Source organism: Coptis chinensis, chromosome 7 (genome assembly GCF_015680905.1).
Source record: "Coptis chinensis isolate HL-2020 chromosome 7, ASM1568090v1, whole genome shotgun sequence".
Taxonomy (NCBI): domain Eukaryota; kingdom Viridiplantae; phylum Streptophyta; class Magnoliopsida; order Ranunculales; family Ranunculaceae; genus Coptis; species Coptis chinensis.
In genome coordinates, this window is record NC_141462.1 from 27,540,018 (window position 1) to 27,612,106 (window position 72,089).

General features: G+C 37.3%; 3 protein-coding genes and 1 long non-coding RNA gene across 6 annotated transcripts; 2 read left to right on the forward strand and 2 right to left on the reverse strand.

Annotated features, from left to right (window-relative positions):
* The first annotated feature begins 8,880 nt into the window (after nucleotides 1-8,880).
* LOC147486902 (uncharacterized) lies at nucleotides 8,881-10,008 on the forward strand. Its single transcript, XM_086573884.1, has one exon. The coding sequence runs from the start codon at nucleotides 8,881-8,883 to the stop codon at nucleotides 10,006-10,008; it is 1,128 nt and encodes a 375-aa protein (XP_086430010.1).
* An 8,636-nt stretch (nucleotides 10,009-18,644) lies between these two features.
* Nucleotides 18,645-21,843, reverse strand: LOC147486903 (uncharacterized). Of its 2 annotated transcripts, none has more exons than XR_015201684.1 (5): nucleotides 20,804-21,843; nucleotides 19,729-20,219; nucleotides 19,085-19,145; nucleotides 18,905-19,032; nucleotides 18,645-18,712 (listed from the first exon to the last, which is right to left on the reverse strand). It is a non-coding gene; the product is annotated as an uncharacterized LOC147486903 (long non-coding RNA). The 2 variants fall into 2 exon arrangements; XR_015201683.1 differs by having other exon boundaries at nucleotides 18,905-19,019; nucleotides 20,804-21,842.
* A 563-nt stretch (nucleotides 21,844-22,406) lies between these two features.
* TRP1 (telomeric repeat binding protein 1) lies at nucleotides 22,407-27,903 on the reverse strand. Its single transcript, XM_086570422.1, has 11 exons — nucleotides 27,632-27,903; nucleotides 27,097-27,178; nucleotides 26,377-26,528; nucleotides 25,466-26,288; nucleotides 25,148-25,354; nucleotides 24,998-25,060; nucleotides 24,831-24,910; nucleotides 24,424-24,662; nucleotides 23,942-24,256; nucleotides 23,795-23,858; nucleotides 22,407-22,823 (listed from the first exon to the last, which is right to left on the reverse strand). The coding sequence occupies exons 3-11, from the start codon at nucleotides 26,455-26,457 to the stop codon at nucleotides 22,653-22,655; spliced, it is 2,043 nt and encodes a 680-aa protein (XP_086426548.1). The 5' UTR covers nucleotides 26,458-26,528; nucleotides 27,097-27,178; nucleotides 27,632-27,903; the 3' UTR covers nucleotides 22,407-22,652.
* A 13,370-nt stretch (nucleotides 27,904-41,273) lies between these two features.
* On the forward strand, nucleotides 41,274-45,718 carry LOC147486905 (uncharacterized). Of its 2 annotated transcripts, XM_086571880.1 has the most exons (6): nucleotides 41,274-41,490; nucleotides 43,089-43,711; nucleotides 43,799-44,533; nucleotides 44,617-44,784; nucleotides 44,880-45,290; nucleotides 45,395-45,718. In XM_086571880.1, the coding sequence occupies exon 2, from the start codon at nucleotides 43,091-43,093 to the stop codon at nucleotides 43,700-43,702; it is 612 nt and encodes a 203-aa protein (XP_086428006.1). In that variant the 5' UTR covers nucleotides 41,274-41,490; nucleotides 43,089-43,090; the 3' UTR covers nucleotides 43,703-43,711; nucleotides 43,799-44,533; nucleotides 44,617-44,784; nucleotides 44,880-45,290; nucleotides 45,395-45,718. The 2 variants fall into 2 exon arrangements, with proteins under 2 accessions (XP_086428006.1, XP_086428007.1); XM_086571881.1 differs by lacking the exon at nucleotides 44,880-45,290.
* The last annotated feature ends 26,371 nt before the right edge of the window (nucleotides 45,719-72,089 follow it).

A 72,089-nucleotide genomic window follows, 5' to 3' on the forward strand; every position in this document is an offset into this window, starting at 1 on the left:
GACTTCATCAAATGAGAATTATAGAATAACGAAGTAAGAGTCCATGCAGAAATAAAATTTCAAGGTTACAAACACATCCTAAAGGATCTAGACATCAAAAATTAATTATGAAGAAGCGCATTGAAGAAGAAACCACCTATCATTTCATTTCTTTTATGGCGATTATCCGTTATAATGCATACATGAGGGCTTTCCAAAGACTTCAGTCTATATGCTTCAATATAATCATTACCATACAAAGAGACTTCCTTGAAGGGATTGACAAAGAACCAACACCGGGTCCGGCTTTAGTCTTAAAAAAACGAAGGTGTGATACAATAGAACATCAAAAGAAGATAGAAACTACTACAAGAAAATAAAAAGGAACTGGATAAATACAAAACTCACATATATCATATCTTGATTGTATCTGTATTGAAGATTGTAAAAATCGATGGTTCATGTAAGTAACTTCACCTGCATTAAATCGCCTACACCATCAAGGATATCGGGATTCGCGAGTAAAACACTTGCCGAGTTCACCTTTATAGTCCGAGATGGTAAATTAGGAATGAGATCAATTCATTAACAGCTACAAAAGTTAACTACATATTACTATAGACTTTTGCATGTAGAGCTTACTTTTCCTTCGGAAGTGAAAGAACCAATTCAGACCCGTGAGTTGATAATATCTTTCCTAAAGGCCCGGTTGCACACGGAAGTTGGCACCAATATTGAAGCTTCAAACAATAAAGTTTAGCATGTAGGTATCACAATCAATAGAAAGTATGCCAAGAAAGTATCAGAACTTGAGCAAGAAACATCCATATACTACAACATAAGAGACTAAGCTAACATAGCACTTCCATCTCCCAGAATACCAACCCTTATGGAAGTCATCAAAAAAGTGTTACTACACGTCAATAAACACAGCTCCATTTCAACATGTGTGAGTATTAAACACTTTCTAGAGTGTAAATAAATTTCAGCCCAATTCAAAATGGTATCAGCAGTAGGGGCCTCCCATAACACCCAGAGTCCACCTGACCTTCCAACAGCAGGCACAACAAAAAAATTATAGCAAACACTATATCATTAATTAGATTGACTGATTTATCCCAATTTGGTAGAGTTTCACACATAAATACAATCTTCGGCCTATTCTCTTTGATTTTTTCTTTAACCACACTAACCATCGAGGGTTGCCCCATTCCACAACAGTTCCATCCCACCACCACCATTTACCAGTTTTTATATTGACTATATTTACAACTCTCAAATACAGCAAACACCCAATAAGAAATCAGAGAAGAGAAGCTTTGATTACGCAAAAACTCATCAATTGAAAGGCGAAAACAAATGCTTTTAGCAAACCCAAACACTTGCACCACAAACAGCAGAAAGGCAACACCTTTGCCAAGATCAGAGACACTTCAATAAAAAATAAATCCCCGACTCAACCAGAGAAGACTACCCGACTTTAGAGAAACACAACCACTTCGGTTATTTGTCATGTCCTTATAGGGACGACATGGTAGGGTAGTCTTATAATACCCGTAGTATGAGGTGTAGTATTTAACTAAGAGAGTAGGTGAGTTGTGACAGAGCAATAGATGTTAGCAATGGAGTTGTGATGAGACAACGACATGATGGATCATAGAGTCCCACACCTGAAGAAACGGATAACAGCACGTAAACAAAGGAGACGGTGGGTGCCGAAACAGATAACCAGAGAAATTCGGAGGAAGGCAGTTGAGAATCTCGACAAACCAATGGGCTAAGACACATGGTGAAAGAGATTTAAGAGAATCTTTGCGTTCTACAGGTAAAACGGAGATTGGAAAGATATGGTGTTGAAAGATGCCAAATGCCAAAGATGATCGACACCTTCTTCCTACGATTCTATCATGAGGTAGACGGTCCGACATATTGCTAAAGCAACTAACGTAAAAAGTGTGACTAATGCTTGCAAAGTGTTAAAATTAGGGCACTATTCAGAATTTTAAGTTTCCTCACATTATAAATACACACTAACACACACATTGGAGACCAGAGAAATGGTGCGGCTGAAGCCGAGAGCACTTAAAGCAATTGTGACAAGATGTAATCATCTGATGTTTACCACGAAGTTTCAAGGCAAGTGGAGAGCAAATCGAGTGCATCCGAAGGGTTCGATTGCAAACTGAACATGCTAGAATAGAGTAGAGTTTTACGGGAGGATGTACTAAAGTTTGTTTCCATATGGACTGGAAACAGCATGCACTAAATTTTTGTTTAAATAATCAACCATGACACCAAAATTCAGCACACAAACACACCCAAGATGATGAACAAGGCAAAGCACAAGACAGGCAACAAAATTTCCAGGAGCTCTCTAAATCAAAGACAGTATAGACATTCACACTAGAATTTCAGAGTAATCAGACAAACAAACAATCTATCAATCTACCTTCAGAGAGAGAAAGGTTTAAGGGGAGCTGAAATTGGAACAAGGGAGAAAGAAGACAGACGGGTACAAACAGAGGGACACATAAGTTATAACCCCCTCCCCCCACGCCAATGTATCGTCAATGGATGAAGGTAAAAAAATACAGATGGAGGGACAAAGAAAAAAGTCTCTTCGTCACCCTGATAAAAGAAACGGTAAAGTTGTGCATGCAAATATATTAGACAAGTGAATACCTGTGGGTCAACTATCCAACCATGATATAACGGAATGTCAAGAAGATCAAATATAGCACATTCTCGCGTAAACTCAAAATCATCCATCCTGCAAATAAAACCGAAATCCTCATTTCAATCCAAAAACCAATAATCACACCCAAACAAAACTTATCAAAACCTATAATAAACATAAACACCTACTTTCTAAACTGAACATTCACATCAATCCCAGAAACACCAACAAGAGAAACTAAACTAAGTTACAACATGTTAAGCAAAGACTAGTACACACCTTTAGTTCGAGAATCCCAACGTTCAATTGGAAAACAGTCCAAGGCTCCACCATCCTCCCTCCTCCTTTATCCGGGCTTGGGACCGGCAATGCAAACCAATTATATTAATTTGCACAGGCGGAGTTAAAAATGGGTTAGGACTTTCTTCAACCTGCTAAGCAAACAAGCATACATACACTGCAATCAAATTTAATAAATAGATATAGTGCGAACATATTAAAGTAAATACTCATCCATACCAAAAAAAGACCATAAGTTTGTCAAGTCACTATGACATCCATATTAAACAAAAAACAAACGGCATTCAAAACATAAAGAAACCAAACCATATTGCTCTCACTAGGATACTGTTCAGTGTTTAACTAGTGACTCTACTAACATATTACAAAAATCAGCCAAGAGAATGCATGAATAATGTTAGACAAATCCCGAGTACAATCCACAATTAAATTGCCCAAGAGAATGCATGAATTGAAAACCAAGTAACAAACATCAAACAATATTGAATGTCAAGTATCTATCACCATTATAAAGAATCTCGAAGATTGCTTTTTAAAGTACTTTTGACCTGGAATTGAAGGTGGTGATGATCTTGGCGGTTGATAAGAACAAAAAATATGCAGATTCTTCCTTGAGTTCTTGAAGCTCTTTAACCTCTCGTGACTTTCTAAATGGTAAGAGACTATTTTATTTTCCAATCTCATGAGCAAACTTGAGGATCAGCCACAATGAGGTAAGGAGGACTTGAAGAAGGCTCGAATGCGAACCCTTGAACAATAAAATAGTGAGGTGGTCGAGCATCTACTACGGGAGAATTGGAGGAGTTTTTGGTCTTTTTGCGGACCGGATTGCAGATGTTTGTAGTGAACATTAAATTCAGAGGAAAGGTTTTGACACACGAGCAAACCATTGGAGGAATTCAATATCAGAATCCAAAAATCATCCCTTTGCAAAGAAAAACAAGAAGACTAAAAGATAGAGAGCACAAAGACGCACAAATGAAAATAAAAATAAAAAATCGCACCTTTTGCAGCAACTAAATCGAACTTGGATACAAACCGAGCAAATCCAATTAATCCAACTGAAGAAAGAGAGAGAGAGAGAAGTTAATTACCAAACCCTACGTGAATTGAAAGGAGGAGGAAGGGAAGACATACTTACAAGCGCGGCAAGCAAACAACTTAAGAACTAAAACAGATTTGAGAGAGATTGAAAGAAATTTGAGAGATATAAAGATGGTTTGTTTCCATAGGTGTGATACGTGAAACTCAGAGAGCGCAAGTTTTTAGAAGTTTCCCTCTATTTTCCAAATTTCTAATTTTTTTTTGTGTGTTTTTTTACTGTTCACGGTTTGGGCGAATAAGTTTCAAGAAGAAATTAAAACAAAACGTTAGAAATTAATTCAATTTTAATGGAAAATCATTGTAACAGTTTTTATAATTGCTCACGGTATTAAAGTGAGAGGAACTCTCTTACGCTTAAAAAATGTTACTAATGAAAAAAAATGAACGTTACTAATATCCTGTTTTGGTGTAGTGAGCCCAAGATGCATTACTTCGAGATGAGATGGAAGCTGTAGCTTGTTCGAATAGAGATGCTACGACGCGATGCCACCCGTGGAGGACTCTGTTTCAGCCGAAGTCCCAGGCATGGCGTCGTCGGGCGACAGATGGTTCAAACCATTCTCCATCCCAGGGCCAATCTCCATCTCAGGGTCCATCTTCATCACATAACTAGGTGTTCACCATCAGTTGTGTTCGCTGTTATTTCATGGTTTTGATTGTTTTATTAGTTGGATTTTAATTAAGTAGTTAAATTTAAATATTAATGTGTTTGTTTTATGTTGTTTGGATTTAAATTTTATTTTTAATATAATTGGTTAATTTCGAGTACTGCTTGTTTTTATCATTAATCCCACCTTCCCGACTTGTTTGGGGGTGGTAATATTTATACCGAGCATAATTCGTTATATGATCATCCGCGGTAAAGTAGTCTTGAAGGAAAGGTTGATAATTTGGCCGATATCGGCATATCTATGATTTGTGTGGTGGTAGCATGAAATCTAGGGGAGTTTAGAAGTTACTATTCTAAATCCAGTATGAAAGATACCAGGATTTTTAGAAAATCACGAAAATGGTTTGTTTCCGTTTTCGGGTTTGGAATTTTTCTATTTCCGGAAATTGCCTTAAAACAATTTGGGAACTTGCCGATTCGTTTTGGAAGCTCAGAACCTATTTAAACTCCTTTCATTCTACACTAACAAACCACAATACACCCCACCATCATCCCGCACCTTTCACTCCAAGCTTTTCCTTCTTTTTCCTCTAAATTTCTGTTTCAAAGTTTACGAAGCGCTACTGGGCTTCTCGAGCGACTCCTCGCCTTTTTACTTCTTCCGAAATTTTGCTCGAGCGTGACCGGGCCCTCCTTGGCTTTGCGAATCGGCGCAAACACTGTAATTGCAAAACCCCAAGCGACATCACGCTTCTAAACGAGCGCACCGCGCCACCCTTCGTGAGCGAGGAAAATTCCAATTTTCGAGGGTCATTCCAGGATTTTTTGGAATTGTTCAAAGAGTCGTTGAGATGACATCTCCTATAGTCATACCGAACATCTTTTCGAAGACGTGTTGGGAACCGAGACCTATGGACATTGGTTTCGACCACGGGATCCCGCAGATTAGGATGGCGCCATCTACCGGTAAGTGATGATGATTCATATTCACCACTTATCATTTGCTTATTTCTACGATTACGTTAAATTCTATTGTAATCGGGATGGAGAACAAGAATTCTCCGTCAGAGTCGATGACACGACACATCAATTCAATAAAAATGTGGTCGCTTTAGTTTCGTGATTACCAATACCGATCCTGCTCACACATGGGCATATATGACCGATAATGCATATCTTTATGATTATACATATTTCCATGAGTATTATGGGGAGGGGTATTTCGAGTAATGGACCGTGGGCTTATATAGCATTGCCCTTGGCAGCCTTTCCCTAAACGTAGGCACCACCATGTTATTCATCCTGATGAATATTTTGGGGGAATGGCAATTCATTTCTGCAAACAGTACTGCTGGTGACATTTTCCTCGCTTTAGCTGAGGGACGTCGCCGATATGACATTCCTCGAGTTTTAGTCGCTAGTCTTAAGAGAGCCCAAACCATGAGGCGTAAGTATCTTCTTATGCCTGTGTTGGTAAGCCGCATCATGCGTAGTTGTTTACCTGTATTTTGTGCACAATTCACAGATTGGAAAAGGGTTGAAGTCATGAGACCCACCAATTGGGTGGTTCGCTCATTACGAATAATGACTTGATCGGGATGGCAGGTGCAGCCTCAATTGGTCGCCCCGTACATCCCATCAGACATAATAACACTTAACAGGTTAGCATTAGTAGATGATAAATGGCGGCAAGCTTGGCAAGTTATAATGGACTGGCAGGATGCGAAGGAACCTCATCTCTTTACTGAGGAGGAGGACGTTTAAGCGGGAGATAAGGTAAGTTTTTAGTTTTGTTATTGCCTGCTTATGTCCCAAGCATATTTAATTCTGTTAACCCCATAATGGGTGGAACTCTTATAGGGTTGCGTCAGTTTTTATTATTAGTACGTTCTAACTTTGTTTTGCAGATGTTCCTGAATTTCACACGTTTCAATGGTATTTTTCCTACCCTCTTTATTTACAATACTTTGAGGACAAAGCATGCTTCTTGTTTGGGGGCATAGAAACACGTGTAATTAAGGCATCCTGTTAGGATATAGATATGTATAATATGCATTTGTTTTCTAGTTAAAGTTTCAAAAATTTCAAAAATATAAATAAATAAGTTTATGCTATACACTTAGGAATATTGGTATTGTTTTTCTTTCTATGCTCTTAACAATCTAGAAGTCTCACGTAGCTTTTGCATCGAATAATTGTTAGGAACTTAGGTTAATATGTAGGTAATAATCTTTGCATCTATCTATAAATATATTACATGAGTATCTATGATTGTTAGCAAGATAAGTTTCAAATCTAGGCTAGAGTACTTATTCTACAAATCCCCGTGAGAATATAGCCTAAAGCCTTATATGAGCGAAACATTTGAGAAATGACACAAGGGAGAAGTAAAATCCGGATAGAGAAATCACACGTCCACTTGCTCGATCACTATGTCATATCCTAAGCGAGAATTTAGGCCCTCTTTGGATCGATATAGCCAGAAATTCAAACCTATGAATTATTTTCCGTTAGTCGCCCCTCTGAGCCTTTCTTTAGCCTTTCATAACCCACAAATCCTTTACCCTTTTACAAAAACAGAACAAAATAAAAAAATCAACTTACCCAATCTAGAATAAGTTTGAGAATAGAATGAGTGAAGAAAGAAAAAAGATAAAACTGTGTAAACAAAAATTAGTTAGTTGCTTCAGAAAAAGAAAAGAAGTTTCCATCCAAGGAAAAGAAAAAAAAAATAGAAAAAAAAACTCTAAAAATAGAATAAAAGGGAGTCAAAAGCCAAAGAAAAGAAAAAGAAAAATATGGCTAAGGATGGAAACAAAGTATAGAAGCAAAAGAAAATAACAAGGTTTTCTCTAAGTTACATAATATAAATACTCTATTATCTCAGACTTGTCCTTTTGAATATCCATTTCCTTCAGATGAGACGGACTACCAAAGAATCTGGGGTCAGGGAACCTGGGTTTTTGATGACCAAGTATTGCGATTGAGTAAGTGGACTCTAAACTTCTCCACAAGCAAAGAAAACCATTCTAATGCTTTAGTTTGGATTCGTTTCCCAGGATTGAGTTTGGAATATTGGGAAGTCAAAACTTTGTTTTCCCTGGCAAGAGCTATTGGTAGACCAATCCACATAGATGAAAACACTGCGAAGAGAACTTTAGGCTACTATGCAAGTGTGCTGGTGGATTTGGATCTAAATGAAAGAATTCCTGACAAGATTTGGGTGGAGGTAGCAAGCAGAGATATTAAATTTTGGCAGAATGTAGAACCTGGTCATCTGCCAAAATTTCGTAATCATTGCAAGCGAGTTGGACACCTAGTTACTGAATGTCGGGTACTCAAGGTAGATCTGAACAAGAATAAGGAGAAGGAAAACACGAGCACAACTGAGACAGCCACAACTGGTTTGACTCAAAACCAGAAGAAGCGAAACAGAAGAAAGAATAGGCAGGCTGAGAAGGCAAATGCAAGCACTGAGGATGCTAACCTAGACAAGGATACTCATCAGGAAGTTAAGGACGCCAGTAATCGATCCCCATTAACGGGGCAATACTCGAAGCCTCAAAAGTGGAACACCATCAGGATGAAAATGATGAAGGGGTTGAGTATGAGAGTGCAGAGGAACCTGAAGCCTTACAAAAAGTGGAAGGTGAAACTGAGGACTTACAAATAGAGGCTGAGTCAAGTGAAAATCCAACAGAGGTTCAAACAAAGACTCAAACAGATGGCGTTATGCAGCAGCAAGAGCAAGAAAGGCATGGGCCAATAGAACAAGTAGAAGCTAACAATGCAGTTGAAGGGCCTTGCAATGGACTGCCATTACATACTACGATGCCACCACAATCTCCCACTGATGGTAGGGGTGTTGAACAGGGATCAATAGATAACGGGAGCCAACCTCTAGAACATGATCAGGTTATTAGGGTTGTTACTGAAGCTAGTCCCTCCATTAGGCCAGCTAGTCCCTTACAGACATGTAACAATTTTACTTTACTGGAGACAGTGGAAGCTGTTCCAATGGAGGCACAAAGTAAGAAAATGTCGAAGGTAACTGGGAAGAATGGGAGGAAAGATGAAACGAAAAAGGGAATACAGAACAAGTGGAAACTTCTGCAGTTCACCGGCATGGGACTAGAGCTCAAGCTAAGGTGCATGGCAAATATCTCCCTATTTCCCAATGAGGACACTCTTTTGGAACATTAGAGGAGTGATGAAGAATAAAGCTAGAGATAGACTTAGAGAATTCGTCATTTCTCATAGTCCTGATCTTGTTTGTTTGGCTGAACCTTTAGTTAGACCACAAGTAACTATGTTGGACTCTTTTGGTATGAATTATTTTGAGAATACGTTGCTTCATAATGACTCTCAGAATAGAATTGGAAACTTATGGGTCTTTTGGAAAAAAGGCATCTCTGCCTCAGTGGTTGCAGCTTCTGACCAACAATTAACTATTCTGGTTAATGGATGTGTTGTGTCCTTTGTACATGCAAACTGCTGGCTTGGAAATAGAAGAGAGTTATGGAGAGATCTGAGCTGGCTGAATCCCACTATGCCATGGCTGGTGATGGGTGACTTTAATGTTGTGCTGAGATATGATGAAAAGAAAGGAGGTAGACAACCTAACAGACTAGCTATGCAGGAGTTTAATGACTTTGTCAATACAACAGACCTGATAGAAAGTAATTGGGAGGGAAATAAATACACATGGTGCAACAACCAAAGAGGTAATAAAAGGGTTATTTGCAGGTTGGATAGAGCTTTCTTTAATGAAGCTTGGAATCTCAGGTTTGCTGGGTGGAAATGTAAGGTAGGCTCACGGCAAGCATCTGATCACTCTCCTTTGTTGGGCATGCACCCTAATATTCCTAAGCCTAGGAATATTCCATTTAGGTTCAACAAGATGTGGCATTCACACCCCACCTTTTTGGAAATGGTTAATGAGAGCTGGACGCAAGAATTTGAAGGCAGGCCTCTCCCTCCTCTCCTTAAGGTAATGCGAAAGCTCCAACGCCTGAAAATGGTTATAAAGAAATGGAACTTAGAGGTATTTGGTCACACAGATACCGCCATCAGGAAAGCTGAAGATGAACTTCTTCGAATGCAACAACATGTTGATCTGGAAGTTGAAGATGATCTCCTCATGGCAGAAGTGATACAGAAAGAATTTGAACTGGATACAGCTAGAGGAAACAGATCTTCCCTACTGAGACAGAAAAGTAGAACCTGTTTTGAAGATGAGGGTGATAGAAACACTACATATTTCCATAACATATGCAAGATTAGACAGGGGAGCCTCCATGTTCACGTAATTGATGACGGAGAGTGGCAATCGCTCTAGAGGATCGAGCAGATTAAAGAGTATGTAATGTGCTATTATGCAGATAAATACAAGGAGGTTCAAGTGCAAGAAGATCCGAGCTATTGAGCCTTATACCCAAAGTTGATCAATGACGAAGCAAATTACAATCCGGACAAGAGTGCCTTCTTATGAGGAAATCCGTAAGATCTGTTTTCAAAGATGAATATTGATAGTTCACCTGGACCCGATGGATTCCAAGGGCACTTTTACTTCAAATGTTGGAATATTATATAAAGAAGACGTGCGGGGCTATCCAGTCTTTCTTCATCCAGGGGTGTTTACCTAGGGGATTGAACTCAAATTTTATTGCTTTGATCCCGAAGGATAAAAATGCCAAGAAACTCAGTCAATATAGACCCATATGCATGGGTAATTTTCTTTTTAAGATCATTACTAAACTTCTACAGCTGCGGCTTAATGAGTTGGCTGATGATATCATCACACAAGAGCAAACTGGTTTTGTCCCTACAAGATGTTCTCAAACTAGCATCTCCATGGCATCTGAAATGATGAATGAGTTGAAGAAGGATCGATTTGGTGGATCTCTAGCTATCAAGTTGGATATAAGTCAGGCATATGATACAATGAGTTGGAGATTTCTTTTCCAAGTTATGCAAAGACTGGGATTTGCAGGCACCTGGATTAAATGGATAAGGGACGATTGGAGCTCGGCCACGATTTCAGTGCTAATTAATGGTGGACCTGTGGGTTTCTTTGGCATGGAGAGAGGACTCAAGCAAGGAGATCCTCTCTCCCCTCTGTTGTTTGCCTTGGCTGAAGACACCTTGAGTAGAGCTTTGCATTTTCTCAGGGAAAAAAACCATCTCAAGCCACTAACTATCATTAAGAAAGTGGCAACACCTAGCCATCTCATATTTGCAGATGATATCATTATATTTGCAAATGGTGAGATAAGAGGTATTAAAAAGCTCAACCACATCCTTCAAAGGTACCAAAAGGCAGCTGGACAACTCATTAGTCAAGCCAAAAGTAAAGTGTTCTTTAGTAGCTTTACTCATCTCAGGAAACAGGATGTACTGATGGAGCTGAATATGGTTGAAGGCTATCTGCCGGAGAAATATTTGGGGGTCAGTTTACATCAAGGGAGAGTTACCAGGGCCTGTGTAACACCAATATTGGACAAGATTAAGAAGAAACTCACAGGGTGGAAGGGAAAGAGGTTGTCTTTTCAAGGGAGAATCACTCTGATAAAATCTGTTCTTTGTAGCATACCAGTCTACAACATGTCCATCTACAAATGGCCAATGTCTGTGGTCAAAGAAGCTGAAACTATTATGAAAAACTTTCTATGGTCGGGAGATCCTACTATAAGAAAAGGTGTGACTGTAAGCTGGGAAAGAGTGTGCAAGCCTGCTTGTGAAGGTGGACTTGGGATTAGAAGGCTCAAACATGTGAACACTGCTGTCTTGATGAAAATGGCTTGGGAAATTCTAAATGGTGAAACTATTTTTGCTTTGTTCATGAAAGCAAAATATTTCAACCCAGATGGAGAGATTATTAAATCACACAAGCCAACCTCTATATGGCCTGGGATCATGAAAGCTCTCGAGGAAGTTAAAAATAGAACTCAATGGGTGATAGCCAATGGGGAAAAGGTAGACATATGGAGGGATAATTGGTTAGGGACTCAGTCCCTCAAACACATGCTCAACGTCAGTACAATGGATCTGAAGGGATGTAGAGCTCGGGTATGTGACCTGCTTGAAGGGGATAGTTGGTGTATTCCTGATGTGCTGCAAGATGTAATGCAACGGGTCCATAAAAGCCCATCATCTGTCCTTAAGTGTAGCTCTGCCTTCGAAGACTATGCTATCTGGTGCCCTGATTTGAAGGGAAACTTTTCGACGAGGTCAGCATATGAAGAGATTAGAAAAAGAAAGCCGGTGGTTGAATGGATGACAAATATATGGAGGAGTTCAATCCACCCTCGGGTATCAGCTTTGGCGTGGAAGATTATACAAAGAGGAGTGCCAACCGATGACAGAGTATAGAAGAAAGGCATCTATCTACCCTCTTGTTGTAGATTGTGTGAAAACAATGTTGAATCCAACCACCACCTGTTCTGGCAGTGCGAGTTCACTCAGAAGCTTTGGAGATGGCTAATACAGGTTTTTAAAATCAACACCGACATTAATAGCTTCCAAGACACAATGAAGATCAACAAGAATTGAGAGCCCTCGCTTTGGGATCCGTGGAAATCGAAGTGTTATATCATGCCCGTGAGCATTTGGAAGGAAAGGAATAAGGTGTACTTTGAAGACAAGCCAAAGCTTCAAAAAAGTGCTGCAAGTACTACGATGAGATTGCAGCTCATGACCACCGGTAAACTCTCGAATGGTCACCGTTACAATAACCCATCGAGTTTGACATTCTCGATTCTCGAATATTGGTATAAGAATGAAAAAAAAGCCAAGCAGTTAAACAATGTACATGGATTCCACCGAACCCGACATAGTGAAGCTTAACACCGACGGTTCGGCAATGGGAAATCCCGGACCTTCCAGGATTGGCATATCTTTCGGAAGGAGTATGGGTCAATTCCCGCTCACCCTCGGCATGAATATTGGGTTGGGTGATAACTACAGAGCTGAAAGTGTATGGCTATCCTTATCGGAGTTGAGACCGCAATCACTAAAGGATGGCTGAAGTTGTGGATTGAAACCGATTCGCAAGCAATTACTTGAAGCGTTGAAACTGGGAATGTCCCATGGATGATGCAACCACGGTGGTTAACATGTACGAGAGAGGTTGACTAGATGGACAATCTCTTCTATATGGAGGGAAGGCAATACCACCGCGGACTTGTTGGCTAAACGAGGAATAACAATAGTGAAGGAGAAGTGAACACCACGATTGGGCTTAATTAAGTCGGGTCGCGTAAATGGGAAGCCCCATTTCAAAGATTTTATAGATTTGTGTGAGAGTTTGCTTCAACATACTTGTCTAGGATTACAGGCATGTTTTGGAGAGTCCGAAAATAGGGGACAAAGATGTTGCCCACCCTATACCATAATCCTTTTGTATTTCCGTTAAAGTTTTAATATATTTGACTTACCAAAAAAAAAAAAAAAAAAAAAACAAACCATTTCCTTCCTTCTTAAACCATCTCCTAATCCCGCAACACCTAATAAAGACCTCTAGCTCAATTAGGAATAGGTTAGTGTGATAGTAAGTGGCAGATGTGTTTGATCGACCGCTTCCTTGTTGTCATTGAGATTGTAAGGTAAAGTGTGCCCACCGCATTAATCGGAGTAGCTTAAACTTGAGCGGAAAAATCAATGAGTGGTTTTGTCTTGACATTTATGTGAGGACCTACTTAAGGGACGCTTATTCGAAGTTTTAGAAACGAACCCGCTAGGCATTTCATAGTATTACTCATAGTATTTATATTCGTATCATAGATGATTGATTATTATGCATATATTAGCTTAGGTTTTGACTTGGTTATTCTTATTCATTTGCTAGTGAGAGATGTATAGATAGTTGGGACATGAATGAGGAAACAATAGTTTTATTTCTTAGTCGTTGTAGTATAGATGAAGTTTGTGAGTACCTTCCTTTGGAAAACTCTCCACGAGGCTATAACTCGTCCACTAGGGAATTCATAGTGGTTTAAGGCCTTGTTGCATATGGTCAATGCAATCGCCTTTCAGTAAACGAGAGTAGATAGAACTCCATTTTTGGTCGCTTTTATTCTAATTTCTCATCTTTTGCTTGAGGACAAGCAAAATGCTGTTTTGGGGGTGGTTTGATAAGAGCCCAAAACTGTAGTTTTAACCCTGTAACAGTCATACTTTTAGACCAATTATGTGAGTAATAATTAGTCTAAAAGTATGACTGTTACAGGGTTAAAACTACAGTTTTGGGCTCTTATCAACAACCGCAAAACAGGCTTAGAAACAAAGTCGTAAGAACACACAACAAATCTAGGAGGAAAAACACACTCAAAGGCACTCCTAGACTTTTATGACCGTGTGCGCTTCCAATCGATCTAGACACACCCAAAGGGACTCCTTGACTTTTACGACCGTGTGCGATTCCAAGCGATCTAGCGTACATATGTAAGGAGACACAAAATAAGAATGAACGCCAAGGAACCAAAAAGTGAAAAGATAAAAGATAATAACAAAGAAATAAAGAAATAAAAATTGACCAAAGCCCTTAAGTAGCACAGGAATAAAATGAAAAGGACATCTAAGAAGATGTGGTCTGAAAAAGAGCAGAGATTTAAAAAAAAATAGTATAATACTTTCCTTCGTCTAGTTAAAGTACGGTATAGGTAAAGAACGGTGCGTTCGTTTTTTTGCATGGTGTGGTACGGCGACCGAAAACAATAGCCAATGCAAATATCAAATACCAAAACTACATATACAAACAGACCCTAACTTGAATTAGAAAAACTCTGATTTGATATGTAATGTTTAAATTACTTGAGGTTACTAAGGATTTTAAATAGTTTACGTTTTTAGAGACAGCCACAGGTGACCAATCTATAGCGAAAAGGAATTGTGTTCACTGTCAATTAAAATTTAATGATAAAAAAAATAATAATAAAAGAAAGAAAGAAAGATAAGACGTCTGACCACAAAGCCTGTACACCTCTTATCAAATGTTACAGGCGTGACTATAAATGGAAGAAGCACGCTGTAGGAAGCGACAGGATCAACAAACAAAAAAAAAAATCAACGGTAGTCATATTATCACTACGTATGTGTGCTGTGACACCAATTGCTTCCAAGTTTGTTTTTTTTTTTTTTTTCATGAAACAGTAAATGATGGAATTGGTATAAACGAACCCTTATAAAAATATGTAGGGCGAAACGATAGCTACAAATAGAATAAATCAATGAGTATACGATAGTTCATGGTTAGGAAGGTGGTTAATCAATTTCCCACATACATAAGAAAGAGTGTACAAACCTTTGATTTCGCGAAAGCTTCTCAGTTAGAGTAGGGTAGTCCAACCGATCTAAGATAGGAAAAAACAAATATAAGATCAGAAAGTGGAGTTTGCTTACCAGGCGGCACTATTTATGAAGAACTATCGTGGCGCAAGCTTAAGGGAAGAAGATAATGACTTGAATCTTTTAGGCATGAGAAAGAATATACATTGGAAGAAGTAGTCTGGAGACGGCGAAGACACGAAGAGTTAAAGTACGCTACAGGTAAAGAACGGTGCGTTCGTTTTTTTGCATGGTGTGGTATGGCAACCGAAAACAATAGCCAATGCAAATATCAAATACCAAAACTTCATATACAAACAGACCCTAATCCCCATTAGAAAACTCTGATTTGATATGTAATGTTAAAATTACTTGAGGTTACTAAGGGTTTTAAATAGTGTACGTTTTTAGAGACAGCCACAGGCGACCAATCTATAGCGAAAAGGAATTGTGAACTGTCAATTAAAATTTAATGATAAAAATAATAATAATAATAATAATAAATAAATAAATAAATAAATAAATAAAGAAAAAAAAAAAAAAAAAAAAAAAAGAAAGATAAGATGTCCGACCACAAAGCCTGTACACCTCTAATCAAATGTTACAGGTGTGACTATAAATGGATAAGCACACTGTAGGAAGCGACATGATCAACAAACAAAAAAAATCAACTGTAGGCATATTATCACTACGTATGTGTGCTGTGACACCAATTGCTTCCAATTTTTATTTTTTTATTTTTTTTCATGAAACAGTAAACGATGATATTGGTATAAAAAAACCCTTATAAAATATGTTGGGAGAAACGATAGCTACAAATAGAATAAATCAATGAGTGTACCATAGTTCATGGTTAAGAAGGTGGTTAATCAATTTCCCACATACATAAGAAAGAGTGTACAAACCTTTGATTTTGCGGAAGCTTCTCAGTTGGAGTAGGGTAGTCCAACCGATCTGAGATAGGAAAAAACCAAATATAAGATCAGAAAGTGGAGTTTGCTTACCATGCAACACTATTTATGAAGAACTATTATGGCGCAAGCTTAAGGGAAGAAGACAACGACTTGAATCTTTTAGGCATGAGAAAGAACATATATTGGAAGAAGTAGTCTGGAGATGGCGAAGAAGCGAAGAATTAAAGGTTTTTTTTTTTTTGTTTAATTGAGCTATTAGAAACAATATATGGAGAAGAAGAGGAGCCGAAGTGGGCGACTGATATTTGATTGGCGCTTAGAAATTCGTTGTAAAAGAAATGATTCACCAAGCAACGTAAATAATTTCATGAGCGAAAGGGGCGCTGGCATTAAACTTCAAGAATCAAATAAGGGCAGTAAGACCAAATAAACAGTAAGAAATATACTAAATCAAGAAGTCATATAGAGCATTTTCTACACGCAGCATCATTGCACCAAGCATAATGCTAGCAAAAGTTCCAATGTTTAAGTATGTGTATGTATGCAAAGTTTTAAAATTCCACAAATAACCATAAAGTTTTTTTTTGCACAAAATAAAGAGGTCAAGTAGGGGAAAAAAATCAGAAAAATGACCAAAAAGATAATAATAATAAAAAATAATATACATACAGTACTACACTTTGATTCCATCCATCCAATTTCAGCTCCTAAGACAATCCAGTAAGGCTCAGTGTATAATTAGTTCTTGACCAACATGAATTAACATATCATAAAACTCGTCTCCTGAATAGTGTATTCATGACAATTAATTTTGCTTTGCTTATTTCATCGAGCAATAGAAAACCTGCAGAGAAACCCTGAAATTGGACACTGTTAAAAAGAGAACACAACTGATAAATTGTGTCATACCTTGGTAAACGGCTATGTTTTTCATGTTGCACCTTTTTCTTTCCCTTTGTTTGTTATTTAACTTGTATATGAAGGAATAGATATAGTATAAGTACCAAGATGACCATTGTCGTTAATACAATGCACAGAAAAACATTTTTTTAATAAAACACAGTCATGATCAATAATATATATTAAAGGAAAAAACGACAATCCATACGGCTTCATTCATTTGTTGTACAAATTTCAAGAGAGGAAGAGATTCAACTGCACAAACAAATTGCATACTCAATCGAGATGAGTTAATAACTAATATAAATCCATTCAATACCACTTAGTAATTATCGTATTTTAACTACACACATAAAGCCATTGACATGTCCTACATATTATGTGATGCTACTTTGCATGTAATATTCCACCTTAAAATATTTCTCATTTGAGCGTGCAGACAATGTCTAAAACCTATAATTCATGAGAAGGAGTCCCAAATCAAGCTATTTCCACATCTCATGACATCATCTTCTAATAGAAATCTTTCCAAGCCTTATTGGTGTTCGGTACAACCAATTCCCAACTGCATACTAAGAAATAACCCTACTAAAAGTTTAATCAGCCCCAAAGTGAAATCATTACACCATTCAAATCATCTACCTCACACTTTCAACTTTTAAGAGGCGTCAGCATTACACTTTGAAACCCTTAACCATTGTCGTATTTGTTTCACACACAAAATCTACTACCAGTTATGTGATTTAAAACTTAGCTAAGAAAAATCTACATATTTTATTATGGATTCATGACTAAACATAAAAGGTGTTTCACATGAACTCCAAAAACTATTTTTAAAATGATAATCGGCCAGATTGAGGTTCTTTAGTGCATTTAGAAATGACATTGCTAATGATGATACCCCAACAAAACTCGCTGCAGTGAAATACGACACCACATAGCAACTGGTTTACTTATTGGCTACCTTAGAAGTGGGATACCCTTAAGCTCAACGCCTATCTATGGGTCATTTAGTAGAAGAACATTTCTTTTTTACATTTCCTTTTACTTGTCATTGTGAACTTTCATCAAACACCTTGTGATCAACCCACACTTAGGCTTGGGCCTCAAGAGCAAGTTTTTTATTCACTTGTCATTGAGACCTTTCTTCAAACACCTTGTGCTCAAACTAATAGCTCTCTACGACACGTTCTTTTCTTATACTTCTCATTCATTTAGTTTTCACTCAGAGACTCCACTAGCACATCTCAATTCTCTCACTCTCTCTCTCTCTCTCTCAAAAATTAAATTATAGGCTTTGTAATAGGTTGGGCCTAAAAACTATGGGCCTAAGGCCCATAGCAACGCCAAAAATGTTCGCAACATACATACCATATTCTTGGGAGGCAAGGGTCATCAAGTGACCTAAGAAATGGGACGCATTCTTCCTGCATACAGAATTAGAGACTGTAATTTACCGACTTTCCCTGAAAAAAGTCTACCTAAATGTTGACTTTAAGAGCTTTAAAATCCTCTTCAAATGCAGATTGTAAAAGCTTTTTGTACTAATTATCTATTTCGAAAGAAACCATCTCCTTATGACAGAGCACTGTGCAGTGTTCTACAAAATACAATCTGGTGGATGTACTGCAACGACACATCGTTTTAGATCCCATTGTGCAAGCCTCCTTAAACATTACATTTATTACTCCAAGCAAAATTGAACATGAATATTACAGCAGTATAAAACCTAAAAGCCAAACTAATAGCATACTCAAATCTGACGTACTAACACATTCTTCTTTAAATATAACTATGACCATATGCATGACCGCTTCTCGGTATAATCTATTCACCACCCTTAATCAATTACCTTGCATCTTCAATAAGTAGCACATTAAACTGGCTACACCTTGGCCAAAGACCCTGCAAATATGCAAAAACATATCTCTACTTCAGTCACCAATAGTCCTACTGGAATTGAATATCGCTTTATATTCGAATCAAACACGTCTTTTAGTTCTTATTAACACTGTGGCACATGCCTAGTGGCTAGAACTGAATTAACGACTAAAATGGAATTGAACGCACTAAGATTTGATTGGGTTTGCGTCTTACCGTCATAGCTGGTCAATCTCCAAACAAATTGTCACATATCATAAAACTCGTCTCCTGAATAGTGTATTCATGACAATTAACTTTGCTTTGCTTATTTCATCGAGCAATAGAATATCTGCAGAGAAACCCTGAAATTGGTCACTGTTAAGAAGAGAACACAATTGATAAATTGTGTCATACCTTGGTAAACGGCTATGCTTTTCATGTTGCACCTTTTTCTTTCCCTTTGTTTGTTATTTAACTTGTATGAAGAGATAGATACAGTATAAGTACCAAGATGACCATTGTCATTAATACAATGAACAGAAAAACATTTTTTAATAAAACACAGTCATCATCAATAATATATATTAAAGGAAAAAACAACAATCTATATGGTTTCATGCATTTGTTGTACAAATTTCAAGAGAGAAAGAGATTCAACTGCACAAACAAATTGCATACTCAATCGAGATGAGTTAATAACTAATATAAATCCATTCAATACCACTTAGTAATTATCGTATTTTAACTACACACATAAAGCCATTGACACGTCCTACATATTACGTGATGCTACTTTGCCATTAACTACACATATCATTCATATAGATAATGCTAAGAAACTAAATATCAATGATGCATAACTTTTCTGCAACACTACTATTTGCAATACCTATCGAGAGCCTAAATTAAATTGGCATTGCAGATAATGCTAAACTTTTAAAAGTGAATCTATATGATAGGTTGCATAGTTACTGTTCGCATCTAATATAAACAATAAATATCACAAACTATTGAAAACAAAATCTTGAGAGGAAACTTAAAAGAGATGTAGTGTTTACCATTTGAATTTTTCGGGACATCTCTGTTCTTTCAACGGCTTCGACACGGTGCATGTGCTGCATCGGGACCTCAGAAGGTGTTTCCGAACATTATCAAGCTAACTTCCTTGAAAACATCATCATGTATGGAGTTTTTAGAAAACCCGTAGAAGGTGTTGTCCATAATATCCAGCGGGAGGCAAAAAGCCGAGTGTGTTGTCTTGCCACCAGACAGCAACAGTGATGCAATTCAAGATGATGTGTTGTTGATGACAATATGACCCTGACTATGGCAAGTTGCAGCAATTGTGTTGTAGACAAATATTTTTCCTGTTCCTGGCTGCTCCATTTAAGAAAAAAATATTTCCCCTATTATTTTGCATCGAATCTGTTATCTCGGTGTGGGCGTGATGTTGTTCGTCATTCAGGCATTCCACATTTGCGTTTGAACACTATTTAGATTGTCCTTTCATGATGGTGTTTCTAAATGGTGGTGTCATATATTCCTATCACTGAAAAGATAACAATCTCTTGGTAGTTAAGAATTAAAGAGATAAACCACTGAAAAAAAACAAACAAAAGTAATTTTCAGAAATCACTATTACTTATTATACAAAATCTTTAAAAAAAAAAAAAAAAAACTATTATAAGTACTTACATTGCATACCTTTGTTTAATGTACGTTGGTTTTGTGGAGGATGGTAGTAAGCAATTTGTCAAACATTATGCATGCACTAAGCAACACAAATTCACAGTACAAATGAAGCCCATACAAATTCATCAAAAACAATGTATGTGACACACAAAACAAAGTTATTATTTGAGGAACTACATACTGGGCATAAGTATTGCCTTAATTATTAAATCAACAAACGAAAAAAGGAACCATTGTCCCTTGATTGTGTGTTTCTCAAGAATGAGTCAACGACTTTAATCAGCAAATAAATTTTATGCAGAAACAAAGAACAGCAGTAGAGTTAAAAACAATAAATAAAAACAATAAACAGGGTAAATAATAAAGAATGACAGGCCGGGATTTATGGACCAAATGAGTTATGCGTCACTCAAAATTTGAACAGAGGCAAATACTAAGTACCTGTAAATTCCACTTGTGTTCTGAAATTCTTCTGGCGGATGGTTAGGAGAGAGAATGGTAACAACATCATACCATCATTTTTTTCTTTTATATAGGAACAAAGAACCCATTACTACTTTAATGGCTGCTCTAATGGGAGCTACGGTATTTTTGGAAATTATCGGCCAAATGAATGATGAGGGGAGTTACGATATCGAAGAGGTTGTGAATGTTGCATTTAATTATAGCGAAAGTGATAACTCATGTTTGCACACGAAACACGAAGGGTTTTCACAATTAATACTTTTCATTTATTCCTATTCCACGTGGCAGAACGGTGGCTCTCGATTTATACTCCTGAAACTCAATCCCAATCGCGAGTCAGGAAACAGCTTTGTTTTGTTAATTAAGTTGATAACTTATAAGCTACTCAGACACAACCTTTCATATTTTCGAGAAGTAATACTCAACATAATTTCTGTTGTTGTCGGCAGTAGTGCAGTACAATAGTGTAGACATTGGAGAAGATGAAAGACCTCCTTCACGCACACAATCACACCTTAGCCCCTTAGGTCCCTTGTGAAAGCTACAGACATTGGAGCTCTGGAGGATAGCCACAGCACACTTGACTTCAGTTTGCCTTGCCAAAATGGTCTTAACTTTTGGTCAGCTAGCAATTTTGGAAATCATGGGTCTGACTAACTCAAAAAGTCAAAAGTCAAAAGTCAAAACCATTTGCAAATGGATAGAACTGCGGCCCATAATCTTAAATGTTACAATGCAACTAGTGGCACACTGGCACCAGATTTGACTGTTTTTTAACCAGTTCTCGAGCCACTTTACCTGAGTTTTACATACCAACCTACTTCACCCAGTGTACAAAACTACGAACTACAAACGACGAACCTAAACAAACTTGGCAAAAGAACATGCACAAACAATCGGATAGATCAAAACAGCTCATCAACATAAATCTAAACTGGTTTAAACAAAAAGCTAATCACGTTTCTTCATGATTCCAAACCTCGTGCTTCCACGTGCTTCTCAAATCCCTCGCCAAACAATCATTGCAATTATAAACTCAATTAACAAAACCTTTATCAAATTCTGTACGTAATCATCTGCTTAAACTAACTAAAGAGTGAAAGACTTCCTAGATAACGACGTAATGGTGCACGTGGGGTATAAGGTAGTGGTGGACCACCCACCCTATCCAATGAAGACTTATAGACGCAATCCATTAAGTTTTCACTTGCAACCATCCAACTTAATTGAATCATTGATGCCAAATACTATAGAGAACAGGCAATAGTACAAAATCAGCTAAATTGGTTTGAAACAATCAACAATCAACAATCAACAATCAACAATCAAACAAAACGAATTTCCCATTCTAACAAATGTTGAGAAAACAAAATTGACACTCTTGGGTATCTCACTAATGCCACTTAACTTCCATTGAAAGATTTGATTAAAGAGAAGAAGACGGCAAAATACAACAAAGAATCAGTATTAAACTAAGACTTTTCAAAGAATACAACATTTTTGGTAATAGTTTTTTGCTTTCTTTTAACAAATTTGATTAGAAGAATCAATCTTAATCAAATAAAAAAATGGAATCAACTGAACAGAAATGCCTGATGTGTGGCGTGAGACCAATTGCTATTGGATACCCTTATTCCTTCATCATTTACAAATGCCAACCCAACCAGCCTGAGGCAAGAAAAACCTGGCTAAAAAATGTTAAGTGTGAGAATATTACACCAACTCCCTTTTTTTCCCTTTTCTTTTTCTCTTTTTTCTTGTTAATTTTTACATAATAGAAATCAGTAGGAGTCGAACCCCCCTGTGTCCCTCTCTTCGATTACATCTACACGAGAAGGCACGTTTCAGTCTGTGGCTTGACCTGTTGCTTGGCTTGCTGCTGGGACCAGTAGGCATGAGCAGCTAAAACCCTGTCCAAAAGCTCCTGGGGAACTGGCTCCCCCCTCCTCTGTTGGGGGGAGATTCTTGCCGTGTGTACCAAAGTCTTCCATTTATCCTGCACATCCACAAGATACCCACCATATGGAACAATCATTATCACATCACAACATAGATAAACAATTGGCTTTCTGTATAAAGTTGTTTGTAGAATGCACTTTCCTTTTGCAACCCAAAGCTTCAAAGTTAATGGAAGATCCAATACATCATAAACATATCAAAATATAGCTAGACGGGTTAAGATAGACGGGTTAAGATGAAGAGGAGCCAATAGCATTACTGCATCATTTTTTAAAGGAAACATGATTGAGGTATGGACCACAAGATCAAAATGACCTGCTCATGGCCACAGATTGGTAAAGTTAAAAGCATACATGTTTAATTGGATTCAAGTCCAAGGCTGTGTGTGAGAAAATAAGTAATACCCAAAGGGAAAAAAGAGTATATGTATATGTGTGTGTGTGTGTGTGTGTGGAATCATATAAACTAGAATTCAAAGCATAAAAAGATTCATATGAATTAACAAAGACTAGCTATCAAACATTACCAGGAAGACAAGTAATAATTACTTGTCCAACTCTACCTAAACAGTGAACTCATATGGACCAACACAACAGTTATGACCCAGAAACTCTACAATTACAGAATTCAAAAGTTCTATAACATTCTGCTTTAAGAAGTGTATGTTGTAGATGAGTCATTTTAGACTTTTCAACTTTCACAAGCATGTGGGAGGAGTGTGCCTACTATAGTGTCACTTTGCACTATCTTCATTATTGGAAGTACGGCAAAGGAAATGCACAAAGAATGAAATATACTGGATCATCATGTGAGCAGGGAGCTTAACCAAAAAAGCTAAGAAAATTCTTAACAGTTGTCCCTTTCTAATAATGAACACGTTCTAGCATACAAGAACGTAAGTATGAGAGAGACCTAATTTTATAGAGTAGGTTTAATTACTATCACAAAAAAATGCAGCTTCAAGTGTATCCCAAAAATATATAAAAACATAGATATAAACTAGCATACCTTCAAGTCCACATATGTCCGATGCTTTGCATTATCAAACGCACGTAATTTAACATCACGCCATCTGCAGAACAACAAAAACATCAACACCAAACTATAATGTCTCCAATTGGGGGAGAAAAAGGAATGCTGGTAGTCGTCACACACCTTCCAGTTCCAAGCTTCTCAACAGCCTGAACAAGTGCTTCAACTTCAGAGACAGAAAACGGTCTCCTTATTCGGCGCTGAGCAAGTTCTGATCGCCTAGATTTTCGGTTCAAAGGAACAGCAGCCAATGCCTCCACACTCATTGCTGGAACTGCAACCAGAGCTCGTGAATCTAGGGTCACTTTATCTATGGACATGTCAGTTGGAGTTGGAACTGAATCATGATCACTGTCAACACAGTTGCTGAAATTATTCATTGCAGGGTTCAGAGTCAGGGATGCATCGGAAATTCCCGAAGTAGGAGTAATTGGGTACCTGCAAATTTGGGTCTGTCAGATACTTCGGGTAAATAAACCACATCAGATTGAAGTATCAGAATTTGAAGATAATATAATACCCACGTTAGATTGACACATCAAAAGGTCTCTGGTACTTAACAAGAACAGTGTCATCATTTGAAATTTTTTGAGCAGATCACTTACCTAGTTAGTGGTTGTGCCTCACAATGGAGCAGAAAGGGAGGGTCTTGAGGGCAGAGAGGTGGTGGAGAATTTACAACATTTGGCTCGAGTGAGAAGCCCAATCCATCCAGCTTATTGCTATGAGAGATTCCAGTTTGCAGTAATGTCTTGTTGTTGTCCCTAATCTTCTTTCCCTGCAGAAGTACATCAACACAGAGACCTCCCCCAAGTAAAGCAGTTACCGCTTCCATTACTGTCCTCTATAAACAAATAACATGCCAACAAAGACACAATTAAAAACAGCAGAGATGGATACTGTTTTAAATAAAAAAATCAACCAAGTTGGACAAGAAAGCGCTAGTTATTTGGGACAAAGACCGCTACAGAATGTCCGAAACCACAATACTAAAATAGGAAGCTCGTATTACCTTCAGTGAACCAACAGTTGCACTTTCCGGAATCTCGATAAAGAGTTCTGGTATCTTGAAGGACTTGATACTGAGCTTCACTGAGATAAGGAAGATAAGTGCATGTAAGAACTCCTTAAATGTCAGAAGCCAATATCATTCAAGGACACATAATCAATTTCTATTACCATGAGAATCTTTGGACTGGGAGGACGAGTCTTGAGCAGCCACTGAACATGAAGCCCCACTTGCTGCAAAAACAAACAATGATCTTCAGTAAAACATTGCACAAAGGCAGAAACAGTTAAACAAAGCTGATAACATGGTCAAATATAGACCTCCATTTGCTGTTCCTCCAAAATAGAGTTCATTATCCTTGACCTTCTTGAACGAACTAGAATTTCCTTCACTACTGATCCCTCTGTAGGATGTGGACACTGAGCTTTGCTCATATAGCCTCCTTTTCTTAAAAGGATAGCTCCTTTGAGACCTTTGGCGCGTGTAACAAGTTTTCCTTCTGCGGAAAACAGGCTTCATGTCCCCATCTATAAAATAAGAGAACCCCCAATTAAAATGTGATCATTGAATTAAGATTTAACAAAATACCAACTCAACGGGCGGGATACCTGATATAAATAAACCAGAAAGAAGCTTACCACTATTAAAAAGATCCCCATCTTTCAATTTCGGGGCAACTTTCCAGTATCTGGATGCCAACAGCTTTCGTATCCTGCGGTCACCAATACGTGGTGGTGCCCTAAAAGTCTTCAAAGTCACGGTGCTAGGTTGGGTGCACCCAGAAGAGTTTTCGTCATCATCTTTACTAACTAATTTTACATCATCATGGTACCTAGGAAAAGGACCATGAAGAATGGGGTCGGTGCACAAAGGCACCTTCACACTACTATCAGAACTTACAAGTGCAGGGGGTTTAGTATCTAAATCCATTGGGTACTCAGAACTGCACGTGTCAGGCACATTACCATTTGGTAAGGTACCAATCTTTTGCGCCTCAGCTCCAACTTCCCGTTTGTAGGATTCAGCACATCCTGCAGAACATCTCTTTGTTTTGCTGGTAACCTTCCCAGTTTCTTTTCTGCTTTTCACAAACACTGAATCTTCGAAGCAAATACCATTATCTGGAACGCGATCCTTATTGCTACCTTGCAAGCCAAATTCAGAAGCAAAAACACTCTCATCAGAGCTTCCTTGATCACAGGGTTCTAGTTTTAGTGGTTTCTCTTCATCTAGCAATTCCTTCTTAATGGTATCTTTGACAATTGTGGGTTGAACTCTACCAGAAGATACATTACTTGAAGCAGGAGTACTTTCCCTCTCTTGCAATAACTTTTCAGGGGATACATTACTAGAAATAGGAGTACTTTCTCTCTCTTGCAATAAGTTTCCAGCTACAGTAGCAAGCAACTCAAATGCACACATACTATTGTCTTCAACTTTCTTTTTATAAGAACGTTTTCTCTGAAACCGTAAAATACAAATTAGAAGTTGAACCATTTTCATATTTGGTAAAATTAGGAAGACATACAAAAATGGTAGGAGTATTTACCCGAGCTGATCTAGAAGCTTTGGGTATTGTAGGCACCTGAAAGCCATTATATCCATAATCTAGCCTTTTCTGTATCACCATATCTTACAAACATATACCATATAATGATTCAACACGAACGTAGAACCAGCCTTCAAAGACGCATTCACAGTCTACAAAATTGAAAGACAGATCATTAATTCAGCAAACCCTCAACTAAAATGATCAAACAGACAAGATGATAATGTGCTTGTCACATTACAGCTGACCATAATTCCAATCATAAAAAGCATTGAAACAAAGGAGAAAGAAATGTGCTCTAACTTATGGTGATACTAAGGAGAAAGAAATGCATAACTAACAACAATTCTCTCTAAAAGAAAATGCCTTCACTTGATAAAAAAGAATATTATATAGATTCCACTACAAGTAGAAGCCCATTGAAGATCTCAGATGACACCCAATTACTCCATTTACTCATGCACACAGATTCCCACCACATGCAAGTAAATTTGGAAAATAAAATTTCAACGTCCATAAGTTGGAAAGAGAAACCCACACAGGATTTACAAAGATTCGGCAGTTACTTGCCGGGATGTGAAGAGAGATTAATACTCAATAGACCATGAATTGAATCCAAGTATGAGAATTCCTTAACAGATAAGATGAAAGACCAGGAACCCACAATCCACCCATCCCCATAAAATCAAATTCTCAAAAATGACAAAACAGAGATCTTACATTTTACAAGTTGTGAGAATTAGCTTGGGCTTATCACACCAGAGTTGAGTCTGATAATATCTCTCTCTCTTATCTACAATTTCTGTAAAAACCAAACAACAGAATTAATAAACCAACTATAATAATAATATTTTTTTTTAAAACACACTACCATAAATATAACAGATCGGAGTCAAACAATTCAACAAAAAAACACTCACAAATCTCTAAACAGAAAAAAACTTTTTGAATTTTTTTTTTCCCAGAAGAATTCAGGCAATTGAGATGATTCTAATTACGATCTCAACCTCTCGTTCAAAATCCAGATAAAATAACAAACCTTTATCAACACGATTCCTCCCAAAAGTCATAAAACAACAGATCAAATCTATCAATACTAAAACATCCCAAACCTAACACCACAAACTCAACAAATTCATCAAAACAAAAAACCCCAAACAAGAAAAAAAAAAAAAAAATCAAAATCAATACATGAACAACAATTTTTAAAAAAATACTAAAAACAAACAAAATAACAAAAAGTCTAGAAACTCACCACCTAACAAAAGAACAAATTCTGGTTCACAATTCCGAATCAAAACACAAAAAACTACGAGAAATCGACAAATTGATGAGGTTAATATATGTTCAGGTAATAACAAGATCGGTTAGCAAATTCTAACACATTTTATAGACAAGATCTCAAAATTCAGGTTGATCGATTTTTTTTTCTTTTTCTAGTTTTTTTTTGTTTTTCTCTCCTCTAGTTTTTTTTTGTTGATCACCAAAAACCCTCTGAAAACCACCACCCTTTGCTTAAACCCCCTCATCTTATACCTTTGACCTTTATGACTGGTTTAATAGGTTAAGGCCCATGGATTTACCTACTACAGACGGTAATTGAAAACCACTTAGACCGGTTCCTCGTTTTGGGTCATCCACTCTGCCACGTGTATGTTTTACACGGGTTTTGGTCTGTTTTTTTTTGCTTCAGAGGAAACTTTGGGGTTTTTTAGGGACGGAATTTGCATTTGTTTGCTGATGTTTCGGTCTTTTCAGACTATTGTTTTTTTTATTCTTCTTTCCAATTTTAGTAGTTTTGTAAGAATCATGTGTTGCAAATTTTAGTTGATTGTGAAATTTTGGTGACTCTGATGATAAGCGTGTATGTGCTTGGAGATAAAATTTGTCGCCATTTGCAATGCAATTTCTAATGTAAATGTAAAAGATGCAGCAAAGCAATTGAAAGATTATTTTCTCTTATTTCAATTAGTGAATCTGATTATCTACAATATTTTGGTAAACTAATGAATGCCCATGACGTATATCAAATTTTAAGTAGATCCTAATCTTTAGTTCCAAAATTTTGTATAACCTCGTGTATTACTATCTCATTTAATATCAGATGTTGAGTTAGATTTTATAATTTTTAATTAATGATCTCAGGACAAAATATATCGTTGGAGTTTTGTACATGTAAAATTGATGTTGTACATAACTGACGAGTTGCAAGGCTTGATAAGAAAATCATGCTCATGTGGGCATCACCGTGATCACCTCCCACCACTTCTAATATGTTCTATTACAATGCTACCAATATGAGCATCTTGCTTGTTTATCGCCTAATATAGTGCTTTGGGACATTCTCGGAGTGTTAGGCAGTTACATAAACAAATAATAGTCATAATTACCAAATCTTGATTGAACTGTTGCTGTTTCACTTAATTATTATTGCCAATGAATTCTAGGGCAAAGGTGAAGAAATTTAGAAACACGAATTCTTTTTGTTGATACTAATGTGTGTCCCCCGTATTTGATGCATATCATGCTCTAATTAAACATTTCTTAAAAAAAATTAGGACACAAGTAAATTGGTCGGACTTACTCAAGACGATTTGGTTTTAGCAGTTGGATTTATATAGGGAAGATTAACACTTTGATTAATTATTTCGATTGTATCGTTTCTAACTTTCGAAGAAAAAAATTGAGGGCAGTGCAGTTGCATGGACATGTCACTTATAATCACGATATACTTGGAAAAAAATGTTTCATATGCATTCATTAGTATGCACTTAACATGTTGTTTTCTCCTTCTTAATTAAAGAACATAACTAAAGACGAGATCTTTTTTTGCCATTCGTTTAAACTATATATATGCTCGTGAAGTTTGTAATTTTTCTCATTTTTTTTTTGCTAAATGAACTCCTTAACTAACCACTTGATTCAAATTGAGCTATACAACCGTGCAGTGCAAATTAACATTAACAAATTAGTTAGTCGAATTGAGGCCTTGAGGGACACCTTCTTTTTCGAATCGTAGAGATGCATTTCCGTTATAGACTTTTGAGGGGCGACAAAGAATTGGACCCGAAACCAGTCAAGTCACATAATCACAGAAGAAAAGCTCAAGAATATTCTCTCTCCTTGGTCATGGATTCATCAAGCACAGCAATTTGCGAAAAGCATGTGGCAGCTGCAGCAGATCTGATTGTACTTTCTTTATTTAACACAAGACTGCTGTCAAACAGGCATAGGCAGGCAGACCACACAACTATAACAGTACACTTTCAGATTATTGGTTGGCCCTTGAGATCACAACTATAATAAAACTTGTACGGACCAGATTCACTAATGAGAAACTATTTTTATTATGGCAGGTGTATGAGTGTGTCAGTCGCTTTCGAAAAAAGTGAGCAAGACAAGTTAAATTATTGCCACGTAGATTAAAACAAATTAGTCTACGTGGAAAAGAGCTTAAGTCATTTTTTTTTCTGGAAAAAAGATTCTTATCATTCCGATGTGACGGCATTTAGAGAACACTTTTCGTTAAAAGCTTAACGCCGTTATCTGAGTTGGCAGGTTTCTAACCAAGAGATGTAACGGAGTTAGTTTCGGGATAAGGCAAGTTTTTTGTATGGTGGTGGGAATGGTGGGACCCAATAGTTCGAGAACGACGCCACGATGGAGACGGTTATCTCGTTTCTTTAAAAAACAAAAAATCGGAACCTGTTAAACAGGTTAATTACCCCACGTGCCAGTTAGTTATGACACGCGTCAAGGAATGGGGCAAGTATTTAAACGCACCCACATAAGCTCTAACGTCATGCCGTTTCTTCAGTGTAAGTTGAAAGTGGTAAAAATTAGACAACAATGTTGGGTAGGTGAGTGTGGAAATGTGGACCATTGGGTATACTATCATGGTTGCAAAGAAATAGGATCAACAAGGATAATTTGCCTACGACTCAGGTTTGCTTCTGGTGAAGAAGAGTTGAACTGTTGAAGGGTTTGAAAGTGCATGACTATTGTTTTCTCACACCAAAACAATAGGGATTTAAGAAGTACTAATAAACCATCACCACAAGTACATTCTTGCATATTTTAATGGATAATGTGGTAAGAATTTCTCAACTGTAACAACCATTTCCGACTTCCAAGTGAAGTTTTTGGTCTATCACACATTTGTTTACGGATTAGTTGGTGTAGTCCACATTCTATAAAAGTACGTACGTGATAGAGCAATGAAATACGTACCATTTCAAGCGGAACTGATCCAAAACCAAGGTAGATGTGTAGATTTGTTGAGTGTAAATTTACTCCTAAATTTAGATGTGTTAAATTTAAAATTGGGTGTTTTGCATTTGGTCCTACTATTAATAGCGAATTTAGAGTTTGGTGGTACAATTAATCATTATTGCACTTTGATCCAATTGCCGTTAAAATGTGTTGATTGTGAGTTGACCGAACGACCCATATCTATTCTGTCCATATATTTTCTAAAATGTCTATAATACCCTACACATGTTGAATGCGTGACTTATTTGATAACCAAACTGTAAATATTAGTATTAAAAATGAGACAAATTACTAAAAACTATACATGACATCATCTTATTCATTCAATCCAATGGTTTTAGACAATTAATATTTTTTTTCTTGATCACCGCTCCACCACCACCTCCACTCTCCATAACAATCTGAATCGCCACCACCGCCCCTATCTAAAAACAATGGCCGCCATTAACACAATCAACTATCAATCAAAAACTCATTTCTTATATTTTCACTTTACGATCATATTTTCAAGTTTGTCGGCAATCTTTGAACATTCAAGTTTGTTGCTAATCTTTGATACTCAATTTTTTTTAGGTTTCGGGTTAAGATAAGGGTTAAGATTTTTGTCTCATTTATTAGGGAGTTCAAGTTTAAATTTCAAATACCCAATATTATTTTTTTTTTAATTTGAAATTAATTTTTATAATCCTATAGTGTTTTAAGTTCAATAAGACAAATGATTTTGATATTTGTATAAAATTGAGAAAACTAGATGGCGGTGACTATAGAATGGTGATGAATTAGGTGATAATTTAGTGGTGGTGGTAAGATATGAAGAATATAAAATATAAGTTTGGGACTCGGTTAGTCGAGATACACATGGTGAAGGTTGATTAAAATCAAATGATTAAATAATGGCTAATGATTTTAAGGGTAAATATGGTATTATAAAATTTTAGATGGATTGACGAGTATAAAATACAATAAACGATTAATTGTGGACCAAACCCTAATATCACTATTATCATTTGGACCAAATTGTAAAATACTAGTTAAGTGATGGCCGTTGATTAGTTTCACGTGCAATACACGTGTTAGGATAATTTGGGTATTAAGAAAGTATAGATGGATCTTTGTCAAATTGGGACCAAAATGCAATAAACAATTAATTGTGAACCAAATTCTAAATTCGCTATTAATAGTAGAACCAAAATACAAAACACCCATTTTAAAATCCATATTTTATAATGTTACGTCTTATAATTACATCAAAGGCAATTGTGAGTGCAAACAATTATCAACCTTACCAAAAATATACAACAACCAAATGTTGTATTATAAGTATAAACTAGTTTTCGAACTTGTACTACGAACGGGTGCCGTTATATTTCGAACCCGACAATTATTTTTTTATGTTAATTCGATGTATTTGCATCCAAGTTTTGATTTTTCGTTAATTATTCTTTGAGGTTAGTTTAATGTAGTTGTATCCATAGTCTGATTTTCCATTAATTATTTTTTAAGATTAGTTTAACGTTTGCATTTGTATCAAATTCCCGATTTACCGTTAAATATTATTTGAGGTTAGTTCGATGCATTTGCAACCTATTTTCGGTTTCCCATTAATTGTTCTTTGAACTTAGTTTCATGTAGTATTATATATATTTTAAAATATTTGTCATTATTGGTTTGCTGTTATTTTTTATTTTTTTTATATATGTGAGCTTGTATTATAATGAATGCAAAATTTTATATTATATGTTTTGTGATGTTATTTTTTATATAATTTGATTCTCCATTGTAATTTGTTTTGGTTTGATATATATATATATATATATATACATTATAAAATTAGAAAATATATTATAGTGTGGAAAAAAAAATTTAAAATTTAAAAATTTAATTGGAATATGTCGTAATTTATGTGGTTTTTTAAATCATTAATGATGACTAAATGTCTAAATCCCAAAGCGGATGATGCATTAAATCTATCAAACTTTATTTGTTTAGACCCATATAGACATGTAGTGCATACAATACAATTTTATTTGTTATCCGCTTAGTTTTGGGTGTACACTGTTACTTAATTATTTTATGATTAGTTGATTTTTGTTTTTTGTTTTTTGTCCCAGTCACATGTGTGGTTAACAAATGTATAAAGTAAATGTTCTGGCAACTCAATTCATTTTTTTCTTTGGTTATTTCATTGTCTTTTTCTATAAATAAACTTTCTTATGTTAAATTTCACCTAAGATTAGTGTGAAAACTATTTTTTGTGGCATAAAGATTTTAGGAAAATTGTTTTCGGTAGAAACTATTGTTTTTAGCAATTTAGTTTTTTGTCTCATATTTTTTTGTAATTAGCTATAGTGTTTATGAAAAGTTTGAGAATCTGTAAAACTCTAGATGGGATTGTTTCATTATTTATATCATATTTTTTCCGTAATTATTAATAGAGTTTAGAAAAAACTGGAGTTTATGAGTGCTCCAATTGTCTAATTTTTCCATATTAGTCTCATACTTTTTCGTAATTAGTCAAAATTTTTTGTAAATATTAGAGACTCTGTAAATGCTCAAAAAATAGAGCCAAGAGAGTACAGTTATAATATATATCTAATGACTAGAAAAGGAAAACTCAAGTATATAGGATCGCTTAGCTCAAGTAGCTGATGATCATAAGGGTATCACTTGAGCTATGAGGTTTTTCCAAAAGAGAGGCCTTGAGTGGCTACCTAATTCGACTAATGGACGAGTTGGTGTTGGGCATGAGCATGAGCTCATAGCCACATATTTGTATTATACACCGATTGTTGATTTGATTGCAGCAATTCCAACAAATAAAAAAAAAAATTTAAGTATTTAGTTTTAGGCAAAATAAAAATGTAAAATTAAAAACTAAAAGGAATGAATTTGTAAGCACATTGAGAAGGTCTTCCTTCCAATATTTTGTGTTATTTTTTTTAAAAATTTATTTCGTTAAACAAATTTATGAGAATGAAATAATTATAATTTATTTTGTAATCTATTTTTGTGGTGAAAAATTTCCAATATTTTGTCCCACCATTCATGTGGATGTGATCATGTGTTGATGCGAAGGTCAAGAGAAAATGTTGAGATGGACGTGTCCTTAGTAATGTACGACGCAAAATGCAAATGACAATATATAGCTCTAGCTCGTCTATTGAGATGGAATAAAAAACCAACGCGTTCATTAACTAAAAATACAATAAAGAATTAGCGATAAGCGTTGAGATGCTGACATGAGAATTGGATTGTGAGGATTAGATATACGAAAGTACTAACTTATTGAGACACCAAAGATTACGGCGTCGACCAAAATAGAATGATTTGAAGAAACGAATATAATAAGGTTTTGTTGTGTCTTTGGCAAGACAAAATTGTTAGTATGACTGTAGTGCAAATATTGTGTCTTAGGGATTATATTGTACGAATTACCTTCGAACAACCAATTGTATTTTTATTTGTTGACTGGGTAAGAGAGATCAAAATGAGTTTGTGTTCATCGTTTTCACTCAAACTATAATTGACCGTTGACACCATATTCTCAATCGAGCACCCACCAAGAATATATTGGAAACTAAATATCTTAGGAACTCCTATACTTATGTTTTCGTAGTAGTCACAACGGGTATGCTGAGTATACCACACATAAATAGTCGACGGTAGGATTCTAACCCCTAACTAGAACATTTTTAGACTGTCCTATGCAGCTATATGAAAATCATAATGTGTATTTCCTCCTAAAAAATTTGGAATATCTTGTTTACCTTTTTCATCTAGTTAAAAATGTTCCGTATCGCAGTTTTTATACCTCCAAATTTCACTTTTAATCAAGTCTTGATGGGATGTGCCATTTGGTTTAGCTGAGGAAGGGAACCCACAACTTTATAACTAACTTCGTTTCTCTATCATGCACTAAAAACACTAAATTAAACCAGGCCTTGCAGTCTCGCATCGTGCACGTGATGACTGGATCAAATAGCTTGGTTACTAGACACTAGCTACCCTACCATCCACGTGTGAGAGAGAAAATACATAATAATAATAAAATAAAGCTCCAAAAATTAGGAGGAGATGAAATGAGATGAGATTTGGTTGGAAGTTGGAACTTGGATAGAACTATAGAAGAAGTTGGATAAGTTTTTTTTGCACAAAACGTCAAAAAGAGAATAGAAAAACAATCAAGGGAAACATATCGTACAGTGGGGGCTCATAGAAAAAGCTGAGACCTCCAACTATAAAGGAACAGCCGAACAGGGAAGAAAAAGACTCGCTCTCTCTCCTATATCTCTCTGTCAATCTGTTATATGAGCTGGTATTGAACATTTGAACACAAGAGAAGTTGTACACCCCATCAATGCTTATGCTTTGTTTAATTCACACACTCTTTTGTTTTACATTCATGTTAAAAACACCCACAGACATAATAATAAAGAACAGAAAGTTAAAATAAAGATGGGCGAGTTTTGCAATATGCTTACTTGATGAGTTTTCAAATCATCAAAGATAATAAAAAGAAAGGAAAGGAAGAGTGAATATGCATGCAAATTGCAATTGGCATCTTTTGGTTGAAGTCTCAGCATCTCATGGTTAAGACTTAAGAGGAGATTTAAAGCTTACGAAACTGTTATGTTATCTTTGCGTGTAAGCAACAGTCCAGTCAGTTAAATTGGTCGAAATGCTGATTCCCGTGTGGATTTTGTATTCTCACGTTTCATGTTGGTTTTCTTATGCTACTACCTTATGCTCTGCTGGGAAATATATAGCAGTGTTTTGTGGCCTACACATTAACACATACCAGTTTGAAACCAAGGTGTGTTTTATTATTGCACAAGGGAATATTCGCCTATTTCCCTAAGATATCACTTCGTACCTTTTTAGTATAACATTTCAGTAGACTTGAGAGTAAATCATGGTTTGGTTGACTAATGCATTCTTTGGGATTGCAAGAATCAGTAATTAACTACCAATGGAATCTTTTTGAACGTATTTTATTTGCGTGAATATTGTGCAAAAATAATTCTCTCATGCTCATAACTTACTATTTTCTAAATAATAAATTCGACAAATTTTGTTAAAATTTCTTCAAACAATGTCTAAAATACTGAAATTTTAAAAACTGCGATAACAAATGGAAGAAAAATAGCATAAAAAGTACATGAATTAACTGTTAGAGTTAATACCAATACCAATCGATCCCCACTACACATATAACTTGTACTAGGACCAACAACAATCTCTAGACAATTTTAAATATCAACTACAACCTAGCTAACATGCCCAACTCTCTAAACAGCTATTAACAACAAATAATAATATAAAGAGTAATAATAAGCATACCACAACACAAAGATATACCGTGGTTCGGCCAATGATGCATACTTCCACAAGAGCTAATTTTTTTATAAAGTGAGAAAGAATATTACAAACACTTCTTTCAGTCTCTCACCTTACTAGATCACTCCTCTCTCTTTACATGCTTGTTTCTCTGTAAATGTTATCTCTCAATCTTGATTGTTTTCAAGATTGGGTTTTCTTTATCTTGTGTTACCTTGGTTCGTGTGTTAGGTTTTGCAAAAAACCCCAATATATATTGCAAACTCGCGGTTTCACAAAAATAGAATTCTGCCGAAAATAGGCATGGGCGTAGGCGCACTTTCGGCAAAGCAAATGTCGAGTGCGCGCACCCTCAAAGTAGTGTAAGTTGTTCACAGCATGGGCGCGGGTCGTGCCTTGGGCAAGACCAAACTGAGCGCGCGCGCTCAGCCTTCTTCATGCAAACTGAACTTCTTTCTCTCATCATGTGAGGGATAACTCCAACACTAACTCCAAAAATTCAATTGAAAATATACAATATACAATATACATAGACAATTTTACCGAAATGTCATACATCCACCGAGGTTGATGTTAGTGCTTTACATAGGATTATAGGAAAAGCAATACCGAAGTATCTTCTTGAAAATGGGTCCTATGCCATGTCAAGAACTGAAAATTATACAATACTGTTGGAATCTCTTGTGTATTTCTAAATACTAGTGTGTGTGTGCAAAGTGGAGAAGATGAACAAAAGGTGTTCTCTCCACTTTAGTGTAGTAGATAGTCCCACATTGGTTATCCACCACATCGGGTAGGGTTCGGACTTGAGCTTGGGCTTACTGTTGTGAGTAGTGGTTTGACCAATTGCCTAAACTTGTTTTGCTTTTTTCTTGAGCAGTAAGTTTCAGTGTTCTGTTAGGAGTTGGTCTCTCTTCTTTATCTGTTTAGGAGATCGACCTAACCTCTATAAATAGGACTGTGAGTCCATAGATGGCATGGACTTCAACAAAACAAAACCCATCCAGAGAAACAGAACTCGCGACCTATCATATTATTCTTCTCTTCTTCCTGTAGCCGCCAGAGAGAGTTATACTGCCGTTCTAGAAAGTAGTTTGTTCTAGTGCAAGTCAAACTGTTGTAAACCATTGAATCCTGTGAGGAAGACGCCATCGCTTTTTTTTTTACGCACCCTTTGGAAGGGCTTAAATCTTTCTCGTAAGGACCTTTAATCCGCTTTGGTTGTTCCTCATTCTATGTTGTCCTTGTCTCTTCGTTCCTTCTCGTTTCTACTCTAGTTGCCGTGTTCATACAACTGTTCTAACAATCTTAAGGAAAGAATTTCATAGTAGAACAAAGGAGAGTGCTTTAATACGACAATCAAAAGATAAGTCTTTTACTTTAAATTATTGTTTGTGTTATTGGGTTATGACTTTAGAAATTTTCTAATAATTTCGTTTTTGTTAGGAAAACCAATTAAAGATTGAATATTTATTGATCTTTTGTGGTTTATCAAACCCTATATGATTGTAGACCTTTCTCCTACGTTTGTGGGAGTCAAATATGAGATTTCTATCAAGAAAAACGTATTGATTGTTTCCCATATTGTTTTTCTCGTAGACGATGATGCTCATTACTTAATAATATATGACATGGTTAAGCTTCATATTAATGTTAAATAATGCATTTATGCCAAACATGGTTAATATCATATAATAGGTTCAAGAAAAGTAAACTTTAACTGTACCCCTCACAACAAAAAGTATACGATATTTAAACAAATTTAGCTACTGAATATGCAAAACAACTGAGGACTCCACATCCTTTTTTTACATGAGCTCAAGTAAGATAGAATACCCTATCAACAAGACTTCAAGTACTATACCACAGCATCTAATGGCTCAACCCATTAATGTCTTCAACTATAAAAATTTACCAATAAACTATCATCAAGTTCAAAGTAAATCCACGATTATTAATATCCAAAACTAGCATGCTACACAACTTTAACACATGCTATATTGGATATAAGCTACAAGTTACTTCATCTAACGTGTATTTTCACAACAGTACAATTATAACCATCGTCTAACAACACGTACACTCAATAAAGGTAAACAATTATGCATTGAATACATTATAATTACTATCCAAGATTTGAGTGTGATTGATATTAAATATCTGAAGGTCTCTCTTAGACCATCTACATATATCTACATATGTACAAAGAAAAATAATATCAAACTACTTCTAGTCAAACCAATTAATTTCTAAGTGATAAACACGTATACATGTATAATTTGTTGACTAGGTTATTAAAGAAGTTTAAGCTTAGTGATTTCCCTCATAAGAATAAAAACTAGCATGCAATTCAAGGCAAGAATATCACCATATAATCAAACCCAAAGAACTGCAAAAAGTGAAAGAATGAGTTATTTTACTCTTATTGGAATCCATAGTCCATTTTATAATGAGATAATGTATTTTAAATATAATGTACACTTGATGGATATCCACCTACGTGAATGTAGAACTGGGTTGGTTCTTATGAGTATACGGATAAGTACTCTAGAGCATTCATGGAACACAGGTAGCGCAAGGGCCGAAAAGCGCAACACCGCATAACATGCATATAATGAAAGAGCAGTGTGGGTGCATGTGATCTATTTTACTTCAAGGGAATGTTGGTTCAAATATTTTTTAATCTACTATTTTCACGTATTATAAGACATGTTACCCTATGACTGGTTCAAGCCCATAAATCACTAGTATCTTATGCATTGTTTTTTCGATTCTCTCTGGCATTTAGTTAACCCATTTCTTTTGTAATATCCTATTCCAAAATAGTAGGGGACTATTAGTATTTTGAAATAGTGGGGGATTGTTGGAATCACTTGTGTATTTCTAAATACTAGTGTGTGTGTGCAAAGTGGAGGAGATGAACAAAGGGTGTTCTCATCACTTTAGTGCATAGTAGATAGTCCCACATTGGTTATCCACCACATCGGGTAGGGTTCGGGCTTGGGCTTGGGCTTACTGTTGTGGGTAGTGGTTTGACCAATTGCCTAAACTTGTTTTGTTTTTTTTCTTGAGCAGTAAGTTTCGGTGTTCTATTAGGAGTTGGTATCTCTTTCTTATCTGTTTAGGAGACCGACCTAACCTCTATAAATAAGACTGTGAGTCCATAGAGGGCATGGACTTCAACAAAACAAAACCTATCCAGAGAAACATAACTCGCGACCTGCCCTATTATTCTTCTCTTCTTCTTGTAGCCGCCAGAGAGAGTTATACTGTCGTTCTACAGAGTAGCTTGTTCTAGTGCAAGTCAAAACTTTGCCAGAACTATTGAATCTCGTGAGAAAGGCGTTAATCTTTGTCTTTTCGCGATCAATCGAAAGGGCGAAATCTTTCCTTAAAAACAACCTAATCCGCGCCTTGGTTGTTCCCTGTTACTGCTGTCCCTGTCTTGTTCCTTCTTTTCTACTCTAGTTGCCGTCTTCATATAACTATTATAACAAATACACAGTCGGTTGGCATGTCTAACCAATCCATAATGTTCATGTCTCTATTATTACAGGGTTGATGCTTTTTTCACGTGATCAATTAATGTGTTGTTTATAGTTTGTACATCTAACAATCTCTTAATTATCTTAAGATACTACTGCCAAATTACAGAAGTGACGTCAGTTGAATTATTGGACTATAACTTCTTTATTAGTACATAATTAATAAACTAGTGTTGTCTTATATAGTTTAAAAGCTTAGAGTTTTCTTTGTAATGGTTACATTGCCCAAGCCAAGATCTAATCGAGGATCAGATTAATTGTCAGCTATCAGGTAGTAAGATACGTATACAGTGCTTATTCCATAATATTCTTGTTATTAGAGTACTGGTTTTTACCTCAAACAAAATATCACCCAAAACAACTCTTTCCGGGTACATTTTTATTTTGAACATAATTCATGGCCTCAACTTCCAAATCCGGCTAGTACTTGGAGACTTGGAGCTCTGTGCATCAGTGTATGTTTGTTTATTTTATTTCAGTTACAATGTAATTATTACATTTGAAAATTGGTAGTCTAGTAAGTCAAATACAAGTAATATAAAGGTCACATGTATCCTTCCATTTAGATTAATGGAGAGCTAAACCCGTCTCTAGTGGATTAACATGTTCACCTACTTGGCTACTTCATGGATGCTCAAAATGTTCTATCTAGTATTTTTTGGCAGTGAAGAATTGTTTGGTAAGATACAAGCATAGCAATATTTTCCATTGATTAATTGTTACAAAATAATGTAAAAGAAAGGTTGGAGCCAGGCACATATGAGGCTTCTGATCGAAGTATAGATTTTAATATGGAATGGGATCATGTCATGTGTACCTGTCGTGGGTAGCACATGAGTAAATCCTGAGCTACGTACATGATACAACAACATCGTTCATATAAACTTAAGGTAATGTTTCAGATTGTTTGGTCACTCTCGCAAACATAAATACAGCAAGGCTTCTTCGATCCAGAATGTGATTGAATTCATCTCATCGTTTTTATCACATGTTTAAAACTGTCAACGGATTGGGTAAGAGGCTATCTAAGTGCCTTTTATTGTCTCACTGTATTCGTTCCAGTGATCACCAAATTGCTATTTACATTAATTGAAATTCTGGGCCCTGCTCAAGATTCAAAGTAGCAGCCAAAACATCAGTTGGGGTCGTGGGCCTGTAATTGGGATAAGAGGATAATCCCATTGAGTTGTGATTCCATTTTTATCTTTATTTTGTCCGTCAACTTTTTCTCCATATTACCAGTTACCAGTAGGGGCAGTAGGTTCATTACTATTTCAAAAAAAAAAAAAAAAAAAAAAGAAAAAAGAACAGCGTTTTCAAAGATGTTGAGGAAAATGTGTCATTTCCATGGAATGACATGTACTTCTAATTTCTAAAGTGTGAAATAGAAATTGTAGTGGGTAAATATCATGCTTTTAGATATTTTATTTGATATTTCAAAACTCGAAATATTGACATAAGAGTTAATATCTCGATATATTTCGTAGTTATTTCAAACATTTGCAGATATCGAGCGGGAAAAGAAAGAGAAAGACAATAGACATGCGTCATGATTTGATTGGGTCAAAACTAATTGAAGACACTATATAAAGACTGGATGAGTAGAAAAAAAAAATGGGTCTTGTTTTTTACAGACCCCATTTTGTGTTGGGTAGACCTCGGCCCAATTTGGGGTCTGTATCTGTGTTGGGCGCAACCGAGAGTTTTGGGTAGACCCGTAACCAAACCCAAACAAAAAAAAACCCAAAATAGCCGATTACCAAACCCAAAAACCTTCGTCGAATTCACCAAACCAAAACCTAACACCAAAAATCAAATCAAATTAATCTCCTACTCTCCTTTAGCCACCATTTCTTCAGTTCGCACTAATATATTCGCACCAAAAACCAAAAATTGCGCCAATTGTCAACTGTCATCGTCTCGATCTCTCATCCTCCCTTCAACTGTCACCGAATCTCATGTAAGTAATTTATAATTGTTTTGTATTGCTTTGATTACAATCCTCTTCCATGTCATTGTTATCAGCTTTGATGATATAGAAGTTTGACATTTTCAGTTGAGTTACATAGTTTTTATTTTGTAGTGATTGCATGTTATATTTGATTTTGTTGAGAGCAATGGAAGATTGGTAGGCTTTAATGTGTTATTTCAAACTTGTCGCAAACAAATCCAAAGGAGGGAACAAAACTGCCACCCATTCTGGAACAGGGGTCTTGTATTCTATTAGGACTTAAAGTCAGGAGCATTGCTCCGTATTTGTACTACGGAGGGAACAAAACTGCCAGAAATCCCAGCCCTTCGTCTCCGTCTCTCCGTCTCCATAGATTGAGAAGAAGTGGAGGAAGGAGTATACTACTGAAACGAAGTTCCGTTTTGAGAAAATAGAGGATAGCATTGTGTTTGTTTTTTTTATGGTTGCAGGCAGGGAGGTGAGAGGATTTCTTAGAGTGTTGTTGAGGTATGGGGTGAATATGGATTGATAAGCTTGTGTACCATATAATGTAAAGAGAAGTGACAAAATGAAAAGGGATTAGAAGCGGATGAGAGGAAGTTAGGTGTTCCTCCTCACTTCAATTGAAATTGATAATTAACTCAACCGATACTATCTCCGTTTAAACAAAAGAAATCCTAGCTGAATGTGAAACCCTTTGAAATCCTTTGAATGAGACTCGCGTAAGAAACCCTTTGAATGATAACAATACTTCACCCTCTTGTGTTACAAGTTTTGGTCAAAACTAAGTTATCATTGATTTTCTGAGCAATATTGTGCCTTAGTATTTCAGTTTTAAGGTGAGTCTAGTTATATTTGCTTCAATATGTTTATTCTCTATTGTTATTTTAACATAGTATACACAATATGAGTTTCTTGTGGAACTAAAGTTTCCATTTTGCCAGACTTATTGACTAATTACTAGTCTGTGACGTTTTGGTCTTGCTTTGTTTGGAAGAATAATACTACGCGTACAAAGAGATTATACCAAATGATGTGGCTATATGCTTTTAGAAAAGAAAAGCACTTGTTAGTTGGGAATATTTTCTAAAAATAGGTTTTAACATCATTTGGTACAAGCTATTGGTATGGAGTTTGGTTGTCAAGCATTTATATTCTTTGTGAAAATCATGTATAGTTAATTATTTAAGGTTTTCTGTTTTTAATAGATTCTCTATTGTTTTTAAGAGATCTATCGACAGTTATTATTCATGTTTCACTGGGTGAGGATTCTCGATATGGTTTATTAGTGTAAAGTTGCTTTTGGAATCATGTCTTGCTGCTAGGTTTATACTTTAGATTCATAATTTAGGTTTATAAGTTGATATGGGGGTCTGTAAAAAACCCAGCAATATTGAATCCTCTGTTGCTTTGTTGTCTCACATGGCACACTATTAAACAAAAGAAATCCCAACTGAACATTTGCTGAATTCTCGAATACCTCTTGTAATTTGATTGTTTGAGATATCCAAATGCTGAAAAAGTTGCACGTTTTTGCTATTATATAATAACTTTGTCGATATTATATGTACTAATACTTGTTTTTTGTCTTCCTATTTATTCTACAGCAATGCCTCGAACAAAGAATTTAGCGAAAAATTTCTACACGGGTGTTAAGAAGTTGTTAGGTGGGGGGAGTAGTAGTTCAGGTTGCGATAAGGCACCTGAGAAAAAGAGAGAAAGGGGAGATAACACCTCAGCATCAGTCCATAGAGGGGATCGAAAAGCAGATGATCCCAGCAATGTAGTTGTAAGTGGTGGAGAGTTAGAAAAGAAAAAAAGAAGAAAGAAAAATGTTCCGAGTGATGTAAGCGATAGCGATATGGATAGTGATGAAGATGTAGATTTAGATGAATATGTATATTTAGAAGATGTAAATATAGATCGTGGGAAGAGTGTAGTTGTAAATGATGATGATGACGATGGTGAAGAAGAGGATAGTGAAGAAGATGACGGTGAAAAAGATGACGAAGAAATGGTTGATGATGGAGAAGAGGAGGGTGAGGATGAAGAGGAGGGTGAGGAGGAGGAGGACAATGTCGAGGTAGCCCCTGTACATCCACATGCTATTGTGAGAAAGTCTAAGAATGACTTGGAGTTCCAGAGAAGAAATTATGGAGGTGGCCCTTATGGGACAAATCTTTTGTATGACTATGCGGTGCACGTGGCTCGCGATGTTTAGGAGGGAAAGGTAATATCATATAGTATCTATTAGTATTTAAGTTTTTTTATTATGAAACCTTGTGCATACATTAATATCGAGTTTTTGTTGTTTTAGGCGGATCGAGGAGCGTTGAAGTGCAATGGGCACTTATCCAAGTTGGTACAATGGGATATTGTCGGAGAGTGTTCAGACTGCTCACATTTTCATGATGAGCTTCAAAGGACAGGCTTATGTTCTCTAGTATTCGGTGTATACAGTCATCGGGATCCTGTGTTGGTCTCTGCGTTTGTAGACAGGTGGCATCCAGAGACCAACACCTTTCATATGCCGTGGGGCGAGATGACAATCACGTTGGACGATGTTTCCCAACTACTTAGAGTTCCGATCAGAGGCAAAGCAGTGATTGGGGACACTGATTTGAGTCTGGAACAGACAAAGAAACTTCCCCACAAAGGTCTTAGGATACCCATGGACAAGATAAATGTAGAGATGAAAGCCAATAAGTTCACTTCCAGAGTTATGATGGATTTCTTGTTAAAGTAGTTTGCTGGGAAGGTGACGGATGAAGATTTATGAGATGAAAATGGGGTTGTTGTGAAGAAGGTGTCAACCCAGAAAGAGTTGCAGTTTGCAGTGAGAGCTTATCTCTTATTTTTCTTTGGATGTACCGCATTCATCGACACGTCTGGAACTACAGTTCCCGTTTGTTATCTAAAGGTGCTATTGAAATTTAACGAGATCAGAGACTACGGATAGGGTGCAGCCTTACTGGCATACTTGTACAGGGGTCTTGGGACTGTGACAAGTGCCAAGGTGAAGGGTGTTTCAGGCTAGTTAACTCTCGTACAGGTATGAGTATTTTCGTTTTTTTTTTCAATGTTAATTTTATCTATCTATTAGAATGTTAACTGGGTGTGTCTATATTAATCTAGGCATGGATTTATGAGTACTTCCCGAGGTTCAGGCCATTCCCAAATTTGAAATATAACTTAAGCATGTCGCGTACTCATAGGCACTCAGTTACTCAGTTGAGCTATGCTAACACAACAGAAGCATTGAACTATACTTGAGCGATACTTGATGATTTGACTTATTCCGATGTAAGTATTTGGGTTTGTAAATAATTATATTTATTAATTGATTATTGGAGTACGTGGTTAGTGATTGATTTCCCCAATCATATGCTATTTGATAGGTTGAATGATATCCCTATGATAATGTCCGAGCCACATGCCCGGTGGATGAAATAGCTTTTTTCGAGAGATTTATATGTTTTCTTGATGTTGTGGAGTATTACAATGTTTCTAGGGTTATGCGTCAGTTGGGACATGTTCAGTTTGTACCCTTAGATCCCCCAAGACCAAAGACCTCGATGAGAACCCTTTCTAGACGCGGCTATGACGTGAAATATAGTATTGCGCATGCCTACTGGGGTAGATGGCAAAATCATGTGATACAACCCCAAAATCGAAGACCTACTGCTACTTATCCATGGGAGTGTGAGAATAGGTACATGTATTGGTACGAAAAACAAACTCATATTCGAATGATTAACCGTGATCTTCCTATTCACTTCTCCCTACAGAGTCGTCCATATCATAATCTGGTGAGTTAATATTTGAACTTTAGTTTAGTTTAGTTTTTTTTTTTTTTTTTTGGGTATTTTGGAAATGTATATACTAATGTAGTTTTGCATTTTAATTTTGGCAGCACCCCATCATCGATGAAACTACTCGCTTGCTCCAGAGAGGCTTGCAATTGAGTGGGACTGCGATTCCAGAGGAAGCACGAGACGAGTTCATGAATGCATATAATTTGACCTAGTGCAAGTTCTTTGGTGGACGATATTGCGCTGATTAGATAGGAAATTGGTTGTGTTGGCACGTATTCGGTGTTTAATGTATTATGAGAATTAATATATGTAATTGTAGATCTTGATGTATTTTTAAGTTCAAAATGGACGTTTTCGTATTTGTCTTAATCTTTATTGGTTGTTTTGGATTTGTTTTGATTTTTATAGTAAATTGGTTGTTTTGGATTTGTCTTGAGTTTTATAGTAAACTGGTTGTTTTGGATCGCTATTGCTTTTTATTTGACAGGGTGTATATAATTTCATATATGATTTTGTTAGGATATGAAAGTTTCTAAAACAAACTGAATTTCGCAAAATTTTTGTCCCAAACGGCGTGGCCATATCGCGAAATGATATGTGGAACGATCAGATCGTTCGAGAACCAAAATTCCAGCAGAATCGTTTTTTTTTGTCTCAAACGATCTGACCACATCGATATGCTTTAGTTTCAAATGATGTGATCACATTGATAGTTGTTAGTTCGAAACGATGTGACCACATCGATAGGTGTTTGTTAGAAATGATGTGACCACATTGATGGGCTTTTGATGTGGGCTTATGAGGTGGGATTTTGATGTGGGCTTTTAAGGTGGGATTTTGGTGGGCTTTAGTTCGAACTTTTGATGCTTTTAAACAAATGAATTGATATTTGTGTAAATTTTCAAATAATTTGAGAAAATTCAAAATTATTATGATTAAAATATTTTTTATTTTAATATAGTTATTTAAAACAATTAATTAAGATAGAATGACATTTTGCCAAATCAACTTGGGTACGTAATTTAGTCTGAAATTTCTAAACCCTAAACCCTAACAAATGAATTGATATTTGTACAAATTTTCAAATAATTTTAGAAAATTCAAAATTATTATTATTGGAATATTTTTTATTTTAATATAGTTATTCTATGAAATATTTTCAAAATTTCGATTTGGATACAAATTTTTTGTACGAAAACACTTCTTCGTAAATCCTAAACCATAAACCCACCCTAAATCCGGTGCAAGTAGTTTTTAATGATGAAATTATGAATGAAATATGTTTGAAATTAAGATAGTTATTTAGAACAACTAATTAAAATAGAATAAAATTTTGCCAAATCGATTATGGTACGTAATTTAGTCCGAAATGTTAAAACCCTAAACCCTATCCGTACTGAGATATATACTGAGTCGATGTAATTTGGTCGATAATTGATCAGTTTTAATCAATTATTGTTCAAATTAAGTATTGTTAATTAAATTTATAAAGTTTAATCAATTTCACAATTTGAAATGTTCAATTAGCGTAAACTGTGTTGAATACATATGTCAAAACCCTAAACCCTATCCGTATTGAGATATACACTGAGTCGATATAATTTGGTCGATAATTGATCAGTTTTAATCGATTATTGTTCAAATTAAGTATTGTTAATTGAATTTATAAAGTTTAATCAATTTCACAATTTGAAATGTTCAATTAGTGTAAACTGTGTTGAATACATATGTCAAAACCTAAACCCTATCTATACTGAGATATACACTGAGTCGATGTAATTTGGTCGATAATTGATTAGTTTTAATCGATTATTGTTCAAATTAAGTATTGTTAATTGAATTTATAAAGTTTAATCAATTTCACAATTTGAAATGTTCAATTAGCGTAAACTGTGTTGAATACATATGTCAAAACCCTAAACCCTATCCGTACTAAGATATAAACTGAGTCGATATAATTTGGTCGATAATTGATCAATTTTAATCGATTATTGTTCAAATTAAGTATTGTTAATTGAATTTATAAAGTTTAATCAATTTCACAATTTGAAATATTCAATTAGCGTAAACTGTGTTGAATACATATGTCAAAACCCTAAACCCTAAACCCTATCCGTACTGAGATATACACTGAGTCGATATAATTTGGTCGATAATTGATTAGTTTTAATCGATTATTGTCCAAATTAAGTATTGTTAATTGAATTTATAAAGTTTAATCAATTTCACAATTTGAAATGTTCAATTAGCGTAAACTATGTTGAATACATATGTCAAAAACCCTACTGAGTGGAACTAAAGTGCATCGATGTGGTCACATCATTTCAAACTAAAGACAAACGATGTGGTAACATCGTTTGGAACTAAAGTGATTCGATGTGGCGACATCGTTTGGAAGTAGCTTTGGTGATCTAATGGGATCGTTCGAGACCAAAAAAATGATTCTGCTAGAATTTTGGCTCTCAAACGATATGATCAGATCGTTTGTGAGTAGCTTTAGTAATGTGGTGGGATCGTTCGAGACAAAAAAAAAACGATTCTGCTGGAATTTTGGCTCTCGAACGATCTAATCAGATCGTTTGGGAGTAGCTTTGGCGATGTGGCCACGTCGTTTGGGACATAACCTTGGCAAAATTCATTTGGCTTTTTGGGACTTTCATATCCAAACAAAATCATATAAAATAATATACATCCAAACCATCCAAATCAAGCAAACATACATCCATATATCAAATTCCACCAAAGAATATCATCAAATTTAAGAAAATTGTATCAAAAACCAAATTACAATTCCAACCACATGAACATTAATTAAATAGACTTATTCGATAACATATACTATTGGTATTTCGGACCCATCATTAGTGTGCTTGTCTTCTAATACTAAATTGGGAATGTTCAATGCTGTAAATTGCGCTTATCTTGCTTGTAATACAGTATCCCAACTATCTGCAATTAAGTGTCGAGCTCTATGCCATTTTCGCATCGGTTTTGGAACCGGACAATCATCAACAAGTTCAACATGGACAAAATGACATCCCTGTACGTAAGTGGTACCCAACAACACTTTCTTTACTCTTTCAGGATTTGCTTGGGTTCTCAGTGGTAAGATAAGATGGCAGTACGTACTTTCTAAATGTACGAGGACGACATTAAATCTCGAAGCAAATACACATCTAACAAAGGGCATGACCATCCACTTATTATAGGGTGCCCAACTACATGTATGTGAAATTATAGGTTTCACAAAACTAACCTCACTGTGAGTGCACAATGTATAATATAGGGGGAGGTTGTCATTAAGTTTTTGTAACAACTCATTTCTCATCCACAGCCACTCTTCCTGACTTCTTCCCAGTGCAATGCACATTGCTCTATACCCGCAATTGTCATCACCCGCAGGGTCATCCACTTTAACAATATATTTGTGCAGTTCTTCTAGAATATCCAAACCGTAATGTTTTGGCCCCCTTAGGATGCCAATGTCTAACTTTTGAGGTGATTTTTGAGAAGAGTTATTCCGTGGTGTGGTTGTTTTAGGTGGTAAAGGTGATTTTTGAGAAGAGTTATTCCGTGGTGTGGTTGTTTTAGGTGGTAAAGGTGATTTTTGAGAAGAGTTATTCCGTGGTATGGTTTTTTTTTTGTGGAAAAGGTGGTTTCAGAGAAGACTTCTCTGCAGGTGGGTTTGGAGAAGTGTATTTCGATGGTGTGGGTGTTTTATGAGAAGGCTTGGAATTTGGCGTACAGTCCGATTGTTGCGATGAGACCCACTCTTCATGCTCACGTTGGGAATGTTCAAAACCAGATGGATCTCGCTTTGAAGAGTTCTCATCCTCAGTTTGAAGCTTTCTCTTACAGCTACCCTTAGGCCGACCTTTGGTTTTCGCCTCCTCCTGAGGCGGTTCTAGCCATGTACTTTATGGCACGACAATCTCCATAAGTTTCCTAACCATAACCCATTGTTCTTCTTCAGAAGCCATTTCATACCTTTTATGGAACATATCCACCGTAGGTCTACAATCGGGACCAACACCCACAGACACATTTGGAGAAGCAGCCAAATTTTTCCAAAAGAGATCGATAGCACTTAAAGATATAGACCGCTCTTGCTTTTGAAGTTCTATAATTTTGTGAGCACATGGCAATCCATGGCTGGTGCGCAAATAACACCCATAAATGAATTCAGAGTCTTTAGCAGCATCCATTATGCGGGTATTTAGTTCTTCAAAAAGCAAGTCCAAACATTTTATAGAGACAAGGTTTCTGAGTTCATGAAATAATGAAATTTTGTGGCGGTGCTGAGTTAAAATCAGACTCCTCTCAAAAGTACCTCTAATCTCGGACATCTGAATCTCTAAAATCGGGTGAATTAAGTAATACATACCTAGAAAATCATGTCTGTTTGTGTTTCCTAGAACCTTTTTCACCTGAGCATGAGATCCTTCGACTCTATTGGTCGTTGTACTCCCAAAGTGAATATGTTGGTCTGTCAAACAACATACGAATCGATCCTTGTAAAGCCACAAAGTCTCTCGCAAATAACTAACAAAATTGGAGTACTTAACCCTGTAATGTTTTTCCAAAGCATCCTATCTACGCTGGAAAATAACCTCTATCTTCGATTTGACTACAGTGTTCCACGAGAACTGTCCTTTCTCTACAAGTTCTGTGGTTGGAAAAAAATCAAGGCATTTCTGAATGACACACATAGCGATATGCCATCTACAGAGATGCTTGTGTGCGATAGGGAACACAATATCAGCGGCACGCATCAAGGGCAACTCCTTATCAGACACGATCACGGATGGCCTTTCGTCACCCAACAAGTCGTTAAACTGACGTAAAGCCCACTCATAGTCTATCATTGTTTCAGACCGAAGCAACACTTGACAGACCGTGAAAGACTTCCAGGCAAAAAGCCACTGATACCTATTGGTTTTGTAAGTGGCGTCTATGATGATAACTTTTGGAGAAGTCCGAGCCAACTTAACACCCTCTGAATTGGCCCATAGCAACCCCGTTATCTCATCCGTATTCGTATCCTCTCTCACCTCCTCGAAATAATGGTTTTTTGCTAACATCTCACGCAATCTCTGCATTTGCGTGCGACCGTTCATATCCAACGTCCTCACCTTGTGCCTCGCATTATAGACTTGATTTATGCTGGATAGGTTTTCAGGATACCTATTTCTGATGGACTTCAAAACTTATTTAGGCTTAACTGAATTTTGAGTCATCTCTAACAAGTACTCGAATTGTGGAACAGTCAGTCGAGTAGCAAATGCATGTCCTTCGAGGGTCTTCGGCAGTGGATGGTTGTGAATACCATTAACAACAACAATTTTCCAACTATCCACAGTGCTGCGTTGGAAGCAACATCTTAACTTAAATGGACATCCACATTTTACTGTTCCCGTATTTATCTTATTAGCCTTATCTTGACACCCACCTTTTTATGTGAACGAAATATACCCGAACTCTCACAAGTTAAATCTAGCCTTGGTACTCAGTTCCCATTAGCATACTGCGACTTCCCAATTACCACAACCACATTACATTGTTTTCCCTGAGCAGTTGCCCAACCAATTACCTCATTACGTGTATGAAATGCCTAAAGATATGAAAGAAAACAACAATCAATATACTAATATAATTTCATTTAGAAAATAAAAACAAATAAAATCAATGCCTAATCTGTACCTCATTTGTAGTAAATATTTATGTTGTATCTGTTGAAAGCGGTTGAACATCATCCACGTCATTCGAGTTTCCAGGGTTCTCGGAATCCCACATAGGATCCTGCATGAAGAACAATTGTTAAGTGCTGTATTATACAAATGGTTTTTGATACAATTTTATTAGAATTGTAATTATGTACTTCATCGATTTGGTGAAATTTCATTTCATTTTAATAATTTTTTTCTCATTCGATGTGACTAGGTCGTTTGGGACTCACCCAATTCGTTTATACTGAAGTTAATCGATGTAGCTGGGTCGTTTGGAACTCATGGCTATCGATGTGACCGGGTCGTTTGAGATACCCAATTTTGATGTGGTGGGGTGGGGTCGTTGGGGACTCAAAGATTTCTAAAAAAACTAGCGCGTAGTTTCTAAAAAACTAGCTAGGTTTACCTTGTGTCCTCGAGGATTTCTTCCCATCTTCGTATCATCTTCGGCTTCACTTCCCATTGCAACTTCTTCAGTTTGAATATTTTCCCTCATTTGGTCATCTTCCATTTCTCTCTCTTATTCGTTTTCTCTCATGTGTTCATTAAATTGTTCATCTTCGTGTTCTAAAAAACTACAATCTTCCATTTTACTGTTTCGAAGTTCCTCCAGTTAGGGTATAGTTTAGGGATTAAGGATTAGGAATGAGGAAGAAGAATAAGAAAAAGGCTAAACAGGTTTCCAGGTTACTTGTATTTAGTTTGGGGTGCCCAACACAAATCACGATTTTTTTTGTCAATGGCAAATTTGTAAATTAAGTTTTTTTTGGGCTCCCAACACCAAATAGGTTGTGCCCATAGCGAGTACCTTAAAAAATTCATTGGAACATTCCCACAAAAATTATTAGAAATTGGAGAAAGAAATAGAGAAAACAGAGTGATTGTAAAACTTCCATTATTGTTAAATAAAAAACTTCATTCTACTTCATATCAAATCTCCAACTTAGTTCAATTTCATTCAAACCATCATCTAATCTCAGTGATCTTAGAGCAATTAAGAAGGATTGTTCTTAGATATTATATTGGTGTCGTATGTGCATCGAGAACAAGAAAATTGTAAGTTTTCTTCTTCTTCGATTTCGAATCTGTTGTTTTCTGAGTTTAAGTGAAAGACGAGTGAGTAGTGGATTGAAAATTGAATCGAAATGGCTCCAAAGAAAAGAGCAAATAGCAAGCGAGTGGATAATGATAATCAATTACAGACAAGGAATACAAGAGCTTCAGTAAGTAAGCGATATCAAGAAGAAAACATTGAAGTAGAAGTTTCACTTCAAGAAGTGTTGAAGTGGTTGAGGGAGGTGGAAAAATAGAATTCACTATTAATTAAAGAGAATCAAGAGATGAAGAATGCAAGTCCAAGCCAAGTTTTAAAAGATCGGCATGTCGGAGAGGAGGAGGCTTGTAGTTCAAAGTCAATTAGTCACTATATAGAGAAGGCATCGACGAAAGACGAAAGAATTGGGGAAGTATCACCAATACCTATAATGTCGATACCACAACCAATCACCAAAGAGATGATACAAGCAATGATGCAGAAGCAGTTGGGTAACCAGCTTCTAGAGAAAACTTTAGCATCGATAAGGAGGTTGGCAGATAATGTCAGTAGGAACCCGATTCATCAAAGTGTCGAGATGATGCCTATTCCACCCAAGTTCAAGATTCCCAAATATACTCAATATGATGGGACATCGGATCCTATGGATCATCTGTTTGGGTATCGACACCAATTTTCTATCTATCAAGGAACAACTTATCTTGATTCGTTGTTATGTAAATCCTTCTTTTCAAGTCCGAAAGGGAAGGCCTGGAAATGGTTTTGCTCTCTGCATAAGGGATTAATATCATGCTTAGGGAGATTGTAACAACCCGCCCCATCCTACCACATCGATACTGTCCCCACATAGCCATTGCAGACCTCTAACAGTGTGAGGTTTTCGGATTCTGGACAGCAGCTTCCCAGGAGGTCACCCATCCTTGGACTACTCCTGCCCGAGCACGCTTAACTGTCTTACCAGCCACACATCCAAACGATCCGGAAAAGGCCTCGATGTTAGGATTTTGGAAGATCAATTAGCTAGGATCTTTGGATAATTGCTTAAGCGAAGTGGGATCACACCATGGCGCAACCGTCATCCAAACCCGGGCTAGGCGTCTTTCCATCATACCCCTCCTTGGGCCATGCCCAGGGATATCACAGAGATCGAGGAAAAGTTTTTGACCAATTATGGTCATCAGCGAGTAAAGTCGAAGCAAGTGTTAGTTTTGTTCCAACTCAAGTAGGGAAAGAAGGAATCTCTTAAAACCTTCTTGTCGCGTTTCAAGGTAGAGGCGCAGCTGGTAGAGCATTTAGATGAATCAAAATGACAGCGGTGATGGCATTTCAAACAGGGCTTATTCCAGGTTCAAATATGCACAAGTATATGCTACGTAAGGATATTAAAACTCTGAAGAGTTGTATGATAAAACTGAGAAAGATATGCAAGTTGAAAAGGTATTCTAGCAGCATCGGTTCAACCAGTGTCGCAGGTGTCGAAATCAAATAAGTTTACCAAGAAGGAGAACTATGGTAAATTCGATTAGAGGAAATCGATTGAATCTTATCCAAAATTAGAAAATCAACCTTCACAGAAAAAGTGGTTTGAGAGGTCGCTGAAAGAGGAATTAGATCCAAGTAATTACATAGCTATTAATACTAATGTGGAAGATATTTTAAGGAGGGTAGGGAAAGAACCTTATTTCCAACATCCGACATATAAACTTCAGGAGATAGCAGATAAACCATTCTGTAACTTCCATAAAGTCAAGAATCACAAGACAAAGAAGTGTCTGCAGTTGCTCAGAGAAGTGGATAGATTAATAAGGGTTGGAAAGCTAAGAGAGTTCAGAGCTGACACTAGGCTGGAAGTGACAGCTATGGTAAATGATAAGCCCCTAGGGGTAATCAACATGATATACAAGGGGGCCATCCCACATAAAAAGATTATAAGGGAAAAGATTATGAAGATATCGACAGTCAAAGAGGTACTAGAAGTGAATGTCAAGCCGATACCGATAAACCATACACTAGTATTGGTAAGCATACCTGGAGCTATTATGTTTGTACCTGATGATTTATCCAAGGTAATGTTACCTCATGATTGTAGGGGAAATTTTATGTATCCCCTGATCTTCCTCTGTGCCTTGTGATCTGGAATCCTTTGCTGAATAGAGAAGGGATTAGATAATGGTGAGTTTGACAGCTGCCTACGTATCTCCTTTGTTCTATTGGAGAATCAAATTCTATTTTGCGTAGTTCCTAAGAGCGAATCCCTATGATTTATATAAGAAGGGCTATGAGTGTCCTAGGGTTAGGGCAGTCCTTATCGCTTATGAGTTCCCTTCCATCTTTGTACTATGTCTTCCTGTTAGGATTCTTCTATTTATGGAAGTCTGAATCTAGACCATATCTTATGAGAGGTAAGTTTCCTTGTTGATCATAATGTCCCATCGTGTATGGGAAGATTATATCTAAAAGATAACTCCTAAGATATGTCACCACGATTCCTTCCTTATCATCAAAGATCGCCATATTCAGTTTCCTTCTGTTCAGGAACTGTCTATAGTTCCTAACGACTGGGGTAACTGTTATGTTTGAAGGCGGTCAGTTATGTGCCTAGCACATGTCTATTAAACACTCATGCTAAGCATGAGATCACTTATTCACAGAACTGATCCGATGGTCCTCGTCTCATTCTGGACATCTATAGTCTTAGGTTATTTCCCATACACGTGTCATCTGTTCAGTGATGGAAAATCCCCCTACAGATGCCCCTTCTTGTGCCATCTAGTAGAGATGTGCACGGGTCGGTTCAGATCAGTTTTGGAGTAAAATTGACCACCGAACCGACCTTGTCAGTTTATGTCTTACACGATCCGATCCGAACTGATACTCTAGACTTAACCGATCCGACTGTCTTCCCACCTAACTGATATCTGATCATATCCGATTGTTTCACGGTATTAACCAATATTAACTGAAATCGACCCAAAAAATCTGTGTTGTCTCAATTGATTTTGTGTTTTAGAGTTTTTTATTTCATATTTGAGATGGGGTTCAAGTTTGATGAAAATAATAAGATTTGAAGGTCAGGTTTGTTTGAATATGTCGTACTGGATATTTGGTAGAGATGGGGGCATAAAGGGAATTATGTCCTCTTTTATTTGGGTTGTTATGGTGGTCAAAAAGTGAATTTAAAAGAGGGGGCAAATGGGGACAAATAGGGCAGAGTATTCATGCAACAAATTCGTTGGTATACATGCTTTATTAGTTTGTTTTTGTATGTAACAAACACATAGCGAGTCGGGTTGGATTATTTCGAGTTATATATATATATAAACCGACAATCAAACCGACTTAATCGGTTTTGTAAATTTCTCAACCAATCCAAACCGATACTAAATAGATAATCGACCCATATGACTCGGTTCAGGTCGGGTCGGTCGGTTCTTTCGGTTATGGCGGATTTATGCACACCCCTACCATCTAGCACGTGGGCGCTTGAAGCGACACTGCTTTTGGCGCGAGAATCCTTTTCCAAAATTGTTGTTGGAACTGCTGACGTATTCAACTAATTAAGGTTTTGAAAAGATAGCTTGAACAGACATGCCATTTCCCGAAAAAGGTAATGATGGCAGTTCCATCCCGAAAAGACGCACCGCTTGGGCTCATCCTAACTGTCCATCTTATCTGTATATAAAGGATATGGTGAGAGAACTTTCATTATCTCTTCTGCTACCTTTTTATGCATACTGAACCTTTTGATCTCCCGTTAAGGTTTAACCAAAGCTTGAAACTTTTCCTCTTTTTTTATCATGAATCCCAACTGGTCACTTGTAAACTTTGGAGATCTTTCCTCCCTGGAACTGATCCGCGAGAAATTTCACATCCCCGAAGATATCGGCCTGGAGTGGGGGAGGTTATCTGATGAGTTGGCCTACAAGGAGGTGACACTCATCACCATTGGTCAGCTTAGGGTCGGACTCACTTTTCCTCTCCACCTATTGCTAAGAGAGTGTTTGATTCACTTCAATCTTGCTCTTGGTCAGGCAGCACCCCTGTTTTACAGAACTGTCATGTACTCTGCCCTTCTTCCTAAGAGACATGGATTTGTTCTAAACCGTTGGGTGTTCAGTTACTTTATGAGGTCCGGCGTATTTGAGACCAATCATACTATTACCTCATGACCAGAGATAAGAATTATCTGATCGTCTTTTTTTAGGGGAAGTAGAGTGACGAAGGCTGGGCTGATCACCACCTTCGTGTGTTGGGTGATGCGTGGGACATTCGCCCCTTCGATGCTGATGGTGAGCCAATGGGAATTCCTATTCCCAAAAAACACACCCATTGTCACACCCCAAATTTCTAGACAATATTTAAAACAATTATATTCAATTATCTGGAAAACCCGGGGTGAAACAAAACCTATAACCCTATTATCAAACACAATATATATAAAACTGAAATCAAAAGAAAACTAAAAGGAACAATCCTTAAATCACATTATTAAACTACAAAGAAACTAATTAACCAACTCTATTACATCTATCTCAAAACAAAACCGTACCCTTCAGAAAATCTTAAACCAGAAGACTCCAAGAGCAACTCCAAATCATGTGTCATTATCCACTACACTCCACCATCTATGTTCCCAATAACACACCCACGTTGCAAAATAAAGCAAACATGGGTCAGCAAATTGAATTTGCTGGTATGAGTAGACTAACAACAAAATATATATAATAATCTTTCAAATATAACATTACCAACCATTTCAACTTGGAAGACAATATAATTCCATTTTTCCAAAATGTCATGTAGTTTCTTCCCAAGTAAGATTTTACCCCCAATATACAATTTTCAAGAATCTCATATAACAGTACTCATCATTCCCCCTTTTCAAAATAACTCACAACATAAATACCACTTACATTCTATTTATTAAATGCACATATGATATCCTAATTAAATATGAGTTTGGTATACCTTACCTTTAAGCCAACACGTCGTCTTAGGGTAGGATATTTACGTCCCTGCAGAAAAGATTAATAGATCCTACCCTCCTACAAAACAGAGTTAGACATCACAATAAAATAATTTATCTCAGCCAGTCAAATTTCCATTCATAACAAAACCTCATTTAAGACATTTAAGTCTAATTGATATAACCTGGTTCGTCCCGCATATTCGAGGAATACCATTTATCATAATACATATATCAAGAGTAGTCATTCATATGACATCATTACGTCATAAAGTTTCTGTGTGCATAACCATAGATCATTACGTCACAATTCATATACTTTTACTTAAAAACCACTCGTCTACTTATGAGAACGGAGAAATATCACACCCAAGGTGTACATTCATCCCTTGTGAGTATCAACTCATACAAACCATGTATATATTTCTCATAAGAAATCATATACAACATAAGCAATAACTTCATCACACGTAAAATCAATATTTTACTTTGCTTATTAATTATCTTGTTGACTCATTTATTCAATGACACAGCCCAACCTTTAGTTCCTATTCCACAATTTGCACTACACACATTTGCCAAATCACACATATCCGTGTGCCTCACTCACACCGAGTACCACTACAAGATATATGTCCCAAGCGGGATATCGCCTCCCGGAAACATACTTTCATCTTGTAAACTCATAACTTGTGAGTCACAACCATCTCTGGGCTTTCCATACACATAATCACAAAGCCTCCTTTGGGCATAACAAAATATCAGGTCATTCAAGACACATTAAATGAATACCTTAGATCATTCCCGCCACATTCAAGGAATACCCATCATAATACTAACAGGTCATTCATAACAGGTCATTCATGGCACACCGGATTTTTAACACTCAAGAGTTCTCATTTATTATAATATTTTCATTACAAAACAAACATCGTCTCAAACAATAGAATCATTACTAAATATTCTAAACACAATAAATAATCAACTCACCTCATTATCAATTATATAAATCATAGATATCAAAAGGTTCAATCAGGAATAACGTATTAGTTAAATGTCTCGTGAATACATTTTAAACAACCACAATCACGTACACAATTAAGTACTAACATTGTTCACATATAGTTATCACAATAACTAATAACTAATAACTAATATATAATATAGTGTAGTGTAGTGGCTGCACTTTTGCTCAAAGCTGCCTACGTATCCAAATCTTTCAAGATTGGAATCAAGCCTTCGTAGTTCTTATCAGCCACATAGTCAATGCTATAGTTTTTCCTACATTCATCCAAATGACATGTAACTTAATTATTTAGAAACTAAGGTATGTAGATATACTTTTTCATGTAGAACTCGAAGTCCCAACCTCAGCCCATCTAGAAAAAAACTTAGGTCGAAAACGGTAAAAATCCTAATTCCAGCAAATTTGGATTTCTGACGGACTATCTTCTGAATAACACAACTCTATCCACAGATACCCAAACGCATCGAGGATTTTTGTGTTGAAAAGATAACACACAGAAATTACTGTCTTATGTTTTACAAAAAAACTCAATCTCATTCTAAATGTTCGAAAACTAGGCTCGAACACAGTGCGCCGCATAAACTAATTTTGACACACTGTTTTCTGCCAGTCAAACTTCCAAACACCATAATTAATTTCACAGGTCTCGGAATGTGATGAGGCCAATTGGAATAGAAAGAAGACTTCCATATCTTATATATTTATGTTTCCATACAAATCTAGTTCAAACTATAACTAAATCAAAACTGGACTTGAACACAGTGCGTAGAAACTGATTTCTGACGCACTGTTTTCTATCAACCAAACTTCCAAACATCATATCTACCACCAAAGACCTCGGAATGCGATGAGGCCAATTGGGTTGGAAAGAAGACACATAAAAATTATTTTTTCATGTTTTGGCGAGAGTTTAAATCTGACTCTAACTATGTGAAAACTCGATTCCAAACCAGGCACAGATTCGTCCCAAAATAAACTCTAACCCAAAGCCCATCTAAATTAATAAAATCTAGTCCATTTAAAATAAAAAAGACCCAGCCCACAAAAATTTAAAACCGGCCCAAGCCCAAAAATATAAACAAACTTAAGCCGTATGATTTACTGTTGCAGACAAAGCAGTCCGTTTCAGGAAATACTAGAAACTACTTTAATACCGATTGGGAAGAGCTGATACTTGCCAAAACACACACCAAAGAACAAGACTGTCATTAACATATATATTTAGGACAGGCTTTAAATATCATGTTTTATCACTCATCACGTTGAACTTTACATGTATACAAAATATCTACTCACCTCTATTTTGTTTATGAGTGGCGTGAAGAAATAAAAACTTGAGAACGAAAAACGCCACGTAACAATTGTCAGAAAACAATCACAATAATCTTCACCATTCTCTCCTTTTTTCACTTTGTATAAAACTTTTTTTCTCTCTCCCTGTTTAAAACTCTCCGTGTAAACTCCTGTGTAAACACCCTTTTTTTTTTCAAAAACCCCTTAAAATAGGGAATGAGGTTTATCCTCTTTACCTTATCTCTTTCAAATCTTTATCCTTTATCTTTTTTTATCTATTATTATTATTATTTAATTTTATATATATTTAATTAAAAAGGAGAATAAAAATAGGGGTGTTATACCCATATGCTCCAACTAGTAAGTCTTTCTACTCATGTACTTTATAACTTGATATAAGAGTCTTTCGCCTGAATATCTTTGCTATTATTCATTAGACGACTCTTCCCCCTAGAATCAACTAACTGCAACTGATGCTGCTACGGTGGACTTCATCAAGAAGATCCCCAAGGAACAGAGGATGCCTTGGGTAATAGTTCCTGATCTCACTCGTCTTTTTGAGTATTTCAACATGTTTACTAAAGAATTGCTGCAACTTGCCCCTGGTTTTTCCCCTTTTGGGATAAGTACTGTGAGTTATGGGTGCAAAACACTTCCTCCTCCTATGGATCATGATGCGGGACTTCTTCCTCCTCTAGTTCAGGACGAATCTTCCTTGACTACTAGAAGGAGAGGAAATTGTAAGGAGAAGAGTTCTGCGGCCGCCTCTAGTGATGTTGCGACATCGGGCCCAGTTCAGGAGCCTGTTGTCAGTGATGATTGTGTGATCACTGGAGGGAGGGGCCCTGAACTGTTGGTGGCTAGTAATTTTAAAAAGGAAGCACGTGCATCCAACTGTCATAAACTGAAGAGAACTGATCCTTCTTCTACTTCTGATGTTGCCCCCTCTGGTAAGAAAACGAAGTTTTGCCTTCTCTCTGTTAGTGAAGACACACTTTTAAAGTTCATGTTAGTATTCCCCCACCTGTTAAGCTTGTAAGAATGTAGATGTACCCCCATCAGTTCTAGATCCTTCTACATGTTCTGAACAAACTAGTGATAATGTCCTTCTGACTGTTGACCCTTCCCTCCTAGATAATCGTAAAGGGAAGGGTATTGCTGAAACCACTGCTGTAACTGTCGCTCTCCCTCCTCCTCGATTCAGTGATAGGAGGGGGAGGGGGGTGAGTGACAACATTCCATTTTCGCCAAGATCTCCAGATTCCCCTGAGAGGGAGATGATTGTGGAGATGAGGCGTTGGAGAAGAACTGATGAACTACCTATTACCAACAAGCACTCTGTTAAAGATGTCGATATTGTGCTTAGAGTTCTGGAAGCTGCATGACTTCCTGTTGACAAGGCTGAAGCCAATATAGCTAGGACCTTGGACTTGTCCTTTTGCCGATCTGTTGTTCACCTTGCCAAGGGATGACTTTCCTCTCTGTTCAGTGTTCGGTTTCTTTCGTGTTTCTTACACATCTTATATTATTTTCCAGTTAGTGAATACCTTTTTGGCTATGAGAGAACCCATCTTTGCGGCCTTCGCTGATGCATCCACTGATGCCATGGCTATCGGTGAGCTAATCTGGGCGAAAGAGGCTGCTGAGAAGAGAACTGCAGAGCTGCAGATCCAGGTTGACTAGCTCTTGGCGAAAGAGAAAAAATCTGATACTGGCTTCAAGAATATGAGAGACACTATCTCCAACTTTCGGAGCTCTTTGGAGAAAGCCAAAAAAAGAGCTGCTGATGCTGCCACTTGGAAAGTGAAGTTCTTGGAACTGCGCGCCCACTTCACTACCCTACAAGCAAACCAAGTCCAAGGAGAACTTCACCGTAGGAACACTGAGATGAGGACCCTTAGCCAGGCCATTGCCCATGCAAATGAGATCATGTCAGGCTATAAGAGGGCTCTAAAAGAAAAAACGTCTTCGCTCTAATAAGAAGGATGATGACCTCTTGGCAGATACCTTTGAGTTCTATTCTCAAGTGGTGAAGGAGGTGAAGAAGAGGTCAGCTGAAAATGCCATTCGCTTTGCTCTGAGAGTACTTGATGTTTCTCAAGAGTCCTTTGATGTTGCCAGATAAGTTAAGTTTGAGGAGGCTATTGAGACTACTAGATATGCCTCTCAGTTGGATGCTCAGGGATGAGTGACCAACCCTTTCATCTTGTTTCCTGATCTAGACACCAGTATTTCAGCTATCCAAGAAGAACTTATACCTAATGCCTCCTCATCCTCTGAAGAAGACACCGATGATGACATGCCTCCCGTTTCACTTCCTTTTCTGCCAGTTTCAGCTTTAGTTGAGTGTTCTGTTCAGCCTTCAACCGTTCCAGCTAATCCAACCACACAGTTTGCATGTTCTTGAGAGTGAAACAAGAGTTCCTGACGATGGTGCAACAACAAGCACTGATGGTGAACGGAAGTTTGATTCTACCCCTGCTTCATAAGTTTTTCAGTTGATGATTCTCATAAACAATTATTTTCAAACAATTATTCTATGGATATGTAATATTGAGCTATGTAGCTCACATATAATTTACTTACTAAGCTCTACATCTCTTCTATTTTATGCATGTGTACTATTTACTTACTGAGCTCTGTAGCTATTCTAGTTTATGTATACATTAGAAGCACTTTATGTTATATGACGTGTGTTACTAGGCATACTCTACCTCTGATGCCCCCAAAGTTCGTTTGGAACAACAATAGGTGACCCTAGTAGGCTAAACAGATTAAAAAGAGGCATGACCAAAATCTAATTAGGATATCATGGGAGCCATTCAAGTTAACTGTAAGTAGGAGTTCGATCGCAATAGAGTCATATGTCTTTGCGAAAGTAACTTGGTGCCATGAGCATAACACTGTATTTAATAATGATAGGTTCTATTTATTTAAAAAATAAAGAGGTTATTGCTAGAACAGCAGTGGGGGAGCCTTCCTCAGCGCTATCATGTTGATACTATTCCAACCTAGAGATCTTCCCAGCAACTCTTATGTTGATGTTTTGAGAACACGAGGAACTAGCATACAGTTCAGGCTCTCAAGAACACTATCTCTTACTCCAAGTTAAACTGGCATACAATTTAATGAACAATTAGTGTGGTCAGATTTCCTAAAGGCTTAACCCATCGAGGATAATCGCAGTTTGAAAAAACTAGCGTACAGTTCTAGCTACGTGGGAATGGGAAAGGATCTGGCATACAGTTCAACTTTTCCATACTCAGTATCACTGGTTCTAAAGCAAATTTGGCATACAATATTCTTGAATAGATAGTGAGAAGATAATTCCCTAAAGGCTTAGTCCATTGTGGATCATAAATAAAGAACAAATGCAAGGAATAAATTCGATAACAATGTGGAGCACTTTATTGATGAATTGGAGAGGAGTGAACAATGTATAGAAAAGCATAGAATAACAATTTACTGATAGTACTTGCAAAGGTACTGCGCGTTCTATGGTTTGACAAGAACGTCCCGTTCAACAGTGCGTAGATAATAAAAACTAGTTCGACCAACCTTGTCGATGATGTATGGTCCTTCCCAGTTGGGATCTGGGATCTCGTGCAAAACTAGATCTCCAGATTTGAAAGATTAAATATGGACTCTCTTGTTGTATGATCTCTTTAGAATTTGCTGGTTAGCAGCTAAGCGAAATGCGGCACCTTCTCATTTTCCAACTAGGAGATCCATTTCTCTATATAACAACTCCTCATTGTCCAGAGTGTGTACCACATCTGACTTCTGAGTGGGAGCTACCAGTTCTGGAGGTATGATAACCTCAGTTCCATAGGTTAGTGAAATAGGGATTCACCAGTTGACCGTCTGGGTGTAGTTCGGTATACCCATATGACCTTAGGTAGCTCCTCAACCTATAAACCTTTTGCGTTGTCTAATTTATGCTTTATGTTATCCAAGATGACCCTGTTAGAGGCTTCAGCCTGACCATTGTCTTGTGGGTACCTTGGAGTAGAGAACATATGGGTAATGTGAAACTCCTCACAAAGTTCAGCGACCAATCCTCCAGTGAACTATTGTCCATTATCTGAGATAATAACTTTGGGTATGCCAAACCTACAGACAATGTTATTCCAAATGAACTTTCTGACGTCATGTTCTCAAATGAAGACAAGGAGAACTGCTTATATCCACTTGGTGAAATAATCCGTCACAACCAGTAGGAATCGAACATTGCCAGGAGCAGGTGGTAAAGGTCCTACGATGTCAGTTCCCCACTGTGCAAATGGACATGGACTGGCCAATGGGTGCAGTTCTATTGCTGGAGCATGGATTAGCAGAGCATATCGTTGACATTTTTCACATTTGCGGGCAAAAACCTGTGCGTCCTTTTGCATATAAGGCCAAAAGTACCTTACCTTAGGATCTTGAGAGCTAGTGTTCTGCCCCCAGAATGATTGCCACAAATTCCTTCATGAACTTCTTGCATAACCTGGTCAGCGAGGTGTGGGGAGAGACATCTGAGATGAGGTCCCATAAAGAACTTCTTGTACAGGTCATCTCCAACGAGGGTGAATCTTTGTATCTTTACAAGCAGACACCTTGCTATATTCTTATCCTCAGGGAGTGTTCCGTCTTTGAGGTAGGACATATATGGATCCATCCAACTTGGAATAATGGCTGGAACAACACAAACTATTGTAACTGGGATTTGAATGCTAGATTTCTCCTGGAAATCTATAGGGATGGAATGTGACTCACTGTTGCCCAACATAGAGGCAACATATGCCAAAGCATCTGTGTGTCAATTTTCAAATCGAGGTAGCTAATATAACTGAATGTTACTTTTCTTGAAAACCCCTTACCAGTTCTAGGTATTTGGACATTTGTTCGTCCCTAGCCTCATACCCTCCATCAACTTGGAACACAACCAGCTGTGAGTTACTAAAAACTGTGAGGTGTGTTAGGCCCAGGTCGAGGGCCATTATGAGGTCAGCAAATGTCACCTCATACTTTGCCTCATTGTTAGAGGTGTTCCAACCTAATCAGATGGATTTCTCCAGCCGCATATTGTCGGGAGTAACTAACACAGCTCCAACTCCTGCACCTCTGTCATTTGAAGATCCATCCACAAACAGTCGCCATCCGGAGCTCGACTCCCATGGGTCTGGACGGGTGTTTGGAGATTTAGGCAGGATGCCATCATCGGAACTAGGGGTGGTTGAATCGTACCCCGTGTAGGTCATTGGGAAATCTCCCAAGAATTCTGCTAGTGCCTGACCCTTCTCTGAGATTCTAGGGACATAAATAATATCATATTCCGACAGTTGCACCGACCATTTAGCTAGCCTTCCTGACCTGTTCGGTCGTTCCAGAACTGATCGCAATTGGTACTTTGTGATCACTCTGATGGTGTGGGACTGGAAGTACGGTCGTAACTTCTCTGCAGCAAAAACAAGTGCTAAAGCGACTCTTTTGAGTTTAGGGTACCTTGTTTATGTTGGTAGGAGAGTCCGACTCAAGAAATAGACAAAATTTTCAACCTTCTTTTCATCCATGCGTATCAGTACAGAACTGATGTCGTAGTCAAAGGAACAGAGATAAATACCCAAGACTTTTCCCTCAATAGGCTTTGAAAGGATTGGCGGTTCCCCCAGGTATGTTTTGAGTTGATCGAACGTCTTTTGGCATTCTTCCATCCATGCGAAGGAGGTGTTCTTTCGCAGTAACTGAAAGAGGGGTTTGCACTTATCTGAACTCTTGGAGATGAACCTGTTCAGAGCTGCTAACCTTCCTATAACTTTCTGAACCTCTTTCATGTTTTTAGGTGAGGGCATTTCTATGAGCGCTAGGATCTGATATGGGTTCGCCTCAATCCCTCTCTTAGTAACTAGGTACCTTAAAAACATTTCTGATAATATAGGGAAAGAATATTTCGCAGGGTTGAGCTTCATGCGATATTCTCGAAGAACATCAAATGTATATTTCAAGTGGGAGAGACAATCTCCCCATTTCAGACTCTTGATCAGGAGATCGTCCACATACACCTCCACAATATTGCCTATTAATCTTTCGAACATCTTATTTACCAAAGGCTGGTATGTGGCTCCTATATTTTTCAATCCGAATGGCATGACCTGATAGCAGTACAGGCCATCTTTGGTTGTGAAACTGGCATGCTTGTGGTCCTCCTCATGTAAGGGGATCTAGTTGTAGCCTAACGACCCATCTGTGAAGGATAACACTTCATGTCTAGCTGTCGCATCCACCAACTTGTCAATTCATGGCAGAGGGTAGCTGTCTTTCGAACATGCATGGTTCAGATCCGTGAAGTCAATACATATTCTCCATGACCCATTCTTCTTTCTTACTGGGACAATATTAGAAATCTAGGTGGGAAAATTGATTTCTCTGACAAAATTAGCTGCCTTTAGTTTCTCAACTTCAGCTTTTACCGCTTTGGATCTGTCAGAACCTATCATTCTCGGTTTCTACTTGACTACTACTGCATCACTGCAGACATTGAGCTGGTAGCATGCCACGTGGGGGTCAATTCCTGGCATTTCTTCGAATGACCAAGCAAACACATCTCTGTGCTCTCAGAGGAACTCAGATCGAGCTCGGCTCTTGAACTTAATAAGGGTCGATGAAAGTGGTTTTTGGCGAGCTACCACCTACAATTTCCACTTCCTCTAACGGCTCCAGTGAGGGGGGATCCTCTGTAAGACCCTTATTTATTTTTACATTATTTTCGTAACAATATTAGTATTTTTGTATTTTTATTTATTTCATGGTCAATGTATTAGTAAATGTAGGTTGACTTTTTGATAGAAAGATAAAGAGAGGGAATCAAGATAAAATCTTAAATAGATAATTTTTGAAATGGAATGACTTATCCTAAATTTTGGGTTTTCAGAAAAGAAGGTTTTCTTTAAAAAAACAAAAAACTAGCACGGTAACAAAAATAAAGAAGAACTGAGAGAGACAGGAGGATTGTGCAAGCTAGTTTGGCATTGGTTTTTCTGGCGTAATTTTCTATATTCTCTTTTCGCAATAAGGAGGTGAGTAGTTACATTTTTTCTATTTCACGTGTATAAAGAAAAAAAAAAGCTTTACTGTTCAATATTTTTTTCAACTCAGTATTTGTCTGTAGTTTATTCTGCGTCCTTGGTCGAATAGTTAAAAATGGTTCCCTGGTGCTGTATTGATTGAGGGATTATTGAAACTCTAGATTATAGAACTATCGGCACTCTAAAGGGACTGTTATGACGGTGCGAGCCCAAAAATCTATAGGTCTATTGTTTTAGGTGCAGGTGATTATTTGTTTTGGGTTGGTGGAGTGTTGTTTTGGGTTGTATGGGTTTTGGTTGACTGAGGGTTAGTTGTAGTGGGTGTGTTGGAGGACCTGATAGTGCTGTTGAAGCTTGAAAGAGCGTTAATGGAGTCGAAAACGCAATTTTGGAAGTGTGAGGGAATTGCGTTTTTATGGTATAGAAAGATGGGGTTTTTGTCGAGGGTGAAAACCGAACGGTTTGTTGGTGGTGGCAAAGCCGGTGGTGGGGAAGGGGATGCGCTGGTGAGGAAGAAGATGAACCAGCGGTTCTGTTATTTTGTTTGGACTTTGGGCCAGTTTCTTATTTTGTTGTGGGCTTAAGTTATTTTGTGGGCTTAAGTTATTTGTGGGCTTAAGTTATTTGTTTAGATGTGGGCTTAAGTTATTTTGGGGGCTTAAGTTATTTTGTGGGCTTAAGTTATTTGTTTAGAGGCGGGCTTAAGTTGTTTTGTGGGATTAAGTTATTTTTAGATTGTTGGGCTAGGTTATAAAGGCTTGGGCCTTGGTTTTGGATTTTGTTTTGGTTAGTTGGATTAGGACCTAATTGGATGAACATCGGTTTGGGAATGGTTGTTGACTATTTATTGTGTTACATTGTTTATATATTAATTTTATGGACTAGTCCTATGTTCTGGATTAATCCCATGGTAGAATGTTATGGAAGCCTGTATAAACTGGTTTGTCATTATCTAAGAAAGATTTGACGTTGATCTTGTGTAAATATTGTGACACATGACGAGTTTGGATTATTTTAAAAGACATAGACATTAATTTGAATAAATTACATAACGAAAATCCTGGAACCTAGCTACCACAACTCATGTGATTTAGCCCTTGTGATGGGCGTATGTGATATGATTGACCCTTGTATAGGGTGTATATATGAGATGTTGATTGACCCATTGTGTAGGGCAATCGTAGCCAAATAGTGGCTTAATTTTCTCGTTTGCAAAATTAGAATGAGACGCGCGATATTTTATGCCGAATAGTGGCAGTACCCACATACTGGCGTTCGTGTGAGGGTTACCTGGTATGCAATATCCCGCTTAGGGTAACTATGCACGGAGTGGTTCATTATGTGAGGGGAGGCATGTGGATATACATGTTCGGCGTTGGGAAGCGATTGTGGTAGCCAGGGAAACTAGGTAAAACATAGATACGACACGTTATTAGGGACACTTGATAAATGTTACTGATATGATACTTTCCTCTGGTGTGGGTATTGTTTTAAGACTTACAAGTTAAGTTTCGTTTTATGATATGATTATTACAAATTGTTTTGTAGGAGAGTGGGTTAAACTAATTATTTTTGCAGAGAGGACCCACTCTGCGATAGAGCATGCATACATGTAAGTACTAGGATGTCATAGGTTTTATTTACTCTTAGTTAGAAGCTAAGGTGCCTTTATGAAGGAACTAACTACCTTAAGCTAAGGCGCCTTGGTGGAGGAACTACCTGCCATATAAAGAAGGAAGTATTATGTATATCTAAATGATTTTTCTAAGGCTACTCATACAAGCATTATTTATAATGCTGACCCGATTTGCATGTTTGCTAATCGGGTATGTTCTTATATGAACATAGTCGATCAGCCTGGACAGGGTTAGCTGATGTTCGAGAAGGTGGCGTGCTGCTCGTGATTGATGTTAGCATTTTTTTAATAAGATGTCGTTTCATTTTTCTCTTAGATGTAGTGGAATTTGTTGGAGACAGATGTTTTAAGTTTTTAGTATTGTTAAGTGAGGAAGTTTGTAACTTAAATTTGATTTGGAAGTTTTTAGAATGATGATATATATGTTTTGAATATTTATTATTTAGTTTTTCCGTATGTGTTATTATACCTTAGGGATTATGCGATAGTTTGGGTTTTGAGGTTGTTGTCACATCTCGGATATCGAGAAGTCAGATATTAATTATGTTATCTGAATTATCGAAATTTGGGGTGTGACATCCTCTCTCTCTCTCGTAGGACTGGGTCCGGGAGAGGTGGATCTAACTGTAATTGCTATTTGGTGGGTCACCCCACCTCCATTGGTTCAAAAGGGAGTGGGGACTGCTTGGTCGCCAGCGCGTAGCATGCTTTAGCAGCCACCTGATCCCCTATGATCGTCTAAATTGTCCTATTATGCGGGAACTTTAGACATTGGTGATAGGTGCTAGGAACAGCTCGAAGTCTGGGTAGCTAGGTCCTGCCCAAGATCATATGATAGGGTACCGGTGTGTTAGCTTTTACTACAACAAAGTTTATGATGAGAGTTACCGGACCAGTAGCTACGAGTAGTTGGATCTCCCCAACTGTCAGAGCTTTGTCCCCCTTGAATCCATATAGGTTGGAGTTGGTGGCGACCATTTCAGAATCAGGAATTTGTAACTTTTTGAATGCAGCGTTGTATAACACATCTGCTGAGCTGCTTGGATCAACCAATATGCGATGCAAATCATAATCTCCGAAAGGAAGTGTCAGAACAAACGCATCCTCATGGGCTCTGGAGGCTACAACAGTCAGCCTCAGTGAAGAGGATGAGCAGATCTTTATGGGGTAACGCGTTAACCTGAGCTCCTGTAGCCAGCTCACTGTTCATGATCCTCATCTGCTTGGTGATGCGCATTTGATATCGCACACCCTTTTCAGTGATCTGTCCATTTCATTTACTTGCTTTTCCGGAAATCATATTTATCTGGAGTCGGCCATTGAGCGGTCCAGTACCTAGGGGATCCTGAACTGACGTGCTGATCTCCTCAGGATATACTGTGTTTGCCTGTTTGTGTGCCACAAACTACTTCAAATACCCTCTTTCAATCAGATCCTGTAGTTCATTTTTTAGGGTCCTGCAGACTATGGTGTTGTGACCCTTACTCTTATAGAACTTGCAGTAGGTCCTTTGGTCTCTGGTACCCAGGGAGCCTGGCTTTAGCGGAGCTGGCCATTTGAGGTAGCTTTGATTTTTTATTGAGTCCAGAACCTCATCTGGCATTTTGTTCAGAGTGGCGAAGTTTCTGTCCATAGAGGGAAAAGCTTCTTCAGTTCCTTCCACAAGTGACTTTTTTAGTGGTTTTCCATCTGCACTACTGGCTATATTTTGGTATTGCCCTTTGGGCATTCGTCCCTTTGATAGAGATTTAGCCCTTTGGCGATTACGATTACAGTCTCTCTTTAATTTTTGAGGGAAAAAATTTCCATTCCCTTCTCGGGGAAGCCATAGAACTGTCCGACTAGTCTTCTTCGCTTCCTGACATCTGTTTAGGACATCTTCTTCCCACCCCGCATGAGTTTCAACCCTGTCAAGGAGTTCCTCTAAATTGCAGGGTGGTTTCCTGAAGAGAGATCCGAATAAGGCGTTGTTTTCATCTAACCCTTGTTTGAAGGCTATTATAGTAGTCTGTTCGTCACAAGACTCTATTTGGATTGAAATTTCTATGAACCGTTGCATGTAGAATCTCAACACCTCTCCATCTTTTTTCTTGATGTTGAACAGTGCATCGATCCGTTTTGGCTGATGCTTGTTGGATGAGTACCTATCTATGAAGGTCCTAAATAGTTCTTTTGAGGACCTGATCTGACGCTTAGGTAATTTGTGATACCACTGAAGCGTAGATCCAGACAGGGAGGTTTTGAACTCCTGACACATGACATGGTCATATTTCTCATATTGTCCCATAGTGGCACGATACCTGAATATGTGATCGACCGGATCTGACTTGCCACTAAAGATACGGAACTTCAGTTGTCTGTACCCACGGGGATATGACTTCCTCATCACCCGTGACGCAAAAGGAGATTTGCCTGCTCCCATTATGGCGGATTGAACAAGGGAGTCTTGTATTTTCCTGCCCTTGCCTGTCATCCGATGCATCTGATGGATCAAGTCATTCTTCTCAGTTTCCCATGCACTTTCTTTGGTAGAAAGTTTCCTGTTTTGAGTTCTTTTTCGGTGTCGAGGGTCGACATCATGATCCTGGTCAGTGGACTCCGGTTCTGAGGCTGTTCCTAAGTCTTCATCTGAGTTGTTGTATTCTGACTCAGATAGCTCATGCCAAACTGGGTCCCCACGCCTTAGGTTCCTAGCACGACCACCTTCCTGAGGGTCGTCATCATCGAGATCAATGAGTGGCTCCTTCCCTGTGGCAGATTGATATAAGTGCCTTAGCAAACCTGTAATTTCTCCAAGGTCGCTCCTTCCTCGCTCCGTGTTCCGCACCGACTTCGCCTAAACAGACTCTGGGTTAGTGAGGACAACATTCTCACCATTTTGACGTTCCTCTTGAGTGTTATTCCTGGGACCTGCTCCAGGAACAGTTGGTCTATCGGTGCTGGTCATAGGTCCTTGGGGGGGATCATTCGCATCTTGGCGATCGACATTCTCACCCCCTTCATGCATCTAGTGCACTTCTTCTCTAATGGTGATGCTATGCGTGGTAGCGCCACCATTTGTTTTCTTTGCTTCTGCTATCATAACAGTAAGAGTTTTTAGAATAAATCAATCGTTTGAAATGAATATTTACCTGCTTTCGTCCCCACAAACGGCGCTAAAAGATGTAGGGGAAATTTCGTGTATCCCCTGATCTTCCTTTGTGCCTTGTGATCTAGATTCTTTTGTTGAATAGAAAAGGGATGAGATGATGGTGAGTTCAGGGTTGAACCATCTGATGGCTGCCTACGTATCTCCTTTGTTCTATTGGAGAATCAAATCCTATTTTGCATAGTTCCTAAGAGTGAATCCCTATAGTTTATATAGGAAGGGCTATGAGTGTCATAGGGTTAGGACTGTCCTCACCGCTTGTGAGTTCCCTTCCATCTTTAGACTTTGCCTTCCTATTAGGATTCATCTTTTTATGGAAGTTTGAATCTAGACCATATCTTATGAGAGGTAAGTTTTCTTGTTGATCATAATGTCCCATCGTGTATGGGAAGATTATATCTAAAAGGTAACTCCTAAGATATGTCACAACGATTCCTTCCTTATCATCAAAGATTGCCATCTTTAGTTTCCTTCTATTCAGGAACTGTCTATATCAGTTCTTAACGACTGGGGTAACTGTTATGTTTGTAGGCAGTCAGTCATGTGCCTAGCACATGTCCATTAAACACTCGTGCTAAGCACGAGATCATTTACTCATAAAACTAATCTGATGGTCATTGTCTCATTCTGGACATCTATAGTCTTAGGTTATTTCCCATACACGTGTCATCTGTTCAGTGACAGAAAATCCCCCTACAATGATAATGCTTTGTTGATTACGTTGAGGATATTAGGATATGATGTGCAAAAGGTGCTTGTTGATTATGGAAGTTTAGTGAACATTATTTTTTGGAAAGCATATATGGGTATCGGATTTGATGAGTCACATTTGAAAGAACCACAGTTTAATTTGTTTGGTTTCAATAGAAGCTCTAC

Excerpts from the sequence above, each read along its gene's own strand:
- LOC147486902 (XM_086573884.1), top strand. The coding sequence starts at position 8,881 with ATGAAGAATAAAGCTAGAGATAGACTTAGAGAATTCGTCATTTCTCAT.
- TRP1 (XM_086570422.1), bottom strand. The coding sequence starts at position 26,457 with ATGGTGATACAGAAAAGGCTAGATTATGGATATAATGGCTTTCAGGTG. Across the intron at positions 25,355-25,465 it reads TGGGGATCTTTTTAATAGTG|ATGGGGACATGAAGCCTGTT; the intron begins GTAAGCTTCTTT and ends CTTATTTTATAG. Across the intron at positions 24,663-24,830 it reads CAACTGTTGGTTCACTGAAG|AGGACAGTAATGGAAGCGGT; the intron begins GTAATACGAGCT and ends ATTTGTTTATAG.
- LOC147486905 (XM_086571880.1), top strand. The coding sequence starts at position 43,091 with ATGCCTCGAACAAAGAATTTAGCGAAAAATTTCTACACGGGTGTTAAG.